At 41.7% G+C, this 72,089-nt stretch overlaps 1 protein-coding gene across 1 annotated transcript; it reads left to right on the top strand.

Annotated features, from left to right (window-relative positions):
* The first annotated feature begins 24,348 nt into the window (after nt 1-24,348).
* Nucleotides 24,349-41,239, top strand: LOC147640371 (protein SHOU4-like). The gene is made up of 4 exons (XM_086779907.1): nt 24,349-25,577; nt 39,335-39,490; nt 39,635-39,846; nt 40,426-41,239. Exons 1-4 carry the CDS (start codon nt 24,705-24,707, stop codon nt 40,616-40,618), a joined length of 1,434 nt encoding a protein of 477 aa, XP_086636033.1. The 5' UTR covers nt 24,349-24,704; the 3' UTR covers nt 40,619-41,239.
* The last annotated feature ends 30,850 nt before the right edge of the window (nt 41,240-72,089 follow it).

Raw genomic sequence — 72,089 nt, forward strand, 5'->3', positions numbered from 1 at the left:
ATTGTAACTAAAACAAGAGCTGCATACTATGGAAAAGAAAAGCATGTCTATCAATGAGTATGCTTTAAAGATCAAGGGTATTGTTGAATCCCTTGGGTCCATCAATGTATCGGTGGAAGATGATGATTTGGTGAGTGTCTAATTGAATGGGCTTGGCAAAGAGTACAAGCCATTCAAGACCTCCATTGCAATCAAAGAGAATATTCCCAACTTTCGGGAGTTGGTGTCTATGTTGATAATAGAAGAAAAGTCACTAGGTGAGGACTCTTCTTCACAAAGCAAGAACACATCAAAACAGGCCTTTTACTCTACTTCAGGTAGAGGCAGAGGTAGAGGTAGAGGTGGAGGTCGAGGTGGAGGTCGTGGTCGAGGCCAAGGTGGTGGCCAACAAGGAAATCAGAATTCTGGACAACAACAGTCCAATGATTCGCACAGCAACAATTATACACAAGTGGAAGAGGCCAGTTAGAGAGGTAGGGGGAGCCAAAGAGGTCGAGGTGGTTGTTGGCAAAGAAATTAGAATGCAAATAGCATAGAGTACTATTATTGTGGCAAACCAGGGCACATGGCAAAGGACTGCTATAAAAAGCAGAATGACATTAAAAGTGGAAAGTTGCAGCAAGGCAACTATGCATCATCTAGTAAACAGGGAGGTGATGATAGAAGTGAGCATCTATTTGTGATGCAGCACATGCTCAATTCCATAACAAGAGACGTGTTAGGATCTCAAGATACATGGTATGTGGATTCTGGCATCTCTAACCACATGACCAGTTATGTTGAGTGGTTTAAAGATATGCAGAAAATGAAAATACTAGGTTATGTAGAAACAGGTGATGATAATGTGTATCCCATTACACATGTTGGTAAAGTGACATTGTCTATGCAAGATGGCAAAATGAAGTACTTGGCAGATATACTTCATGTCCCAAATATTACAAAGAACCTAGTTTCTATTGGACAAATGCTTGAGCAGGCTGCAAGTGAGGTTTAATCCTTAAGGATGTTTTGTGGAAGACTTCAAAAATCAGTATCGCTTGGTTGCAAAGGGTAACAGAAATGGCTGGATGTTTACTTTGGATGTGAACATGCCTGAAGTAAAGGCAGCAATGTTTACGTAGCATGGAACATGTGTCATTGCAGATAACGACATATGGCACAAGTGCATTGGCCATGTGAATGTACAGAAGTCTATGCAGGCCCAAAATATAGTTGCAAGTTTACCAAAGTTTAAGGTTGATGGTATGCACAAAGTATGTGAAGCATGCCAGCTTGGTATAAGCAGGCCAAACATGCTTTCCCACATGAAAAGCATGTTAGTGCAAGGCCATTAGATTTCATACATTCAGATGTATGGGGACCAACCAAGACTGCAACAATTGCAGGTTGCAGATATTATGTTTCATTCATTGATGACCACACTAGGAAAGTGTGGGTTTACTTCATGAAGGAGAAAAGTGCGGTGGTTGCTCACTTTCAGAGATTTAAAGCCTTGGTCGAGAAGGAAAAAGGCATGCAAATAAAATGCATGACATCAGATGGTGGGGGAGAATATTTCTCCAATGAGCTTAGCAATTTCTTGAGAAAGCAAGGAATCAAGAGACAATTTACATGCAGGTACACTTTGCAAAGAATGGTGTTGTAAAAAGAAAAAACAGGCACATTGCAGAAGTGGCACGTGCCTTGATGTGGTTGAAAAGAATATGCCACATTATTTTTGGGCAGAAGTAGTAGCATCTTCTATGTACATTATGAATAGGACACCCACTACAGCTGCTCACGGTATGATGCCTTAACATAAGTTTACAGGCATAAGACCACATGTGTCTCACTTGAAAGTGTTTAGGTGTATTGCATATGTGCATGTTCCTGAGATGAAGTGAGAACAAAGTTGGATCCAAAGGCAGAGAAATGCATCTTTATTGGTTATGCTATGGAGAAAAAAGGTTATAAATGTTATAACACTACCACTCGTGAGATGCGAGTAAGCAAAGATGTTGTCTTTAATGAGATGAGTAGCTGGTATGCACCAGTAGTGAAGGCAATAAAAGATGCATATATAAGAAGTGCTAATGTTGCACCACATGTAGAGCAACAATAATCACAGGTGCTTAGTGGACCTGGAGAGTCCTCTAGCGGTGGATCCAATATTAGCCCATGGTTAAGCAGGTTGAGGACAAATGTAGGTACACATGTATCACGCTAAGGGAAGGAAAAGGTAGATCAACCTTTTGTGCTTGATATGTCAGGAGGTCACTCATATGTGGATGGTGAATCTAGCGGCTCTAAGTAGAGCCTTGATGAGGAGCTTGGCATTCCATCTGTGGTAGTTACTCCTAGTGTAAGGAGAACAAGGGCTATTTTGAGGACACTTGGCAGTGATCCAGGTGTACGCAGGTCTGCAAGGGTTAGGTACCCTATTGACAGGTTGAGATATGATGGATATACAACCCATCATTATGCTTTTATGGTTAAAGCAATGTAAAAATTGGAGCCCACTTTTTTTAAGCAAGCAATGTAAAAATTGGAGCCCACTTTTTTTAAGCAAGCACTTGGAAATAAGAAATGGTAAGATGCCATAAATGAGGAGATGGCAACATTGGATTCAAATGCAACATGGGAGTTAGTGCCTTTGCTTAAAGAAAAGAAGACAGTTGGATGTAAGTGTGTGTATAAAGTCAAGCATAACACTGATGGTTCAGTGAGCAGGTATAAGGCAAGATTGGTGGCCAAAGGCTATGCGCAGACTTATGGCATTGAGTATGAAGAGACATTCAACCCAGTTGCAAGAATGGCAACCGTGAGAGCTATCATTGCTATGGCTACAGAAGCAAAGGGTGATAGTGATGTTAACATCTATCTGGATGACTTGATTATCACTATCATATATGTCAGGAGGCTTTTGAAGCAAAAGTTTAAGATGAAGGATTTGGGTGCAATATTTTTTGGGCATAGAGGTGGTGAGTTCACCTCATAGAATTTTGTTATTGTAGAGGCAATATGGCTTGGACATGTTATCCAAGTATAGTATGACATGCTATAAGCCTATTTCAGTGCCATTGGAGAAGAATGCAAAGCTTTCCACAGATATAGGTGAGCTTTTGGAGGACCCCACTACATGCACGCGCATAGTGGGTAGCTTAATCTACATGACCATTACTAGGCCACACTTGAGTTATGTTGTTGGACTTGTGAGCCGGTTTATGCAGGCCCCTAGGAAGCCACACTTGGATGCGGCTAGACAGATTCTCAGGTACATAAATTCCATAGTTGATTATGGACTTTTCTATGAGGCTAGTATAGAGATACAGCTACATGGGTACATAGATATGCTGATTGGGTTGGTAGTGTAACATGCCTATCTTCAATAATACTACATGCCCATGAATTTATGGTCTTTTGTGATGTAAAAATCAACAATTTTAATAAACGAGCTATGTCCACTTAGAATCTTAGAATTCTAAGTCCAAATTCAGAATTTGAGCACAATAAATACGAACATCGGATCGAGCGTATACGTAAATTTTTAGTTAAAGTACGATAAATTTATATCGTAATAAATGCACGACTAGGTGTCCGATTGACAAACGATCAACACTCTTACGACCAGGGAGACACCCCGAACATTTTCATCATTTTTTTTTTTGCACCAGCGAGACAGGTACTCCGACATGCATATCGAGGCCGACGACCCAATTAGGAGTCCCCACCCCAAAAAGATGTCATACACACACTCAGGCGCCTGTACAACACCCGTGCAAGAACCAAAGACCAAAGGCCGACTACCCTAGTGTACAGTCCACACAGACCACCACGTTGTCGTGCCATGGCACGTCTATGGTGTGAAACCATGCATGTGAGGTCATCAAATGCAAATCCAGATGCATGGGGTTAAGTGCCATGACGAGTCATTATATGATGCCTGAGTACATATGTTCATATTGTAAATGAGGTTCAATAAGACGAGCTGAGGCTGAGCCAGGTCTCGAAGCCTCTGTGTACATAAGTGTGGTATGAATTATGGAGTTTTATGCATATGGTAGACCTTGTAGTAGGGAGCACCCTTCTTAATATATATATGGAAATGCAAAAAAGACTTTAAGCTTGGAGAGAGTGAAAATGTTTTTCATATGCTCGGCAGAATGATAGGGGAAGGTATCAAGCCAAATCTGGTTACATTCGGTAGTGTTCTAAATGCATGCAGTCATGCAGGTCTAATGGAAAAAGGTCAGTTGTACCTTGAGGCCATTAGCAATGACTATGGTCTCATCCCAACTCTTGAGCATTACACTTACATTGTTGATCTCCTTGGCCGGGCAGGCCATGTAGACAAGGCGGTAGCTTTGATCAAGAAGATGCCATTTCATCCTGGTATTGTGAATTGGCATACTGTGTTGGGAGCCTGTCGAACATGGGGCAATGCTGAGCTTGGACGCCATGTCTTCGAACATGCAGCTTGAAGATCTTTCACTCAAAATGGCAAAAGAAGAGTATGTCTCAGGTTTGCATTGGGTGTCATACAACATTTCAGATGATGTAATGGCTCTTGAGTTGTTGGCTCTTGCGTGTGCCTTGATTAATACACCCAAGGGGACATCCATATATATGGGTAACATAAGCACAAGAAGAGTTTTAGAAGCTTCCCAAAGCGCCAGCTGGAAACCTATATGCAAGGTGGCGGGTGGCGGCTTGCGTGAATATAAGCAGGCGCAGTAATTCGAATTGGAAATTAGCGATATTCGGCCTGCAAAAGGTGGTGGGGCGCCCGATTTCCTTGCGGGAAAATGAGAAAAAACCAAAGATGTGAAGGGGGGCGCATATCGGAGTTCACTGTCTGTAGAAAAGAGGAGAACCAGTGCGCTATCTACCAGAGAATTTCAAATCAAAGCTATATCTACTGTTCATAGCTTGTAGGTGCTAGAATTGAAGAGGGATTTGAGTACTACATTAAGAGATGCTTTCAGTTTTTTTTCCACGTTTTCTTCATCGCGCAGTCTACAGCAAAGCGACTTTTGAGATTAGCAAAATAAAATCAAAGAGAAAATTCACTTGAATACGTTCAGATAAGTGGGTTTTTTTTATTTTGTTACTACTTCTTGCGATTTAGAAAAAGCGTATAACTCATATATCCTTAAAGGTTTTGGAAAATGAGTTAAAGGCTTGGAGAATGAGTTAAAGGTTTTGGAACTTGGAGATTTGTGGAATAAAGGTATCAAAAATACATTTAAGCCCTGGGAAGTTGGTTTTACTTTCTACTCGATCGAATTTTGGAATTCATGAGCATGTTATAGTTATGCCGTATGCCATCTTTTGCTTGTGAGTTGTTAGAATTTAAAAGCAGGTTTTCAGGTGATAAAGAACATCTTGAAATGATGGAATTGATGACACTGGATGTATGGAATGTAAATGGTCACATGTATGTTGGAAATATTTGAAGGTTATGTTATGCCTACATGTGATTGGTTCGAGGGATTTGGAAAGAGGAGCCAGGGAATCTATGCTTGGAAAGGAACAAGCACTTGGTACACAATTTTTGTGCAATCATCAGGCTGAATTCAAGGATGTATTGAGGTGAATTGACACATGTATATGTCATTAAAAATGGATATGTCCTATGCTCCTTGGAGAATTTTGTGTGTGAGTTTCCTTGTGGAGTTTGGTACCTACTCTCACAGCTAGAAGTCTCGTACTTTCCCAGCGACACCATCCACGTCACGACAGCTCTTTGGTGAACCCGACGTGAAACTGCTGGGGTGAGAGTGTGGTGAAATATACAGGGAAGCTATGGCTGAGAATTCTGAGGGTCAGGGGGTTCATTTTGACCCCGGAGTTATGCAGATGTTTCAGATGTTTACTATGTACATGCAACAGCAGCAAGCTGCTGAGAGGGGACAAATTTCCACGACCAAAGCACTACAATCAATTGTGAAAAAGGTGGATCAATTTGATGGAAAGGATATCACAAAGTACCTGCGCAATTACATAAAAGAAATGGAGCTAAACAGGGTGATTGAGGAGGATATGGTTCGAAGTTTTGAGCTGGTATGTGTTCCTGAAATAAGAGAGCGCATAAGAGGATTGCAGACAGCACATGGTGGCAGAAATTGGGAGGAGTTCAAGCTTGCTTTAAAGGACGAATATTTCATGGAGGATTCTGAGCGAGTGACCAAACGAACTTTTTTAGAATGGGTCACAAAACCTAAAATGGGAATTTCTGCCACCACAGAGCTGCTAAGAGAGTTTGAGAAGCGCTATGCCTAGCTGTCAAGGATAGAGCGTACAACTTTGGACAGAGAAAAAACAGAGCTCTTCTTACAAGCAGCTGGGAAAGATCTCCAAGAAAAACTGGAAATTCTCCTCGAGGGGATAAGGATACAGAGCAGGGACTAAAGAGTGATTGGAATGATGTTGAGGATGCGGTCACTATGCTAGCAAAGCGGCAACGAAGGAGGGATAAAATGGTGATGAGCTCGGGAACTCCTATAACTGCTGTTACCCCTGAGAATCTATCAAAACCAGCTGCTACAGTCCCAAAGGTAGAAGGGCCGATGGATGAGCTTATTAAGGGCATGCGGGACTTAAAATTGAAGATGTCCAGGATTGAAGAAAAGGGGCTACCATTAGGGCAGGCTTCTATGCAAAGGTCTCAAAGTAAAGAAGGGTTTACATACAGATGCATATGGTGTGATGACCCAGAACATGCAAAGAAAGATTGTGCTAGCTATAAAGAAGCCCTTAAAAATCAACTTGTGTTTTTCAAAGATGGGAAAATCCACCTTACAGAGACTGGACTTCCATTGAGTACAAACTTTGGGAAAGGAGGGATGAAAAAGCTGGTTGAGGATATGGCTGCTAGTCATGCCATCTCAATGGTTGAGGCAGCAACCTATGGATTAAAGGCTGGTCAATCAAAGCAGGGATCTGAGAATGATGAAGATTATGAGAATGAAGATTTTTGGCCATCAACAATGGAATTAATTACGTCAAAGAAGGTGTCTAGGCAAGCTTTGCATGAGGCAGGTGACTGTATACGTCTTGAGACTAGCTGGGAGGAGCCTGTGGATTCTTTATCTGTTCATGCCTACATTGCTAAATGCCAAAATAATGAGGCACAGGTAGAGGAGAAGCGTAAAAGGGAAAATGAGGAAGGAGGGCCATCAAAAAGAGTTACACGTGGAAGTGAAAAGAAGGATCCTGGGCCATCACATATGCCTTCACTGCATAGCAGACCTCCACAGGAAGTATCAATGGAAGAAGTGCCAGCAAAAATGAAGCATGAGAAGGAGAAGGGTAAAGGGAAAAGTCCACTCTACAAGCTTCAATCTGATATTGAAGCTACAACAGATCTCAAAAAGGTGCTTGAAGAGAGGATTCTAAACAGCAGGATGGAATTTACACTAGGGGAAGTCTTGGGGATTGCAAAGAAAGAATTTCATGATGAGATAATTGATATTATACGAAGAAAAAGGCAGTCCATAATTGAATCTATTCCATCACAAGGGGAGGCAAGCACTTCCAAGACTCATGGAGTACAGGTACAGCAAAAGGAAGAGAGAGAAAATGTGGTGGAATGTAATCACTCTGCTGATAGAGCATGACAAGTGCGCTTTGTGGAAGAGGATGATGAAAAAGAAGTTCTTACAAAGAGTCATTACTCCAGAAGCCATTGGGCAAGAGCAACTACTGAAACCCTTGTCAAGATAGGTGATTTGGAAGAGCCATATGTCGCTCTAATTGATCATGGGTCTGAAATAAATCTTATGGCTAAAAATCTCTACAACAAATGTAAGTGGCCAATGGATGTAGATCATGGGTGGATGATTAAAGCAGCTAATAACTCATCTGGAGAGCTTTATGCAGCATGTCCAAATGTAAGGGTAACTATAGGGGATGTGAAGGATGATCAGAACTTTTTTGTTCAGGAGATGTCATCGTATCCCCTCATCCTTGGGCAACCCTACATTACAGCTGTAAGGATGGAAACAAAGGTTTTGGATGATGGCTCGGCATATGCAAGAATAAGGAGTAAAGATGGCAAAAAAGCTGTTCAGTTTTTGACAGTTTGCATTAACCATGAAAGGAATCGTGAGTCTCTTCGAGCACAGTCACTCCCAAAGATAAACAGAGAATTCATGAATTACAGGGAGATGAGGGATTTTGGCCAGGTGCCATTGTAAAGCGGGATTCCAATGGTACGAGGGAAAATGAGTTCTCGCAGGACTCAATCAATGTAAATAACTTTTCAGTAAATTTTCAAGGATTCTCTAGCTATGGGTCACTGGTCTTTGTAAAAAGCAAGGATTTGAAGCATGGCATGCGTAGACATGTACAAAATGAACAAAAAAGTCTTGAGCAGTGTGGTCTTTTGGAGAAGAATGAGTTTATTTCAGGGGTGCTTGATGAGGTGTCATTTGTAGATACTATGGATGTGCTTTTTGATATGGGAAGAGCATGCTTACAGGGTGGAAATGAGATGATAGAGGTGTCATCTGTGGAGATGTATGATATAATCCGGGAATTTGAGGGGGTGGAATGTAAAAACATGAATTGCGAGATGGATGCTCATGTTGATACAAAGTACAAAACAGTTGCAAAGAAGGTAAGACCAGTTGCCTTGCCTTTGCCACCAGGAAGCAAGGAGAAAATAGATGAAGCTTCTATGCAACCAAATCTTAGAGATCCGAAGAAAATTGGGCATAAGTTTACACAAGAAACTCTAAAAGAGCTGAAGATTGGTGAGAAGGATTTTCTGTTGCCAGTTGAAAAGAAATGCTTTGAGGAAATGCTTGTGAGACATGGGAAAGCCTTTGCTTTTCAGCCGCATGAGATAGGCTGTGTTGATCCAAGTGTAACAGCACCAATGGTGATCTTTACTGTTCCACATTTACCCTGGAACCTACGGCCAATTCCAGTGCCAAAGGCTCTCTTGCCAAAGTTGATGGAATTACTAAAAGAAAAGATCAAGATGGGAATTTTGGAGCCATCATGTGCTCCATATTCCAACAGATGGTTTACTGTGCCAAAGAAAAATGGGACATTGCGCTTTATTCAAGACATGCAACCTGTAAACAAAGTCACAATCAGGAATGTGGGAGCAGGTCCGATTGTGGATGAGTTTGCAGAAGCATTTGCAGGGAAAGCTATATACTCTATGGGTGATCTGTATTCGGGATATGATCAGTTCCAGCTGGATATACAAAGCAGGGACTTGACCACAATGAGAACTCCTTTGGGATTAGTAAGGATATGTACCTTACCACAAGGAGCCACCAACTCAATGGCACATATGATGAATGGAATGAATAAAGTCTTGCGAGACTTCATACCACAAATAACTATGCCATTTCTGGATGATGTGCCAATAAAAGGCTGTGATGAGAAAGACAAAGATGGGGATTTGGATTCAAAAGGGTGCCGCAAGTTTGTGGCAAATCATATAAAGGATTGTGATATGATTCTATCCAGGCTTGAAGAAGTGAATCTTACTTTGTCTGGACTGAAATCAGTGTTTGGAGTTGGTGAAGTGCTAATAGTGGGACATCTTTGTAGCACTAATGGACGCCGACCAAGATAGATGCAATACAAAGAATGAAAGAGATATGCATTAATGTTACAGAGCTGAGGAGATTTCTTGGCACATGTGTCTTTTATGTTATTTGGATCCCACATTATGCGCATGTAGCAGATCCTCTTTATCAACTCTTGAGGAAAAATCAAAAATTTTTGTGGAATGTAGCACATACTAAAGCTATGCGGAAGCTGAAATGTTTGCTCCAATCATCACCTACTCTGAGGAAGGCAGATTATGAGTGTGGCAGGCCTGTGATTGTTACAGTTGATACTAGTCCTACTGGGATAGGATGGGCAGTAGGGCAAGATGATGAGGATGATCACAGGTATGTAATCAGATTTGGAGCAAAGGTGTTAAGCATCCGACAAAGAAAATATCCGCAGATCAAGAGAGAGTTATGGGGAATAGTCACTGCTCTAAAATGTGAAAAAGAATATCTTATTGGGGCATCTGTACTTGTGGAAACTGATTGCTTGCCACTTCTTGGGATGATAGCAAGTTGTACCACTCCAGATATTGCTATGCTTAGGTGGATTGCCTATATCAAGTCACTAAATCCTGAGTTTAAGCATATTGCGGGAAAAGATAATTCAGTTGCAGATATGCTATCAAGAGCCAGGTATGAAGATGAAAAAGAGATGATTAGTGACATTGATGATGTGGGTACAAAGTTCTACACTACTGCATATGCAAAGGGAGACCACATTTGCCTATCAAATGCACTTGAGTCTTTTACTGAGGAAATGTATGAAGGAGATTGGTTGCATATTGGTCAATACTTGAGTACTCTGACAAGACAGGAAAATTGGTCTGACTCAGAACTTAAGAGGATCCGCAGAAAAGCATATGGTTATTTTCTAAAGGATGGGTACCTCTGGAAGCATCCTAAGCAGAGGAATGCTATGCCACAGAGAGTCATATGTGATAAAGAGACTCAAGGGAAGCTTGTGAAAGAATTCCATGAGAGTCTCTGGGCTGGACATCGAAGTGTGTGGGCCACCTTTACCAAAATAAAGGAAAAATATTGGTGGAAAGGAATGTACAAGGATATTTCCTAATATGTGGAAACATGCATGGTATGTCAAATGTACTCAAATGTGCGACATCGTGATGGATTGCAACCAACCTACCCACCTGCCATGCACTACAAATGGGTAGTGGATCTAGTTACAATGCCTTTGGGAATTTGGCAGATGCGGTACATAGCACTTGCAAGAGAAGATTTGACAAATCAGGTAGAGGGGCATGCTCTTAGAACAAAGAGTACGGAAACAGTATGCAAATTTCTCTTGGAAGATGTGATTTGTCGATATGGTTGTGTTGGGAAAATAACAGCTGATAGGGGTGAGCTAGACGTTGAAGAAGCAAGGGAATTCTTCTCTAGAATTGGCATTAAACTGTCCCTAACATGTGCTTACAATCCTGAGGGCAATGGTAAAAGTGAGCGAGGACATCCTCCAATCATTAAAGCTTTGGCTAAGGCATGCAGAGAAAGAATGCGAGAGTGACCAAGGCTGCTACCATATGCCTTGTGGGCTGACCGTACAACTCATAGTTCAGTGACAGGATACATGCCTGCAGAATTAATGTATGGTCAGAAGCCAGTAATGCCAGTTGAAGAAGTAGTTCCAACTTGGAATGTATTGCCCTGGGTGGAAGGATTGAGCAGAGAAGACCTCCTTGCATTGCGAATAAGACAGTTGGAGAGGAGGCCTGAAGATATAGAGCTTGCTAAAGCTCGCTTGAAAGATGCAAGGTTGAAAAATAAAGAAAGATTTGATAGAAGACACAGACTCCGGCCAAAACCTATTGAAGAAGGTGATTGGGTCCTAATGTATGATAGTAGCCTTGACAACCAATTCACTGTTCAAAAAAAAATTGTAAAAAGATGGTTTGGCCCTTACATTGTCAAGCATGTGCATGGAAATGCCACGTATACCCTGTGTGAGCTTGATGGAACAGAGATAAAGAATCTTGTATAGCAGGCAAAAGGATCAAGATGTTTAAAAGAAGGCATGATAATGATCCTTTTGATTCACAGGGAACTCAGGATGAGAGGCTTGACAGCGATAGTATGGGTATGGTTGAAGAGGAAGAGGATGATCTTCCTGGTAATGTAGAAGAAGAAGATGACATCCAGTTATATGTGGATCTTGATGATGATTTGGCACATACCAGAGGATGTGCACGTTTAGAGGGGGTGGATGTCGTGCCATGGCACGTCTATGGTGTGAAACCATGCATGTGAGGTCATCAAATGCAAATCCAGATGCATGGGGTTAAGTGCCATGACGAGTCATTATATGATGCCTGAGTACGTATGTTCATATTGTAAATGAGGTTCAATAAGACGAGCTGAGGCTGAGCCAGGTCTCGAAGCCTCTGTACATGAGTGTGGTATGAATTATGGAGTTTTATGCATATGATAGACCTTGTAGTAGGGAGCACCCTTCTTAATATATATGGAAATGCAAAAAAGACTTTAAGCTTGGAGAGAGTGAAAATGTTTTTCATATGCTCGGCAGAATGATAGGGGAAGGTATCAAACCAAATCTGGTTACATTCGGTAGTGTTCTAAATGCATGCAGTCATGCAGGTCTAATGGAAAAAGGTCAGTTGTACCTTGAGGCCATTAGCAATGACTATGGTCTCATCCCAACTCTTGAGCATTACACTTGCATTGTTGATCTCCTTGGCCGGGCAGCCATGTAGACAAGGCGGTAGCTTTGATCAAGAAGATGCCATTTCATCCTGGTATTGTGAATTGGCATACTGTGTTGGGAGCTTGTCGAACATGGGGCAATGCCGAGCTTGGACGCCATGTCTTCGAACATGCAGCTTGAAGATCTTTCACTCAAAATGGCAAAAGAAGAGTATGTCTCAGGTTTGCATTGGTGGGTGTCATACAGCATTTCAGATGATGTAATGGCTCTTGAGTTGTTGGCTCTTGCGTGTGCCTTGATTAATACACCCAAGGGGACATCCATTTATATGGGTAACATAAGCACAAGAAGAGTTTTAGAAGCTTCCCAAAGCACCAGCTGGAAACCTATATGCAAGGTGGGGGGTGGCAGCTTGCGTGAATATAAGCAGGCGCAGTAATTCGAATTGGAAATTAGCGATATTCGGGCTGCAAAAGGTGGTGGGGCGCCCGATTTCCTTGCGGGAAAATGAGAAAAAACCAGAGATGTGAAGGGGGGCGCATATCGGAGTTCACTGTCTGTAGAAAAGAGGAGAACCAGTGCGCTATCTACTAGAGAATTTCAAATCAAAGCTATATCTACTGTTCATAGCTTGTAGGTGCTAGAATTGAAGAGGGATTTGAGTACTACATTAAGAGATGCTTTCAGTTTTTTTTCCACGTTTTCTTCATCGCGCAGTCTGCAGCGAAGCGACTTTTGAGATTAGCAAAATAAAATCAAAGAGAAAATTCACTTCTGGATTGGGCTGTGTCCTAAAACGGCTACCCTGGGTAAGACCTGCATTACTTAGTTATATACCCACCGGTCCTGTGGTATGCGATTCCCATCTTTGGTCTCACAGAACTATTAGGCCTAGGAGTACTCACAAACCAAAATAAATGGACTATCTTCAACTTTTTGATTCAATGAATCTGTTTTAAATCGGTGGTAATGTTCCTAGTTTGGTTTGCCTCGATGAAAAAATACCTCTACCCACAATTCCAAAAGTGATCTCTACCCCACCCTCTTTGGATACAAGAGGTATGAGGGAGGGACAATCTCTTGAGTATCTACACCATCCATAGTCACAGAACTCAAAATTTGGAGAGAGACATGCCACCATCAAGCACACAATTAAACCTGCCACCATCAGACCTTGCATCAAACCCTCCGTCAGACACAGCCCCATCGTCAGACCTAGTATCTTTGCCCTCAAACCCACTCCCTTCACTAGAATCCCGTTTAGGAAGATGCACTAGAAGAGTAAGAATCTTGAGTAGGCATCACCCTCTTCCTACAATTATTCAATCACCAATTCAAATTATTCTAGTAAGTTATTTTATAAATCAGCAGCATTAGGTAAAACATATATTCGAAAACAATCTCTATTAACAAGTCCTAGGAACTAAGATGGGCTTTGATACCACTTGTAAGGTCCCCCACTTCCTAAATAGGGGAAACCTTTAAGATAGTCTACTAAGTCTAACTTGGGGTAGTTTCCTACTCGTCGACACCTTGACTATGTAAGATACAAGGATACGATTAGTAGGTATGACCTAGTTCTATCTCGCATGGGGGAGCGTGGTCTTTTTAAAGGATTTCTAAAATCAAACCACTCATAGAGTGATGGAGTTTAACTCGGAAAACCTCTATTCTTGACTTCTAGAAACAACGCTTTTTTCCTTATCTATGCAAGCCAGAACCGCTGACCTAGTCCTCTATAGTAGGCTTGCCCAGGGATTTATTTATCTAACATAGCGCTTTAATTAATTTATTGGAAAGTTACCTGACTTCTAATGGGGTCCACCCTTCCACAGGATGTTGTTGTCAAGGCATCCCATCCTGCCACTTTCCACCCAACTCATGTGTCAATTTATTTTCTAATTAATCCTACTACACTGTTTGACATCACTGTTTGACATAAATAAACAAGTTCCTTAATTAAAAGGCTTACATATGGTTCGTTTAAACAGTCTTTTATCACTGATACACAACGTTTACAAACAAAGTATTTAAAAAAAGAAAGATACAATGTTCAAAATTATTTATAGCCAAATCCAGGCTCTTTACTTTTTTCTGTCGATGATCTAAAATTCGGCCTTCTAGCCTCCATGGCAAAGGCCGCAGAGCAATTGCTCACACCACCTGTACTATAAGCGAAGAACCAACTCTTGAGATAGCTTAAGAAGAACGTGCCACAGCCCATGTGGTAGTAGAACATCAAGCTCCAAATCAATAATTTGGTGTTATTCAAACCCCATCCGCTCATCACGGTAAGCCATTCCAACTTTTGATTAATTGTGGCAGTACCCATTCATTTCTTTCTCCAAGGTGTTTACAAAAATTCAACTTGAGTCAAAAACCAGCTAGAAGAATGGTTGTAGAACTAGCTTGTGGGAAGGAAGTAGTATCTCAACATTCTGTAGGAAATCTTGATTTTGAATTGGGTAGTGAGCAAAGTCATGGTCATTTTAGAGTCCTGCCATTATGAATTTATGATGGGATCCTTGGAATGGATTGGTTAATTACAAACAATGCTAGTATTTATTGCAGCCAGGGGAGTATCACTCTTAAAAATGAGCATGGCCAAGTAGTATGAGTTCAGGGAAAGACAGGTAAACCTAAGTCTAGGGTAGTCAAAGCAAAGCATCTTCTCAAAGGAGCACGTAAGGGACAACAAGTTTTCCTAGTTAAACTCAACAAAGCTGCTGAACCTAGTAAAGAAACGGATCCCTCTTGGCTCTAAGAATTCTCTAACGTCTTTCCCGATGATGAGCTCACAGGGTTACCACCTCCTCGAGAAGTCGATCATGAAATTGAGGTGATCCCTCTAGTGCTTAACCTATCTCAAAAACACCCTATAAAATGTCTCTTCCTGAAGCCATTGAGGCTTAAAGAGAAACTTTCCCAACTCATTGAGCAAGTCCCAAGAGCTCTCCTTGGGGAGCACCCGTTCTTTTCCAAAAAAAGAAGGGCGGTACTTTTTGACTCTACATAGATTATCAGGGGTTACGTCAAGAATAAGTATTCTATCCCTCTCATTGACAAGCTTCTTGATAGGCTTCATGGGGCCAAAGTTTTCTAAAAAATAGACTTAAGGTCTGGTTATTACCAGATCAGAGTCAGGGAAGCAGATACACCCAAAACAGTTTTCAATACCTGTTATAGCCACTATGAGTTTACTATAATGTCATTCGGGTTGACCAATGCTCCTGAAACCTTCAATAGCCTAATGCAAGATATATTCCATCCTTACTTGGATGAATTTATACTTGTTTTCTTTGATGACATCTTAGTATACTCCAAGTTGGTGGAAGAGCATGAGGAGCATGTGTGTAGAGTTCTGCAATTGCTGCATAGACATAAACTCTATGCCAAGAAGAGCAAATTTATACTTCTCGAAAGCTAAAGCAATATGAAGCAAATTATCCCACCCATGATTTAGAGCTCTTGTGGCAGTTGTTCGTTGCCTGAAATTATGGAGACATTACCTCTTGGGGGGGCAAATTCCAGCTCATAATAACTGACCACAAGAGTTTGAAGTGGATCTTCACCCACCTCAATATGAGGGAGAGAAGATGGATTAAAATCCTACAAGAATATGACTTCGACATCAAATTCCACCCTGGGAAAGATAATGTGGTAGCAGATGCACTTAACCATGCAAATCCTTCTTGAGTGCAATTTCAATGCCAGATGATCCCATACTGGACAAGGTCAAAGAAGTCTCATCTCATGATTCTGATTACCAGAGGATGGTGAAGTTAGTAGAAGAAGGAGGAACTTCAGATAAAGAGAAAAATCTAATCAAGGGGTACTTTATCCATGATGGGAGACTTTACTTCAATCAAAGGCTATGTATTCCTAAGGATCTAGCTCTAAAGAAGCTAATCCTCCATGAAGCTCATGATAGCCCCGCTGTAGGTTACAGAGGCTATGCAAAAACATTGAATGCTGTAAGGAGGAGCTATCATTAGGCATGCTTGAAAAACGATGTCCTTCGATACTTGAAGCAATGTCACTCATGTCAAAGGATCAAAGCTGAAAGAGTCAAGATGCTTGGGAAGCTTTAACCCTTGGATATTCCCCAAATCAAGTGGGAATGCATAATAATGGATTTTTTCACAAGTCTCCCCACTGTACAAGGGGGATATGATTCCATATTAGTGGTGGTGGACTTGCTTATCAAAGTAGCTCATCTTATACCAGTAAAGAAAACCTTCAAAGCTTCTGATGTTGCCCGGTTATTCGTCAAAGAGGTCTTCAAGCTTCATGGTCTTCCGAAGAGAATAGTCAGTGATTGAGATTCTGATTTAGCTTCAAAGTTCTGGACGTCCTTATTTCAAACCTTGGGAACTCATCTTTGCTTTAGCAGAGCTTATCATCCAGAGAAGACCGATGGCCAGATTAAGAGAGTCAACTAAGTAATTGAAGACATTCTCAGGGCATATTGTGGATGGGAACCAAGAAGATGGCTTCAATACCTTCCTTTGGTAGAATTCGCTTATAATACATCTTATCATCAGAGCATAGGAATGTCACCATTCAAAGCACTCTATGGGCAAGAATGTTTATCTCCTGTAAATTTCTCTGATCCAACCATAAGAGTTGAGGCATCCAGAAAAATGCTCGAAGAGATGGAAGAACAGACCAAGGTGATCCAAAAAGATATTAAAGCTGCTTAAGATCGACAAAAGCATTATGCTGACACAAGGAGGTTTGAAAGGATCTTTAAGGAAGGAGACAAAGTTCTTCTATGAGTGCGATCCAAGCGTAGTTCTCTGTCACTTGGAAAATATAAGAAACTCAGCCCAATATATTGTGGGCTCTATACAGTTATCAAGTGTTTGGGTAAAAGTGCCTATAAGCTCCGGCTCCTAGCCCATATCAAGGTCCACAATGTATTTCATGTAAGTTTGTTAAAGCCTTATGTACCTAGTCTCGATCATATTTTTGATGCTGAACAAGTTGTAATCCCAACTCAGGGAGTCCTTGAGTTATAGCTTAGTAGGATCATAGATTCTAGAGAAAGGCAACTCCGTAATAGAACTCTTGTGGAACATCTGGTACAATGGAAAGATAACCCTAAAGAAGATGCAACTTGGGAAGATAAAGCGGCACTCCTAAAAGATTACCCTGAATTCATGACGAGATGAGGACATCTTGATTACTTTAAGGGGGGAAGGATGTAACATGCCCATCTTCAATAATACTACATGCCCATGAATTTATGGTCTTTTGTGATGTAAAAATCAACAATTTTAATAAACAAGCTGTTTCCACTTAGAATCTTAAAATTTTGAGTCCAAATTTGAAATCTGCGCCGTGTAATTTTACCCTAATATAGGATTTTATAGCATCCAAAACGGACACTAGATTGAGCCTATACGTAAATTTTTAGTTATTTTCTGTTAAAATATGGTAAACTGAAACCTTAATAAATGCACGACCGGGTGTCCGATTGACAAACAGTCAGCACCCCTATAACCAAGGAGACACCCCAAACATTTTCGTCGAATATTTTTTTTACACCGTCGGGCGCTCCAACACACATGTTGAGGCCGGCATCCCAAATTAGGGGTCCCCACCCCAAAAAGATATCGTACACACACTCGGGCACCCGTACAACGCCCGCGCAAGGACTAAAGGCCGACCACCCTAGTGTACGATCCACACAGACCCATGTTGTCTGTGACCCCCAGAAGGTACATGCGTATTATAGCTTTTGTCCACGCATAGGTACCATTCCTTTTCCCAGGCCCATGCAAACCACAGGTCTGTGTACTTTCATCGTACACCATCCTTTGCACCCATGCTTTGCTCTCCCTTTCCATGCACCTGTACCCATACCCACACTTATATAAACCCCCCAATACCTCGTGGTCTCGAGACACCCCAACACCCTACTCTGCCCCGTACTCGTCACTCTGCCCAGCGCCTGTACCCAGTAGTCTGCACCCGGCACTCTGTGCGGTAATGTACCCGATAGCCTTCCAATAAGCCATTTTTGCCCATCTCCAAGTAAGCCCTCTGCAAAATATTTCTTGCCTCCACTTACCCTTGAGAGTAGAGTATCCTTAGCTACTCCCCCTGTGTGAATAGACTTAAGGAAGGACTCTCCCTTCTCTCCCTCCAGCTGCAGCCGTCTCCCTGCAAATCTAGTTTAAGGACACTTCCCCCCCCCCCCCTCCCAATTAGCGGTGACTTTAGTAAGGGCTTTTAGTCTCTTAGAGATGATTCGCACCTAGGGGTTTTTTGCTCATAACTTGAGCAAACGAGCTCCAAATTGTGTTCTGATTGAAGCGTTAGATTAGTCACGTCGTGGACTACAAGAAGGCAGGTAGAATGGCTCCTTCACAAAAGCACCAAAATATCACCCTGTGAGACACGTACATCAACGAGTCTAGAGAGGTTGCTCTAGATGCCGCCCCATGTCTCCCCTTAGGAGCCCCACAAAGAAATAATGACTAGGTTAGCTTGGTCATCGTTTAAAAGGAGTTTTTTAATTTATTTATTAATCTTTATTGTTAACTTTAAAGAAATTAAGAAAGAGATGCTACTTTTCTTTATACCAAATATTTTGGTGAAATTGTTGTTTTCTCAAGAAAAGTGATGAAATTTGTCGTATTCTAGAATTCAGTTTGTAAAGTGTTATCTTGATTGAGTTAAGAAGTACATGTATATCTTATCCCCGCCTCGACACTAACCTCGTTTTCGTGCTTATGTAGCCAGGCGGTGACATTAGCGAGGCTCGGAGTCGACCCAAGGTATCCCTCATACCATTGGGAGAATAAGATTTCGCCAATGGAGGCGAATATTGTGATGTTGCCTAGTTCTGCAGGCCTAGGCTAGTGCAGTGAATAAGCCCTCCCTATAGCACGTAGACATCCCTTTAAGGGACGGGAGAATCAAGTGATGGAGCTCGAGAGGGCGACATGCCGGATTGAGTTCTTGCTAGCTACCGATGATGAGGTGTATGGTCCCGCAAGGATTACCCAATCTATAGAGACTGGAAGGCCGAATTCTAGATCATTGGCAGAATAAAGTAAAGAGCCTAGATTTGGCTACGAATAATTTCAAACATTGTTTTTTTTAATACTTTATTTGTAAACATTGTGTATCATTGATAAAGACTGTTTAAACGAACCATGTGTAAGGCTTTTAATTATGGAACTTGTTTATTTATGTCAAACAGTGTGGTAAGATTAATTAGAAAATAAATTAACGCGTGAGTTGGGTGAAAAGTGGGAGGATGGGATGCCCTCATGGCAACATCCTATGGAGGGGTGGACCCGATTAGTCAGATAAATTTTCAATAAATTAATTAAAGTACTACGTTAGATAAATAAATCCCTGGGCAATCCTACTATAGAGGACTAGGTCAGCGGCAGCTGTGTCTCCTTGCATAGATAAGGAAAAAATGTTGTTTCCAAAAGTCAAGAATAGAGGTTGCCCGAGTTAAAGTCGATCACTCTATGAGTGGTTTGATTTTAAAAATTCTTTAAAAAGACCACGCTCCCCCTACGAGATAGAACTAGGTCATACCTACTAATCGTATCCTTGTATCTTACATAGCCAAGGTGTCGACGAGTAGGAAACTACCCCAAGTTAGACTTAGTAGACTATCTTAAAGGTTTCCCCTATTTAGGAAACGGGGGACCTTACAAGTAGTGTTGTAGACAAGAGATCTACCAGTGGTTTCATGTTCTCATTTGGGAGTGCTGTTAAGAAGCAGCCATTAGTTGCCTTGTCGAGTACAGAGGCATAGTACAGGGGTATAGTACAGGGATGCTGCTATGGCAGCTTGTGAGGTAGCTTAGTTTTATGGGTGAGCTCGTGGATAGGGCAATTGTCATTTATTGTGACAATATGAGTAGCATACAATTGGCTAGTAACCTAGTATACCATGCTAGAATGAAGCACATTGAGGTGCACTATCACTTTGTGAGGGAGAAGGTTCTAGCAGGTGATATAGATTTGGTATATGTCAGCACCATAAAGGATCAGGTGGCTAACATCTTCACGAAGGCATTAGGCATAGAGAGGATCCACAGGTTCAGGAGCTTACTTGGAGTGCAGTGTGTGGAGTTAAACTCGAGGGGGAGTGTTGAGATATCGAGCTCAATTAGTGCTACGGTGGACATTGATGACCCACCTAGGTGATAGCTTCCGCACTTATGCCACTGGCATGGTTGGTGAGATTATGGTTGATATGTTGCCAGTGGGATGACAGGCTGTGTGACACCCAATTTGGAGTACTAGAGCTATGACATAGTTATAGTGCCAGCTCATATAGTCGAGTTCACACTCCAACCACTTTGTATGTTGTTATAGGAAAGTACTTTCCCTTTATGTATGTACTCTTATCTTTTAGTTATATGGTTATAGAGAAGAGAAGAACATAGTAGAAAACTGAGCCATCCATCTCTCCTTGTGTCTTGCACTCTCTTGTGTGTGCGTGTTTTTTGCTTGCAAAAGGAGCTCAAGCCCTTTCTCTCCCCCACATTCACTTTAATGCATCAGCCATAGCCATGCTTGACTCTTTCTTCTTCTCCTTCTCCTGCCTTTTTTTGCATTCATTGATATAATGGCTTGACTTCCGATAGTAGTTGCAAGAATAGTAGACATCGAAGAATAAAGTTGTAAGAATAGTAGACATCAAAGAACTATACAGATAGGCCTCATCAATACATGCAAGTTGCTCCTTGAGATCTTTAATCCTTAACTCATACATTAAATCTCCCTCATAAGCTCGGTCTCTAACTGCTTGCACAAGTAAGCTACTCATGCCTCATCACACACATGATAAAGCACAACAGCAAGCACATCCCAATCATGCTTGACAATTTTATATAAGCGAATATAAGGAATAATGCTCCTTTTTCACTAAAAGTGAAAGTGCTACTAATGCATGTGCTTGTACATCCTTGCCTTCCCACCTGGCTTATTCTGCTATGGGAGGTGTGGAGGCAGATGCCATAGTAACATTGGAACTAGTGTTACCATCCAAAGTACCTATACTATCATGTGCTAGGACAGGGCATGCCTCAATGCTAATGATAACATTCCAAAGCCCTTTGGCAACCAATACATGATGCATCATATATGACCACACCACAAGTAGTTGGTCCCATCAAGGTTATCCTCAGCGAAAAGCATCCCATATACATCACAACCTGCCATTTTTAGCCTACAAATAACTAATATCTACACAAAATGTAAATATCCCAACTACTTGTAGGTACTATCAATGCCCACTCATTGTAACCGAGAAGGCTATCAGTAGATCATCATAGAGTGTAGAGTGTGGAAATGATACTTAGTATAGCAGCAGAGCAGGGATGTAGAAATCGTTGATAATGTTGACGATGCTATTGAAGATGTTAAAAACGAGCTCGAAGATGCGGTGTCAAAGATGATGAGATGGGCCTGTTTGCACGCCAAATGCTGTTGTAGTGCAGAAAACCCAAAATCAAACAAAGATAGTTCGAATTGACACTCCTTGGGGATTTTAGTGAAAACCTTACATCACATGCGAACGAGCCCCAAAATGTGTCCAAAATGCCCCGAAATGCACAATCTCATAATGGTGTGAAAATGTGCACATTTGAGCCCTCCCAGCTTAATGTCATCCCTAGAAGTAGTATTGATGATATGATATAAAGTCCATGATAGTATAGCCATAGTCGATCAAGAAAGGAGTGACAATAAGCATAATAAAGCGAGATAAAATTTATGACCTTGAAGTTTACTGGTTTGTTTTGCTTTCTTAAAGATAGAAAACGATATTATAACGGGAAGGATATTTTGGGAATATTGAGTTGCCTTAAGATTGGGCATGCTTTACTAAATGAAGAAAATCAAGCATAACAGAAATATGCAGACCTTGAGAAGCGTGCCGAATAGCAAAAACACAAATGTGAGAGAAGACACCAGATTGGGTACCAACTGCATCCCAAGCATGTGCCAAAAGCATCCCCACTTGAGCATTTATAGTTTTTATTACTTACAAAAATCGGTTACAATGCTATTTTTGCCCTTGCTTGCTCTACAACCTTTCTGTTACAAACGATACTATCGTTTGTAACAGAAAGGTTGTAGAGCAAGCAAGGGCAAAAATAGCATTGTAACCGATTTTTGTAAGTAATAAAAACTATAAATACTCAAGCGAGGATTCTTTTGGCACGTGATTGGGGGGCAGTTGGTACCCAATCTGGTGTCTTCTCTTGCGTTTGTGTTTTTGCTATTCGGCATGCTTCCCGAGGTCTATAGATTTTCGTAACATCAAGCGTGGTTCATAGAATCTATACTTTAGTAACATGTATATTGTTAAAGATAGTGTTGTGGAGATAAGAGAAAATATTTGTAGTATCTAAAAATTCTGGAACTTCTAATCCTAGAACATCAAAGAAGTAAAGATCATTAATCCTAGAACATCAAAGAAGTAAAGATCATTAATCCTAGAACATCAAGGAAGTAAAGGCCATTAATCTAAATGTTGGTTACTTCACTAACATAAAGGTCAGAGCTTACTCTATGTAGGGGGTTAGGTACCTCCAATTTTAGTAATCATAGCCTCAACAATAACAAATGCCATTATTACTGTTGGCACAATAATGTGTAAATTTGTAAAGTAGAGGATCTTTTAAATGTTTCTTTTTCCTAATATAAGGGATATTATTTTACTACATTTATTTATCTCTATTTCTATAATGGTTTGTGTAATGGTTTCCTAATATAAGGGATATTATTTTACTACATTTATTTATCTCTATTTCTATAATGGTTTGTGTAATGAGAATTTCGTAAACATGTAGCAAGGAAGTTAACTTTCTTAAAATTATTTATAAGATTAGTTTTCAAATTCTAGGCTATATGTTAATTTATAATCCTATATTGATAATAAACATCTAGAAAGATAGAATGGCACAATAGCTAATCATGCAAGACAACTAGTGGCAAGTAAATAAGCATAATTAGAACTAGTTACATGATTAGCCTTGAAATTTAAGGCTTCTCTAAATAGAAGATAGATGTCAAAGACACATAATTAAAGTTAATGTAGGGATGACTATATTTAATAAGGTTTAGATCTTGAAGGGGGATGATGAAAGGTGCAAGTGAAGGGTAGCTCGAGGAGCATCATGGACAAAACACACCTTTAATAATGCATGGAGACTTAAATAAAAAGGGATCACCTCGAGAAAGAACATGGAGTGTCAAAAAGGTGGGTCCATCATTAACTTGTAAACAAGAAATGCTTTTTTGAATTTGTTAGCAGCATCAAAAGTTATGATGTATTTTTCATTAAGGCTTATGCTTGTTGTGATTGAAGACAACATACTCTGAGAGAGAGAGAGAGAGAGAGAGAGAGAGAGAGAGAGAGAGAGAGAGAGAGAGAGAGAGAGATGAACATCTTAACCGATCCCACTCTCCTTGATGTTTGATATGGAAACTTTTAGGTAAAATAATATCTAAACAAAGATTCCAATATGGGTGCACCATAGGCACCAATGGAGATGTTTAGGCAACCACTTTGAGAGGGTCAACTTGTAGCATAAACTAACACTTATTGGCGGGCTGTCTTATTGTTCATTTTACCCTCAAGCAAGTAGCAATATTGGTTGCTTCCTCTGCATTCCCATTTGCACGTGAAGCTTGGTATATGTGATTGGTTGATCAGTTGTTTGTCCATGTGAAGAGGGAGAAGCTGACAATTGTGTGACCTCTATTTTACGGTGAATTTCCTCGTGAGCATGCTTGCTTCAACCTTTGATGGCATTCTTGGACGTGCATTATTAGAAGAGGAATTGGGTTGTTATAAAACACCAATCTTCTTGACGAAACTAGAGAGATGGGTCATAATCATGGGGATGCTTTCAATTCATGCACCTAGATATATAAATTCATATATACATGTGTCTATGTAATGAATATAAACTTATACTCAAAAGAAAGATGTTGATGGCATAGATGATAAATGCTTGTCAAGTGTAAAATTGAAGTCACACATGGGCCCTAGGAAATATGTTGCTTTTATATATGGAGAGAGAAAACCACCTTGCTTTACACCGACAATTGTAGGACTGTGTGTAAAGGAGATTTGGGGGGGAGCGAGGGGAAAGTTTTTGCCTCTGGTTTGCAACAGAAAGCTGAAGGAGGAGGAGAGGCGCTGACAGGAGGAAGCCATGAGAAAAAGCGGCAAGAAGCTGCAGACAGCTTCGCGATAGCCATATATCCATTCGAAAGCATTAACGGCGTCATCGATCTGCTCGCCCCTGCACTGAAAATCATCTTTTTGCCTCTATGATCAGCTGAGCTCCAGCATTTGGGAGCCACATTGTCAGTGACGGCATCCCATCTTCTTGCAAACCCTTAGTGCAGGGCCGATCTGTGCAGCAAAGCTCTGCAGATCCTTGACCTAACCGTAACCATAAACCTGATCTGCTGCCATGGGTAGTAACAGAGTTCTCTCCCATCAGCTGAGCAATGGTCTCTATGTGTCAGGTGCCCCCGATCAGTACAAGGAAAGGCAACCTACCATGACCTCTACGGCAATGCCGTACACTGGGGGGGACATCAAGAAGTCAGGCGAGCTAGGCAAGATGTTCGACATCAGTGTAGAAGCTCCAAAATCGAAGAAATCTGGCCCCATCCATGGCGGGGCTGCTAGAGCAGGCTCATTCCGAGCTCCTTCTTCCAACTCAGGGCCCTTAGCAGGCAACATTCCCCCACAGGGCTCCATGTCAGGACCATTAGGTCGACAGAGCTCCAATTCCGGCCCTCTATCGAGAAATGGTGACCCTGCGAATCCTAACACGAACTGTAACCCTAAATCAGCCAATCAGAAATTCTCGGGCCCCCTCTCCCGCCAGAACTCTGGCCCTTTGACTCCGAATCTGCCTGCAACAGGTCTCATCACATCCGGCCCCATATCATCTGGCCCCCTTTCTGCATCAGGAGGCGCTTCCAGGAAGTACTCAGGCCCCATTGATGGTGGTTTACCTGCCAGACATGCCAGCAACCAGGCCGTCAGCAAGCTCACCATGGATCAAAGCTATTCCTTCAGCAGGAATTTTCCCCGGGTTATTTTATGGACGGTCGTACCCCTTTTCATTATTGGCTTTGTTGCTGGCGGTTTCATCCTGGGGGCTGTTCAGAATCCCATTCTGTTGATTGTGGTAGCATGCCTCTTTGGTGCTGTCGTGATGCTGCTGACTTGGAACACATGTGTCGGAAAAGGTGCTGTCACTGGGTTTGTTGCGAGCTACCCAGACGTTGGATTGAATCAGGCTAAGGATGGCCAGTATGTGAAGATAACCGGTGTAAGTTTCTTGCTTCATATCTTTGAAAGTTTGCAATTTATGATACCAAAGATTCCATGAGTCTGGAAAGGCCAGGATCTTATGGATGACCTATTTGCATTTCTTTAGCCACCATAACTAGTTATGTATCCATTGTAAGCATGGACTTATCATAATTTTTGACGTCGCTTGTCAATCTGTCACATGGCATCAAAAGAAGAGCGGTAAATTTTGAGATTCCTTCAGGTTCTAGCTGTACTTTGGATGTTTCAGCAGCATAAACTTTTTCGATGTAAGAGTTTTTCATAAGGAAGAGATGTTCACATTTCTTTGTTTAATTGACATTAAGCCACGTTGAAGGATAGGACAACTTGAGTCTACTTATAAGTGCTAAACATATCATGTGGGCAGCCAAGTCACAAAGGTACCTGACATCACATGCAATGTGCTCGTCATTGGATGTATTTGAGCATACTGGGTCACGGCTAGGTTAGACATACATTTTCATGTTCTAAGGTGAGCCCTGCATGGTAGGTAAGATTGCCATGAAAGAAGAGTGAGCAGTGGCAGATCCCTAGGGTTGCAAGCCAAGGAAAAGGCCTTTGTAGGAATATGCCATTCTAAGACAAAATGTACTGGCCATAAGTAGGGTCAGGAGAGAGGATGGACTTTCTCTAATTTGATCTTCTCTTTCTCTTGGCTGCTCCAGAGAGCCTTGTAGAATGGGAGGAGAGGGGTTCCATTTTTAGGTAAAATTCATGTCCACATAACTCAAGTCTGCCAGCCTTTTGCATGCCTTGAAAATGTGCAAAAAAATTCACTTAGTGTGTTGAAACTGGGCAACAAAGGTGCCCAACCCTTGGTTCCTTGGTCAGGCTGGTCTGCACATGCGCAGGCCTCCCAAAACTGGTACAAAACTGTCCCAAACCTATCCATTTTTACACCATGCTGATTAAAAACCATACGACACACGCTTTGTAGAACACTTGTGCCTATGTGCTAGGGTTAGTGGAATCAAACACATACAGCACACACGAGTTCTAAGCTACTGATTTGTGCTATGTACATGAAGAAAGTAATTGAATTCCTAGTACAAAAGATGACTGAGAACAAAGATGCTAGTTCTGAGCCTACACACTGTCGTAGATCTCCTTGACCAGCCTGCATTGTGGAGAGACACTCTGCAGGCTTTGATTGCATATTGTTTTGATGATTTTTTTTTCTATGCATGTATGTATATACACGTGATTGTTGCTGGTCCACCTATTTATAATACCCACGATTGGAGAAAATAAATCCATGACCGTATTTATGCAACATTTTCACATACAAAGGCTGCCCACCTACTCCCTGGCTTCCCATGCTACTGTGGCATGCCACAACTCTGCCTCTTGCATGGCAGGAAAAGATGTCCACACAAGTATCATGAGCTCTCTTTTCAAATCTATCAAGATGCTAGAGTCCATGGTATAGTGTCCCAGAAGTGACTATCACATAGTTTGTTTCTCGGTCACTCACTATGCATCTGTCATCCTTGAAATTGACAACAAACCCTCTTTGAGAAAAAACGGATGACAACAAATTCTTCTTAATCCTAGGCACATAAAGTACATCTGCAAGCATAAAACTATACCATTAGCTGCTGTGAGTACAATCTTACCAATGCCTTTCTTAGTATAAGAATGATTATTTGCACATGAGACCTTTTTACCTTATGCGGCAGTCCCTAGCTTTGTGAACAAATCCCTCTTGGAGGTGATGTGTCTAGAGGTCCTGCTATCAAAATACCATACAACCTATTTCTTATCCACACCGAGAGACATATGCTCTTGAAAAGCATAATAATTGCATCTCAACCGCATACAAGAAAAGCCCAATTATCCTGCACATAATTTGTTGATGCATCATCTTTACTTGCACGACTAGTAGAAGAGTCACCAACAACCATACGAGATTCTTTCTTCTCTTTGGCTATCCTATTTTTGCATTCACCAATATAATGTAATGGGCCTTGGCTTCTTGCAGTAATGACACTTGTCCTTTTTCTTGGGGCTTGCCTGCATCATGCTTCTCCTTGTTTGATGGCTATCCGAAATCAGCCCTTGACTAATAGCCACCTAATTTGCCATTGCCTTTGTTATGTGCCACAAATGCATGATCATGGCCACACATACCCATAGACATGTTCTTGCTTGTTTGCTCTTCCTGCAACTAAACCCCACCAATTCCTAGAATGTGAGTGGGTTAGGGTTTCCCCTCATAGACAGGTTGAACGACGTGTGGAAGCTCATGTATGACTCATGCAAAGAGTTAAGTGTCATAGACACTAGTTGGCTGTCCGGACTCACTTCATCAACAACTTCTCACGAAGATCGTGGATCTTTGTCAATTGATCCGACATGCGGTCTCCCTTATTCATATGCATATCATCAAGCTGTCTTTTCAAATACATAACCGTGGCCTTCTTCTTGGCCTTGTACATAGCCCCCAAAGTATCCCACGCATGCTTTGACATCTTGCAAGACCGGATACGAGGTATAATTGACCTCTTGATCGACAAAGCAATTAAGGACATGGCTTGTGCATCTCTCGCATCTCATCTTATTTGCTTCTGTGAGGGCGCATCAAGTGCTGTAGATTAGGCTTGGGCCTGTTGACCACCTTGCCCATCACCTCTTTGAGGTGTGCCAGGTGCAATGTATGCAGGACGGGTATCATCCCCACTCACAAAACCCCATAGGCCCTTGGCCACGAGCAAGTTTTGATCATAAAGCTCCACAGGGAGTAATTACTCCTGTCAAGCTTGTCCTCCTGTGCCAATACACAAAATAAATCTCCAACATTTTGGGCCATTTCTAACTGCAAATGCATGGGTAGCAATGCACACAATTTTTGAAATGCGTTTTGTAACTTCTCGTTGGGAAATGCAACACATTGCAAATTGCCTTCTAGCAATCAACTATAGAAAAGGCTGTAGGGAAAGACATTGACAGCTGAAAGTAGAATTGACGAGAAATTTTGTTACCTTGAAGGTTGAATGTCCCAATTTGTGCTGGAATTGCAGAAAGCCCCAAATTTTGAGATTTGCAAGTGTTGCATGTACAAATGCAAGCAGGTATGGATGGCACGAAGAGTATGGACTGCAAGTATGGCGATTGTATAGGCATCATGCGAGGATATAGGAACAGGTTCACGACAACGCGAGGATGTACGGTTGGGTACAGGCTTGTGCATATGTACGGATATGTACGATGCGGTGCAAGGATGTACGGTTGGGTATGAGGCGGCACGACTGAATGATTGCGGTACCAACACTGGAGACAGAATCAACCGAGAGCTCTGATACCTGTTGCGTTTTGACAAACCCTAATGGTCAACAAAAATACATAGAAAACAGCAAGAACACATTGTAGGGAGCAATAGAGAGCTTGGAAGTGTGGATATACTAGAATGAAGTGATAAGATGTGTACAACCACAAGTACCCTAAAAGCACAAACTTGATATGTAAAAGTGAAGGTGTTCAGACACACCAAATGTGTAGGGGGGGAAAAACCTCTATAATGTGTAGAGGGAAAAAGTGCCCTTGGTAAGCCCTTGTTTTCACGATCACTACCACATGTATAATCCTACAAGAAGGAGCATCGGTAGCTTGGGCAATTGCGCCACTTCATTGGGCTGAGTAGATGGCAGAAGTTGTCTATGCCGTAGTGGCGCCACTTGTTGAGATAGGTGGCTACGTGATTAGAGGAGCTCGAAGTAGAAGAAAACGAAGGTAGCCAGAGAACCTATGCTTTGATACCATGTTGACATTTTTAGGGTTAGTGTTAGCAAGTGCACTCAATTGAGAGCTAAGTTGTAGGTCCTAGGCTAAGGAGGATCAAAGATCTCCATGTTGTGTGTAGAGAGAGAAAGAGAGCTAGAGAGGCAAATACAATGCTTAAAGAGAGACGAGATTGCATGGCTCAATGATGATTAGATTGATTGATGTGATAATGCTTCACCAAGTACAATGCTTTTCTAGCCTTAGAGGCTCATTTGAATGACATCACTGCACATGCTTACTCCTACACACAAGTGAGTGTATAATATCATTGCCTATGTCAAACAAGTGTAATATCTAGACATTATGCGAACCCACTCTAAGAGTGGGTTCATATTATGTGAACCGCTCTAAGAGAGTGGGTTCATACACCTACTACACACACTTACTCACGTCTCACACAGACTCACTCACCTAGGTCCTACACGCATAAGTGAGTGGGTTCATACACGTACTTACTCACCTACTCACATAAGTGAGTGTTCACACACACATACTCACCTTCGCTTCCGGTAGGGGTGTTGGAATGAATTCTTGCCCTCCTGCTTCTCATGCTGCCATGTGGCAGTGTATTCACATAATGGTTTGGGATCAACTTGACCCTTCTATATAGGGCTAAATGCCCATTGGTCTCCCCTCATCCCCCACCTTTATGGTGGTTTCACGGGATCTTAAGGAGGGGGACCCGACCGGTTGTTGGCCTCCGTCCGCGTGCTGTGCCTCTCCTTGCACGTGCTCTGCTGATCCACGTTCTTTCTTTCTTTCTTCTCTTGACATGCTGGATTGTTGGGTGGTTTTTACTGACCTCAATTTTACCATCTACGAAATGCTCTCACTTTAGCTAGCCAAGCCCGGTCACAACTAGAAGTTCTGATACCAATGTAGCATGCAACCAGTATGATCGTATAACACACATCAAGGCCTTCTTACCTTTTCTTTTAGTGAGTTTAAGCAATCTTTTTTAAGCTTTATGCACAAGAGATAGAGCTGTAGAGACAGAGAGCCGACACTATATTGGGTCCCAACTACCCACTTAAGGGCCCCCTCGTGCAAGCCGGAGTATTTACTTTAGCCTTAGGCCCAAGATCCTCCTGTAGTAATCGTTTTTCACCGCTTGTGTGTGCTTTTCTATGTGCCCGTAGGCGATGCTGCCGAGGAAGCACCTTGTGGGCATAGTTGCAAAGAAACACATTTCATTCATTTTTTATGAAACAAAACGTTTCTTTCGAATGAACCACGTTTCTTTCCCTCCCACTTGTTATTAGTACAATTTGGGCAGGAGGATCTGGCAGTGCTCCTTCTCGACTTCGAGAAGGCATATGATCGGGTGGACTGGGCCTTCTTGGAAGGCACTTTGGAGAGGATGGGCTTCCCCCCTCAGTGGATCCGTGGGGTCTCTGCACTCTACACATCGGCTCATAGCCAGGTGCTGATACAGGGCGTGCGCGGAGAGAGGTTCCAGCTCTCGCGCTCGGTGCGGCAGGGGTGCCCCTTGGCGCCCTTTCTTTTTCTTTTTGTGGCGGAGGCCATGAGCACTTTTTTGACGGCACAGGATACAGGTTTGCGGGGCCTCCAGCTTCCCATCCGCACCTCGGAGAAGCTCCTAGACTCGGAGTTTGCGGATGACACTGCTGTCTATCTTCAGGGAGGTGAGGAGAACCTCCGCCGCTTCGCCTTAGCCATGGACAGGTTTTGCAGAGCTTCGGGCGCTTTGATCAACTGGCACAAGTCGTGTGGGTTGTGGGTCAGTTCTATGCACCCCCCCCCCCCCCCCCCCCCCCCCCCCCGACTTGGAGGCCAGTTGATGGTTTTCAGTGGCTGCCCCCCGGCACTACTGTGCGTTATTTGGGATGCTATGTGGGCATTGACATATCTCCGGAGCAGCAGATAGCCCCCCTTCTTCTGAGCATTCGGAAGAAGCTTCTGTATTGGAGTACCGCTCGTTTATCTCTGGCTGGCCGAGTAGTTGTGGCCAACTAGGTTCTGCTTGCTACCATGTGGTACATCACTTCTTGCTGGGCCTTCTCTCGGGCGTGCATTGGCCAAGTGCAGAGGCTCATCAGGAACTTTCTTTGGTCCGGTGGCGACGGGCGGCCCGCCAGGGCCAAGGTGGCATGGATTGTGATCACTCAGCCGAGGGAGAGAGGCGGCCTTGGCATTGTTGATCCTATTTGCCAAAGCCGAGCTTTGCTTGGCAAGTTGGTAGTTCGTGGCCTCCTGCCAGGCGTTGAGCCGTGGAAGGAGTTTCTTGTTTCCAGGATGCTTAGTCGCACTCCTTCTCTTAGCGGCCCTGGACCCCCAGCATCAGGTGGATCTTTACAGAGCAGCGATCCAGAGGAGTGGGCCTTGGCTTCGAGGAGCGTTTTGCAGCTAGCCTTCTGAGGGCCTGGGCGCATCTGAGGCCGTCACTCTTCCAGACTCCCCCGGGCACCGATGAGGAGCGCCTGAGGCAGCCATTGATCTGGAACCCCTTGATTCGACTTCCCAGTGGCCATATGGTTGGATCGCGGTCTCACGTGTCGTGGGGCCCGTTGAGCTCCGGCCCAGCCCAGTCCCTAGACGACTGGATATGTTTTCAGCAGCTGCCTCTAGAGGCTCAGGAGAGGAGACTCAGTGGGATGAGGGGCAGAGAGTTGATGAGACAGGACATTGAGGCGGCCATCCCCCGGGAGTGGCGGACCCCAGTACAGGACCCTCCACCTCCACAGTGGATGGGTGTCTTTACTCGGCATGAGATCCTTCTAGCGGTCTGCAGCACAGCAGAGAGAGTCGCCCCACTCACTTTCGAGGTGGGAGAGGGTGGCCAGCTTCAGAGGACACGACTAGATTTGGATGGGCTCCAGGGTTGTATTTTCAGAGGGTGCGGGTGGTCGGCTTTCATCAGAGACAGTGGCATGTAGACCCCTCACCGGCCTCGATAGGGGAGGACTGTTCTTGGAGATTATGGGCTTGGGACAGCAGGCCTCTTATTCGCCTTCAGTGGGATCCAGGTGAGTGGTTTTGGCGAGATCCCTACTCGGCCCCTACCAGCCCAGGCATCCCCTTTTTTGAGTACACAGCGAGGCTGGGGCGGCGGATTCAGAGGCACAGGATAGCGAGCACCCCGGCGGCGGCCGAGCATTGGCGGCGACAGGGGCTCTCCCCTGCCTTTCTTAGGGACTTCTGGCAACGTCTTTGGGCCAGCTTCCGGCCCCGGAAGGTGACGCTTTTTCTCTGGCTCACAGCGCATAGAGGACTGGCTGGGCTTGGCTAGCTTTTGGCAGACACCCAGCGTCCTGCCCTCGGTGCGGCCATGCACAGGAGTCGCAGCGGCACTGCTTATGGGATTGCCCACAGGCACAGCAGGTCTGGCAGCGCGCTCTCAGGATGGTTTTTGCAGGCTCACCAGGTGAGATGCTGGTGACGTGGGGTGCGGTGGCTTGGGCCACGGACAGCGGCCCGGCCCTTGGATATGAGGACGTCCTTGGCAGTGCGACCATCCAGGTCTCTGACAGGGCGATGGCGGTGGTTCCGACGCCAGACTTCTCTTCGGCAGCCCCTCAGGAGGGGGTCGGGCACAGATGGGAGATGATCAGCAGCATGACGGCTTGGCACATATGGAGAGCCCGATGCAGGGAGGCCATTGACCGCCAGGCGACTCCACCGACGGAGGTCATACAGGCCCTCTGGGTGGACATCATTCACACCTTGAGAGGACACTGGAAACTCCAGGGCGACTCGGATCGCATGAGAGGGCGCCGCAAGGCTTTCCTCCGCACTTGGCAGCCTGGCCCTTTCCTCACCGCGAGGGGCGAGGATGTCACTTGGCACTATAGGCCTCCAGTTTGGCTTTTCTCACCTCCCACATGTACTACTAGGTAGCCCCCCCCCCCCCCCCCAGAGAGCGGCCAGCCACGGGGGTGGAGCTCAGGTGTTCACTGTGTTTTTTATCCCTCCTTGCGAGGTGAGCTTTGTAGCCTTATGGCGTTTTCTCATTAACTAATAAAAGGATTGTTTTTCCGGAAAAAGAAAAGGTACAATTTGGGCTTTGGAAAAGACCTACATAGCTCGTGCCTGACATGCCCATGACTAGGGCTCACAATGGGATCATGACGTATGACAAGTAAATGCCTTAAAAGGTTATAATGCTGTACAAATATTGTGACACACCTACAAGTATGCTGGGCACATCCGGACATTAGATATTAGCCAATTGGCAGAGTTGGACATCAATGGTTGAGACGTGGCACTGCCATGTGGCAGTGATGATGTGGTGGTGGTGATGTGGCACTGATGATGTGTGCACGTGGAATATAAGTTGTCTTACTTCTTTCTTATACATAATACGGAGCAGTAGTTTAGGTCTCTTGTGTGTGATGTATGTGTGATTTTGCCGCACTCTTCTTTCTATCTCTGGTAAACCCTAGCACATAGGCACAAGCGTTCTACAAATGTAGCATTGATGATTAGTGAGTGTCACATAGCACCTCAGTGCATGATAGAGTACTTGACTAAGGTTAATGACCTTAGAGAGCAATTGCTCAACATTGATGAGGTGATCCCTGACAACCAGCTGATCGCTACTATGAATTCATTGCCTCCATTATACATTGGTTTTCACACCTCCCTCAATCTGTCTATGAGAGGACACATGTGGTTCCATGAGGACATCATCCATTGGAGGTTATCTCTACTTGGTTACGTTCTTTGATGACCTTTCCAGATTTGGCTGGGTCTATGCTATGAAGTAGAAGTTAGAGGTATTTATGTGCTTTAAGCACTTTCAGCTCATAGCTGAAAATGTATCTACAAGATTCAAACTCTACTACGTATAGATAGAGGGGGGGAGTACATGTCCAAAGAGTTTTTCAGAGAGAAAAAATAGGTCGCTCATGGAGATGGCATGTTGTATGGTCAAGGGCCAAAAGTTACCTCACAGGTTTTGGATGGAAGCTGTTACTTTTATAGCATATGTGCTTAATAGGTGTCCAACAAAGGCTTTGCAGACCATCACTCCTTACGAAGCTTGGCATGATAGGGAGCCATCAGTGGCTCATATGTGTGTCTTTGGATGCATGCTTGGCTTATGCATTTGTGCCTGAGCAGCATCGCACAAAGCTTGATGATAAGGCAATGAAATACATTTTGTGGGCTATAGATAATAGGACAAAGAGCACCATCTCAACCATCTTACCTCACAACGGATTCTGGTTAGTAGAGGTGTGGTTTTTGTGGAGAATTTATCCCTTGCTTGAGTGGAAAAAACAGCCACATGTAGGCTCATAGGATCTCTTTGATACTCTTCTTCCTTTGTATGGTACACATTTACTAGGTGTTGGGCATTTGAACACACAGCCTATGCTTGGAAATCAGCCCATAACAGTTGAAAATCAATAGTTAGACATGCATGATGTTGAGCTCATTGGTTAGGTAGATGTTGATGATGTAGTGTTAGAAGGAAGGAGAACCATGCATGAAGCTAAAGCAATACCTCATTGGCTGTTGCAAACCTTATGGGATAGCCATGTTGAGTCTCCTTTGCCAGGGAGAATGCATGCAAGTTCTCGCCATGCATCTGGGCACTTAGTTGATTATGCTCTCATGAGCACCTGTGGAATGAAGAGGAGACTGTTAGTATGAAAGGATTCATGCATACTTGGTTGCACAAGGTTTTTGCAACAATCCTACTGAAAGTACCCTCTATGTTAAGAGGATTTAGGATAGTTTTGTTACATGGGTGGAAGCTTTGTGTCTTCTTTCAGCCTTAAGCACCTTTCATAGGAACACATAGATGAAATTCTGTAGAAGCAATGTAGAGAAGAGAAAGAAAAGCACAATTTTCAACTAATCTAATGTATATTCATAATATCCAAAAAGTACATGTAAGTATATAAAATGTTTGAAGAGCCTTGGCCTTCCGAAAGGTGATCTTGTCTTCTAAAGTCCTAATGCTAGACTTGATCCCCAAGATAAATGATACAACACCATGCCTTGCCTTATATAGGCTCACTTGATGCCTTGGAGTAGGCTGACCTTCTGTCGGTCAGCAAAGAGGACAATAAATCATCATTAAAATGTTGCCGACTTTCTGCACATGGGGATTGTCCTCTTGGCCGAGTGTTGTCTGGCTGCTTGGACTTGCTCCTGTGCCGTCTTGAGCCTGCAAAAGCCCTAATCAATTTGCTGAATCAATTGCCAAAGTCTAGGTTTAGTCATGTCCATGTGACTTGCACGACACGGTTCTTGGTCATCGTCTTGTACGCTGATGACGTGATGCTCACAGGCCTTGATGAGGAACATATTTCAGCTTTCAAAGCTGAATTACATTCATCGTTTGAGATGTCAATTCAAGGTCAGTTGCATTTTTACTCGGGCATTCAATTTTTATAGCGTGAAGATGGCATAGTCACGATGCAGTCAAAGTACATACAGAGACTTCTTAAAAGTTTTTGAAACCGCTCCCGTCAAGTGGGAAAGACTCCGTTGGACACCCACACGCTTAATAGCACAACTTTAAAACCACAAATATGAAATGGACAACTTAAAACAACTTGAAATTTAACTGAACAGAAATGGAAAGATGGACACCAGCACTGGGGCCGGAACGGGCCGACCCCCCCCTCAATATATGATATATTTATTGGGAGTATTTAAAGAATACAATGCTCCATGGGTTCTGAGAACCAGATAATGTCCATGTACATATGAAAACAGTACCAAACAAGTAGGCTCGAATTTCGATGTAGAGACTCGAAGCAGACCGACCGCTATGTGGTCCAATCTCTACGGTCCTGTGCTTTCACTGGACTCCGCGGAGAGCGCCTCACTGGTGTTCCGAGACCACGCACAAACAGGCGCTCTCGTACTAACGCCTGGCTCTCCCGATCTCAGCACCTTTGGACCGAGGTTCGCCAATACAGCTTGGACAACCCGGCACCGAACGGGTGTTGGCCGAGCGGGATGAATCTTTTATCAGATTTAAACATATAATACTTTACTCAAATCTGAAAATCACTTACTTGTAGATGGTTGATAGAAAATCAATACCCGAGGTATCTGTCTGTGTGTAGCTACCAGTGAAGGATATCAGGGATGTATCCACCTGGCTGTAGGAGTACACACACAGTCGCCTGGCTGTAGATGAACACCACAAGCGCCTGCAAGGGGCAGCGTCGTCTGCTAGTAAAGGTACCAACCGCCTGATAGATAGGATAGTACACAGGTGCCTGCAGGTGGCAGCGCAGCCTGCTAGTACTAGTATACGCCGCCCTTGTAGACAGCAGCACAGCTCGTGGTGGTAGTCACTTGCTGATTAGGTGTAACACCTGGCTGTAGGAGCAGCCACCTGTGGTGTAGTGAGCAGCCCACAGGATGACCAGCGCAGCCACCAGTATAGATTATAACCGCCAGCAGGGGGTACAGAAGGTACACAGCCTGCAGCAAGAAGGTACAGCCAGAGAGTACAGTCGTAGTAGAGGGTACAGCCGTATACAGGATAGAAACAGCCGCCTCAGAGTTGCTTCAGCGATCGCTGGTTCTTGCTCTTCACGAAGATGGTGGAAGCGTATGCCGGTTGGTGAAAATCAACGCCAGGGAGAAGCGATGGATTCTACGCTTGAAGGGGGGCCTTTTTTTAATAAAATTAATGTGTAGTTAACCTTAGTAAATTCTACGCATGCATGTGGGGGAACTAGTGGGGGTTGGTGACCATGCCCACCCCCACACTCACTTAAAAGTGGGGCTCCCCACCTTGGCCCCTAAGTGGGTGCCCACTTTTAAATAAATGTGAACACCTAACCTTATAAATTAAAGGGTTAGAATTTAAAACATTAAAACAACATGTGTAACATACTTACCACCTGTTCACATGCACTAAAACTCGTCAGAATACAGGGCAGACTTCACGACTCACTGGCAGGCGTCCCCGCTCAGTAAGTAACACGTCAAGCAGGCAAACACACGAATACATATCATGCGAAAACAGTTTCAAGCATGCAAATCATGTGTGCATGTGCAAATAGTAACATGGACATATCTCCCGTTCATGGAACAAGTACAAAATATCTGTCGGCACAAAACTGGCACGACATTTAATACATAAAAACCTGGTCTTCCTATGGAGTGACAGTCCCATAGGTAAGACACAGTTCCAGGCACGAGTTTCCCTATGGTGTGACAGTCCCATAGGTAAAACACGGCACGAATACTGGCTCTTCCGTGGCGTGACAGTCCCATGGATCGAACACAGTTGAGGTCATACACGGGTGGCACTGGTCTGGCTCCCGTCCATACGACACCATCCTGCTAACACACGGGTGGCACCAGTCTGGCTCCCGTCCATGTCAGCAAAATACTGGCCTCTTCACATGAGACACCGGCCTGGCCTCAAGTGAACGAGACACAAAAACTAGGAATGGACCAAATGGTCGGCCAATTGGTGACAGTTTTGATCTTGAAAATTGTAAACCTATGTCTACACCAATTGAGACAGGTGCTAGGCTTAGCATTTAGGATTCTCGAGAGCCTTTTGATCGGACATTATATCAGTAGGCTGTTGGTTACTTGATTTATTTATAGAACACGAGGCTAGGCATTCAGTTTTGGGTTTCTCAGTTGAGTAGGTTTATGCATAGTGCAGGCTCTAGGCATTGGTAGGTTGTCAAGCGGGTTTTTTGCTACTTATAGGGCACTTAGTAGCTTGGATTATTCTATCCTTGGAGGGGGGAGGGGAGGTGATTCAGAGTTGCATGCATTTACAGATTCAGATTAGGCTGGATGCTACGACACTGGGGTGTCCACTAGGGGCTTTTGCTTCTATCTAGGTGATTCATGTATGTCATGGCTTAGCAAGAAGCAGCCAATAGTGGCCACTGAAGTTGAGTACAGGGTAGCTTTTACAGCCAGTGTTTCATGCTCGCACTAAGCACATTGAGGTGCATTATCATTATGTCAAGAAAAGACTTTATGTAGGGGAGATCAACTTGGTATATGTGCCTACACATGATAACTTGGCAGATTTGTTCACAAAGGCACTTCCTTGTGAAAAGTTTGAAGCTTTCCGCAAAGCTTTGGACTTCTTTTGGGGATGGATTCGCTATCTCCTTGTACATGTTTAGATAGATAATCATTGAGGGGGTTTTGTAGACATCTATGTCATGGCAGTGATGGGTGAACTCCAATAGGACCAGCTTGGGCAATTTTTACCCTCCATAAGAGGGGGTTTTCCCTTGCGCACTCTAGGTGTGAACCGTCCCTTATTTCATTATAGGGTTCATCTTATATTGTACTTTTGGCACTTCACGAAATCTACAACATTGCTTTGTGTGCTCTGCTTGTACCCTCATGATTGTACTTGTGTGTGTGTGTGTGTGTGTGTGTGGATTTCTGTGCGTGGCTGCAGCATCTCTCCAACAAAAATGCAAAATTGCAAAAAACAGCACTAATTGGGCAAAAAGTTTCCCTAGAATAGCAACAAGAAGCTTGAAGTTGCAATGCAGGCCATTGGGCAAAATTTCAAAAATCAGCACTTGCTGGCTGAAAAAAAATTGGGCAAAAAGCCTCATGCAAAAAAATCAGTACTATGGCCCAAAAAATTTGGGCAAAAAATCCTCTTCAGATAAGCAATGCTGCAGCAAAGAAAATGAGCAGGAAAAAAATGCATTTCAAAAAATCAGAAATGACTTAGCTCAAGAAGAGGCTTGAGACCTCTGGCTCCGCTAGGTTGACGCAGGAGAGCTGTATGGGAGCAAGTACTGGCAGTACAGAGCTTGTGCAGAGGCAGAAAAAGTGGTGCAGCAAAACGCGTATGGGAGCTTTGGAAATCTCTTTTTATGTGCATTCTGTAAATCTTCATTACATGAAGCTAATTAAAAAATGACCATCTCAACTGATGGATCAAAAGACAGATCATCTAACATTTAGATTAAGAGTAATATAATATAATCTTCATTACAAAGTTTGTGTTTGCTCCCCTTTCAGATGGTAACGTGTGGGAGTATGCCCCTTGAGTCATCCTATCAGAAAGTGAGTAGATGTGTGTATACGTCATCTGGACTCTACGAATATAGGAGTTTCAAAGCAAAGCCTGCCCGACCAAAGCACCGTATTTTCACATGGGGATTGAGGCATCTGGAGGTCAGTTAATTACTGTTTTCTAGGGCATCATTCTGATACAAAACACATGCTCATTTCTTTCAAAATGTCTCATCGTTGAATTACAAGAGAAGAATTTTGTCCTTTGTATGGGTGATTCCCTTATCTGATTTGTCTTGGTTGCAGCGCCACGTGGTCGATTTCTACATATCAGACTATCAGTCAGGTTTGAGAGCCCTGGTTAAAGTTGGCTATGGTGCAACTGTGTCACCCTATGTGGAGGAGAGTACCATCTTGGACATTACTGACAAGAACCGAGAGCTTCCTTCAAATTTCATGCGTTGGCTTGCGGAGCGGAATCTCTCTAGCGATGATAGAGTGATGAGATTAAAGGAAGGGTATGATGCTGTTCTTTGCACAATGTAGTGCGATTGCGAAGTTGCAAAATCTGTTTATGTGTAGATCCAAGACTGATGGTATCATTATTCATAGTAACAAAAAAACTCGATTCCAGGGTTAGAATCCTCTGAAGTGTTTTTAAAAACAAAAAAACCTCTGGTGAAGTATCTTGCCCAATTTCAAGACGGAGATTTTTAAAGCCTTTTTTTTGGGGTTCTTTTGCATGCATGACCTTTCCACTCCCTTTTTGCAAGTTTTGTCAGAGTTTTGCCTCTTGATTGCAGCTGGCAACCTCCTCTTCCTCTTCAGCCCCTTTGCAGCCCGCTTTCCCTTTTCTTCCTCCTCCTCTTCTCTGTTTTTCTTCCTCTCCATTTTCTCCCTTCTTCCTTCTTCTCTCTCTCTCTCTTTCGCTTGTTTCTCTTCTGTTTAACAAGCTTTATATTTTGTTTTATAAATATTTAAGACGTTTTTGAAGACCTTGTGGTTTTTTTGCCAAGAGATAAACATTGCGAGATGAAACCCTAAAAACCTCAAAATGGAAAAATGTTTCTCGTAACTAGATGGTATGCTGCTGGCAGGTATATCAAAGAAGGGAGCACAGTAACTGTCATGGGAGTGGTTCAAAGGACTGATAATGTGTTGATGATTGTGCCCCCTACAGAACCGGTCTCGACTGGCTGCCAGTGGAGAAGATTTCTGTTGCCTGCTAATTTGGAAGGGATAGTTTTGATAAGTGAGGACAATTCAAAGGCTGATGTTATACCTGTCTGATTTGGAACTAAAATAGCATCTACTATGCTTAAAAGCTCACTCTATTTTTCGGAAATTCCTCTATTCGTGATGGCTCTTCAGCAATTGTGCAACCATATGCGACCTATTACATATGACTACACACACAACAGCATGGCCTAAGAATTGACATTGTGAGCGTGACAGTAAGCTAGGCAGATTTTGGTGGTGGGCTTGAGACTGTTTGTTGGAATAATTATATGGTGACCTTTGCAGCAGCTTGGTAGCCTGGCTTTCCTTGAAGGCAAGCTCTTCACATTTATGGCAAATTGGTTGATGCGTTTGAAGGTGGAGACTTCAAAATGGTGCAAGACAGATGAGGGACAAAAGCTAAGTTTTGTGGTATCCTCGAGAGAAGCATGGAGCTACAATGATCCCCACGTGTCTGATTGTAATTTTACTGATTACAGCTGTTTTTTTTGGGGGGTGTCGTAAATCTTGTATGTGCTGTTTTCTGTTTATTAGTTTGTATGATAGTTGGGAATACAGTCAGTTGGAGCTAGTTTGTAGCAAGTATTTGTTGTGTATTTGTAAACTCCAGGCGTTTTGTTTCCATCTCAAAAAATGTCCTATGCTGCATGCAATGCAACGGGCATTTTCAAAGCGCTTTGCGTTCAAGTGGTGATCTAATGCTTCTCAAATCTCAGGCTGCAGGTGCAAGAAGCTTCCAATTAATTTCTCTTTCTTTTCTGCATGGTTCTGTCGATAGAAATTAATTTATAGTGTTGTTAAGAGGGGATCATTCAATAGTGGAGCTTGCAGCTTTTGCAACTTCCATAGCCTCACCATGTCCAGGTGGCATCCTTTGCCATTAAGATGAGCCTGTATAAAGTGGTAAAAGATTTCTAGTTGTGAAGATGATGGGCATTTATAGTTTCTGCTTGTTGACTTCAAGCAAACTCTCTACTTGAAAGTGTTATTAACGAATGGTTTGTTACTGCTAGCACATGGGAGTGCTAGGGTTATCTTGTGGTGCAATGCATAATATTTATACTAGGTGAATGATCTGTGCTACGCGAGTCAAACGCTTATGTTCTAAACTGTTTCCATTGGTTATGTTTTACACCAAAAAGACTTGCCTTCAAATAGGTTTTGAAAAATCCCTCAAAAATGCCATTTATATGAATTGGAACAGTAGTTGTTTCTTAAAGAATAGTTGAAACAAGTTGCAGGATTAGCTTGAGATTTGGGCGATGGACTCTTGCACAATGCCAAAGTTTGACACAGAAGCCACACCAGCAACACGAGCAGATGTGTTCGTTATGCCTAGCATGCTAGTTCAGTATGTTGTGGTGTCACCAGCATTTGCTATTGGTCAAGCCACCCGTTCTGGTAAGATTGAGCGTTGCAAAACAGGCCTGCAAGAAGATCCTCTACTCCGCAGTGTAGTCATTAATTACCACACGAGTGTTGCTCTTCATCAAGCCATGAGTTGAGGAAGCTTTACCTGCAGGTTATGTGAACTTGCTTGAAGCATGAAATACTTGTGAACGTTGGTGGTGCAAAGTCAGTGATTTAAAGATCATCTACTAAACCTTACTTGATGTAAAAATCTTCGCATTGCTAGGGGAAACGTGGGAGGCGAAGGCGAAAGGAGAAGGGATTCACTTAAGTAGTTGTCAGCAGAGCTTGTATGTTAGTAGGCGTGTGTGTGTGTGTGTGTGTGTGTGTGTGTGTGTGTGTGTGTGTGTGTGTGTGTGTGTGTGTGTATAAAAGCACGCTTTTATGTGGGTGGAAAGCCGGCATGGTCTCTTCTCTAAAAATTACTTAGTCTTGATCGGGAGTGCCTGGTAAATTACTTAGTCTTGATCAGGAGTGCCTGGTTCATTAGTAAAATATATGTGATTTGTGTAATCTTAGAAATAAGAGTTTCATTTGAGTATTTTGGTATTTAGCATCTATGAGATTTGTTTTTCAAACTTTGATTCGAAGACAGTCGAATGTGTAAAATAATGTTTATGTGTATATTTTTATATAAAGTATTAAACCATAATTTGATGTGGGTGGAGAGTTGGATACACTTCTCTTCAAAAATAAATAAATAAAAGAACCAAAAAAAGGTGCCTCTCTTTGGATAACATATGATTTTACAACTAAAAATTAGATTAAGCACTTGGGTACTGAGCATATGAGATTTGTTTTCGGAACTTTATATGTGATTTTAGAAATCGAAATTTGATTTGAGCACTTTGGTATTTTTGATTTTTGTAAATTTGATTTGAGCACTTTGGTACTATGCATGTGAGATCTGTTTTTGTGTATATGCTATGATGAAGATATGACCGTTGTTACAAGATGTCCCCTTTTCATGGAATCATAAGTCAAAAGCTTCAGACCTAATGACTCTTAAGGATGTGTGGTCCTTGGCACCATGTACTGGTGCGCCAAGCCTAAATCCAATGTCTTTTCTTAAGATAGGATTCCAACATAAATGTAACATAAATGTTTTGCATCTCAGAAATGCCTACACACATATAAATTGAAGACAACCTTTGTGCCTCAAACCCATAATCTTAAAATTCTAAATCAAAATCATAAAAAAGAATCACTCATAAAAATCTATTAGAAAAGAAACTCAAAATGAAATAAAAAACCCTCATTATCAAAACCCACAGAGAAAAACATGAAACATCACATAAGATCTGGCAAATAGGAGACTTTGGGGAGGCAAATTGATAAATTAAGTAATAAAAAAGGTAAAAAAACCCCGAGATTTCTTACTACCCCTTTGGTTATGTGGTTGTCTCTCGCTTGTGTGAGGACCTTTAAAGAGGTTTCAAAAGAAGCACTTGCTTTAACAAATCTCTCTCAATCTCTCTCTTTCTCATAAACAATGTCAAAGGAAACAGACACATCAAAAATCTAAACCACCATCTATACATCCATTAATAATAGAGGTATCATAGCTAATACAATAAGAACATGATATGACTCAATCACGTTAATCATAGTTGATTATCAATATCCAAAAGATAAAAAAAAACTTACATATAATAAAAGTCAATATCGAAATAACCATCCTCCTAGATGAAAAAGATACACATCCAAAAAACAAAAGACCTATCAAATGTTAATGTTTGTGTGGCTATCTTTGAATCTAATTATTGTCTACATGAAGTTACGCCTCTTAGAGCACTTGACCATTGGATGTAATTGCAACAAACTCAATAGGAAGTAAAGTCGAGATTTTATTCTTTTTCTCATGTGGGCCTACATGCCAATAGAGAAGAACCAACAAAATGTCACAACATAGAGTAAGAAAAACACCAACCACCATTAATCTTAACACCTGCAATTGAAGATCCTGATGTAGCTGCAACATGTGGTACAAAGAACTTACAGAAATTCTTGTATTTAGTAAAGAAAACCCAATCCTATGGTATAAGGAAACTCTCAAAAGATGCAACATAGGTCTCCAAGTCATTGGAACTCGTAGAGACACTCTTTTCTATATAAGTAGACGTCGAGGTGCCATGTCTCTCGAATCCCTCCTCCAAAACTCTCACCATAAATATATCTCTCGTTACAAAATCCTAAAGAAAAATAGAAAACAAAGAACTTATTTATAACAAAAACTCGAATGTTCATATAGTAACAACACAAATGTATAAAAAAAGTACACCCGTCTTTGTTAGCATCCAACGTGATGCTAGCAACATGTCTGGAAGGCAATGGTGGTGCACACCAAAACAATGGACCTGTAAAGAAACAAAAGAGTGTTCCATGAACACGTCACACCAAATCACGTATTTTGAAAGTAAATTCGAATTTGATAAGTGAACATTGAAATGAACCTAAAATTTTATTATGAGCCATGTCCAAGATAAATAAAGCCTACAACAAATAAGTAATCTCCAACATAAATGACTCTCAATCCTTGCCCTCTAAAAGATAACACCTTCAAGTTTATACACATACAAACAGAATCAACCATACCTTTGTTGTCCCTAAATGGAACTAAGTAATCTCCAAAATGAATGACTCTCAATCCTTACACTCTAAAAGATAACACTATACACATACAAACCTTCAAGTCTATACTCACATACATAAATACACCTAGGTACCTAGATATCCATACATATACACACATCTTCAAGTTCATACCCACATACAAAGGGCACGCCTTTACACCCATACACACAAAAACATACATATAAAAAAGTACACATTATACACTACCATAAATGCAAATAGAATTCGAATACATACTTGAAATTAACGCATAGTAGCATCCAGGATCTCTTTATAAACAATATTAGTTATCATGAGCATATCACTTTCGGACGAAGAGCTTGCACTTGGATCACCATCTGTAAGTAAAATTTTCACTCAATGAGAACTTTGTGCTCGTGATAATGCAACATACAATTATCCATGTGTAAAAATAGGTGTAGCCAAGAACACTTACCATTTGTCCTTATCATTTGTTTAATACACCTTTCATAAATGACTAATGGACAAATTTGACAACTCATAAGCATCTACTGATTGAATGCTCATTAGCCTTAATGAGTTGTGTAAGAAAGTGATTAAGTATTAATCCAAGATTAATCCTTTCACTAATCTTTCTCTCTTTTATACTAATCAAGGACTCTAATTAACCACTAATCCCTAATTAATTCACACAATTGAGCACATCATTGGATAGAGCAAAGAAAAACTAATCTTTAAATCAACAATTGTGTAAATTAATATAAATTAGAAGATTAATTAGACTCTTAATTATAGTCTTCTCTTTAAGGCAAAATTAAGTAAAGAGTTAAATTTCTCCAATCGATCAAAAAATTGATGTGATTAGGTGTTTTGATGCATCTAGATGCTCTCAAAACACTCAAAAACCTCAATTTTGACTACTCATATGATCAATTTAGACCCCAATTAACACATTTTCTAAATTTTTAGTCTCTTGAACAAGATTAATCACCCTTAATGACAAAAACCAGTCCATTAAGAGAAATTAGTCAAATTCAAGGATTTTTTTTATGGTTTCAAGATTTTTTTTGAAAGATTGAGCTACTCCTAATGCTTGCTAACAGTCTAATCCAAACAATTTCAACAAAAAACACATAATTAAACTAAAATTAATGATCTTAGATCTATGCTTAAACTAAAGAGAGTTAACATTCACTAAGAATTGCATTCTCTTGCATTGTTTGATGCAATGGATGCAAACTAAGCCTAATATAACTATGTACAAGCCCCAAGAACATGAAAAACCACAAAAACAAAAACGACAAAAATAACAAATTAATCTAAAAACTAAGCGAAAAGCATTCTTTTCAAAAACAAAAAAATAGAGCTATTCTATACCAAATCTCACACAAATCACCATCAAATCCACATATTTTTCATGGAAAACCACTAATCAAGATAATGGGGGCAATGGGTTATGCATAGATTAGAGACAAAACAATGGAAAAAGCCAAGGGATGGCTCCCAATAGCACCAAAAATGTTATGGCTCACCCTAACCCTCCTTGAAACATATCCAAAAAGAGATTACCTGGTGAATCGTAACTGTCGTAAGGATCTTTCCAATGGCCGAGCTCGTAACCCCTGAGGTCTCCAAGCTCTACAACTCCTTGAGAAGCAATTCCATCGCGTCTCCCGTGAGCGTTGTCACACCGCCGCGTTGCACTACGAGTCCTCGTCCCTCCTTTCACCTCACTTCACTCACTACGAGTCCTCGTCCCTCCTTTCACCTCACTTCACTCACACACACACACACTAGCATGCATTAGGGAGAGAGATTAGCAAGAGGATTAGCAACAGCAAGACTCAATTGCACAATGGGAGAGTATGTTGTATTATGAGAGAAATTCACTTATATACATGGCCATAAGTGTTCACACTCACTTAAACTATGGCCGGTCAGGCACTTTAGGCTCATAAGAGGCCTAATGCTATTACAATGACTACTCTCATAATATATCCATGAAGTACATCATTTAGGACTTCACCTAACTTGTTACCACATTCTCTTGAAGCGGGAATCGCCATAAATACTCCGTCACACCATTATGGGCACCTGTCCAAGTTGTAGCTTTGGACACTATTACTTCATATCATGAATGTATGACCCTTTGGTGTATCTACCTCTTTGATGTAAGATAATGGTGGTAGCTCTTGTAAGAATTGGATTAACAAACCTAATTGAACTTGAGTCTAAACCTTAATTTGCACACATTCATGATGAGTTTTTTTCATTTCTATCCACCTTAGTTTAGCATTGTGATTCGTGTAGGATTAGTTTATGATTAGGTAAATGTCTTGTTATTAGGATGTGTAGCTAGGAAAGCTCGATCCATAGTTTCAACATGGTATCAGAGCTAACTTGGTCAATTAGTCACCTCATTAGTGTTAGGTTAGTATTAGCACAAATAATCAAGTAGAAATTCCATCACTAAAAAATTAGTTCAATTTTTTTGTTTAGGGTTTTTGCTCTTCATCCTCCACCGTCTCTCGTGCTTCCATTGGTTACCCTAGCCACCACACTGGCTTGCTCTACTTCTCCAACGTCTGTTCGCAGCTTTGGGTCCACAAATCCAGAGGTCCCTCCTCCATGTGAGCTCTATGCTGTGTGCGAAAACACAAGCGCTACGCCCATAGGTGTGCGTGAAGGATGGAGAGCCGACCTTTCTACAGCTAATCAGTGTTGCGACCCACTACTTCCGCTGCTCAACCAACTCCTCACATGCAAAGTCCCTATCATTGTGCTTATGAAGCATGTCCTTTACAAGCCATTATTGAGAACGCGTTCTATTTCACGCTACCTCCAGCCCTGCTTCACAAAAGCACCGAGTTCGACTGAGCAACACCACTTACTAGGAGGAGGAGGAGGCCACGACCTGCAGATAGAAATCAAATGGTGCTAACGTTTGCAGGCAACAAGATAACGTTTGCCTAAATTATTTTTAAAAAAAGAAAATTTAAAAAAATAAAGGTCTAAAAAGACTTGTGTAAGGGGGTGTTCACACCTGCTGTGTTGGGCATGCAAGCATTGCTATAAACAATCTCTCTCTTGCATTGTGTGTCATTGGATCAAGGCTACTTTAATGAGACAAAGAGTGCTGTATTTTTAAAAAAAGAAAATTTAAAAAAAAATCAAGGTTTAAAAAGACGTGTAAGGGGGTGTTCACACCTGCTGTGTTGGGCACACAAGCATTGCTATAAACAATCTCTCTTGATGGCCTAACCTTAAGACACTCAAAGTAGATACACCATGAGGCTCAAACTTAAGTTTGAGCCTGTTGGCTTAGATTTGAGTCGTGAATTAAAAGGCAGAGGCTCAAACCTAAGTTTGAGCCTCATGATGGCAAACTTTAAGGAGGCAACATAGCCTTGAAAAATAAAACAAGACACTTTAGCCTTGGAATCCCTCTCTTAAAGAGTTTGTCCGACTACCTAAAACTTGAGCATATGTTTCCAATTAGTATCACCTACTCATAGCTCACAAACTTCATCTAAATATTTGACTCTAAGCATTTTTTTAATACAAATACTTTGTGTTTATTTCTCCCTCTCCCTCTCCCTCTCCCTCTCCCTCTCCCTCCCTCTCTCCCTCTCTCTCTCTCTCTCTCTCTCTCCCCTCTCTCTCTCTCTCTCTCTCTCTCTCTCTCTCTCCCCCTTTATCTACACACAATCGACAACTCTAATCTTGACCAAGAAATCCTTACTTTTTGCACATCATTGCATTGAGGATGCCATAACCTGCACATTATCTCCTCACAATCACAAGAAGTTTTAGACACTTTATCTTGTGGGAAAGGGGGTCCTTTCCCTTTGTTCTTGCCTAATAGTATTTAACATCATGAGCTTCTACAGTGAAGGCATCGCATACCAAGTTAGGTGCAGTGCCTCCCCTACAAACTTGTGATGTTGTTGTAGTCCACGAAGTAGGAGTTATAGTGGGATTTTGTCTAAAACGTATTGTGAATCCATCTAAACTAGTAGAAATGCTTGTGTGCCACTCTGTTTAACCAACACAAGACATCAATTTACAAAAATAAAGGCATGGGGGGTGCTCCAACAAGCCCACAACTATAGAGTTCAAAGGGTCTATGAACTTGCGAAGATAAGCATGCAAAGAAGGGCGTAGAAGTTGAGAATATTGGAGGTGGCTAGCAAGAAGGTGTTGTAGGAGCTGGCTGGCAAAGGAGGTCGCACATAGTGTTGTCTCAACAGAAGTGACCATGAGCAGTCAAGTTTGATGATCATTTTAAAATTTCCCGTCAGATCTTGACGGCCTTTTTCAAATCCGCCTATCAACTTTGATAATTATTTTGAAAATAATGCCAGCTCGTTATTTCATTTAAATTTGAAAACTTTTGAGGTTCAAGATTCTCTTTTGAAAATAAGGCCCACCACTTTCAATTCACGTTTCTTTTGAGGCTCACCCTCAACTTCAAGACCACACTTTTATTTGAGAAATTTTAAGGCTCACCCTCGAGTTTGAACCTAACTAGTTGCTTCTCTTTTTCCTTGAATTGGCATCTTATGATCATTTTGGAAATAAGGCTAGCCCATTGGCTAGCTTTGTTTTGAAAAGTTTTGAGGCTCACCCTCAAGTTCGAGCGCAACATTCAAGTTTCTCTTTTTCCCTAAATTGGTGCTTTTTTAGCACATATTGTAGTTTTGAGGATCACCCTAAGTTTGAGCCCAACATTCAAGTTTCTCTGTTTCCTTGAATTGGCACTTTTTAAGCACATTTTCTCATATCTAGTAGGTAGAACACACACCTTTGGCCTTAAGTTTTTAAAGCACATTTTCTCATATCTAGTAGGTAGAACACACACCTTTGGCCTTAAGTTTTATTAGAACATTACTGAATTGGGGTATCTTGGAAATCTATTTTATATCTATTGAATAAATTATAAGGCCTTTGGCCAAGAGTTTTTTTAGGCTGATTGTGAACTCTCCTCAATTTAAGCTCTAGAATTTGAGGTTATTTCTTTCCTCACTTCAAATGTATAATATCTTGTACTTTTTTTGTTTGCAAAAATAGATTACATTGTTGAAACATTATGTTCTCTACAAATTAGTCCTATGGAACTCTAGTAGTGGTGGACATAGACAACTTAACTAGGATTTTGTACTCTATGTAACCCATTGATCCTAGAGGAGTGTACAAAGGATACTTTTAAGAGTGTATCATCAATTCTAGATGTTATGCACTAGTATGAAACACTTTGCTCTAGCTTGGCACTTTTGATGGCTTGGACTCTCAAATTTTTTCTTTATTGAAAACTCGACCCGCTCTCAAAATTGTGCCGCCAGAAACATGAGTTTTTCCCAAAATTTCTAAATTGGCATTATAAAGCATTCACACATGTCGTGCCTCTAATTTATGATTCATTTAGCCTATTTAGAGACACCTTAAGACTTGTTATTTCGCTTCCCAATTCCTCTCCACATGATCCTCTAATTTATCTTATTGTTCCTTTATAAGAGCAACTATTTTCTGACACCATCCAATACTACAAAATCTTTCCTTTTGTAGAACCAAAATATGTATTGGTATACATGTCTTTAACAATCCCTTTGATGTAACGATTGTCGGTTAGAATAGTAGTAATGGATTCTCGAGCAGTACATTCACTTGCAAAGTGGTTCCAAGGTCACAGAACATACTCTCAACATTAGAAATATGAGAGTTTGTATTATTGATCAAATGAAGTAAGCCCTCTGAATTTAGGATAACATTCTCCTTCATCATCTTTCTAATTTGTGAAATGAACTTTGTTGACCTTTTGACTCTGTTTAAAACAACACATCTATACACATGCAAGATTGAAAATGACCTCCTTTCTATGACTCTTCATTCCTCCATATGAAGATTTTGAATAGACTATGCCAACATCTTTATCCTTCACTCGTAAAGAAAATTTGACAACACAAACCTTGCCATCCATATTGTCGAAGAATATCACTTTCATCAATATTAAGATATTAAAAAACAAACCATTAAATTTACATACTGTGTAGGAATTATAATAATATTCTCCAAGGCATATCGCTTTCATCAATCTCAAGATATTAAAAAATAGACCATTGCCTCCAAGTGGTTATGACTTTTGGCTTCAATATGGAGGTTGTGAGTTCAAATCCTCTTGGGGACATCTACGGCAGCATGCTCTTGCCCGAGTTGCTTTATTCATCATGACCCACCCTACCCAAGCAGTTATAATGTTCGAGCCCTGGTATGGGCATGTGTGTGTGTGGTAGACTGGGGGTGTGTGTACCCGGGTGAAATTCTTGTGTGTGACTAGGAAAAGGAATGGGGGTAGGACCCACTCATCTTAATGGGAAAAAAAACATAACATTAAATTTACACACTATATTATAATTACAAGAATATTCTCCAACGTACACCACTTTGATCAATATCAAGATATTAAAAAACAAACCATTAAGTTTACACACTATTAAATTATAAAAATATTATTTATTATAAGAATGTAAGTTGAGTAATATATATAGGTATGTGTGTGTGTGTGTGTGTGTATTCTAGCATGTATGTATATATAAAATAGATTCTCATGCAATCATATGAGAAATAGATTCTCATACAATCATATGAGAAATATAATATAATTATATATATATATATATATAAATATATACATTAAAAAGAAAACTAATTCTAGGCGCCGAGATCCTACAGAAGCAGAGTTAGTAGGTGGTTGGTAGGGGGTGCCATTTGTATGGATTCAAATGCATCTTGGATGTGGAGGCTTCACTGGCTATGTCCATACACCACACTTTTCAAGTACATACCCACATACCTAGATATGCCTTGATATATATTAGCATGCTAATTATGTTAGAAACTAATTACCATGTACATACAAATACACATACATAATATGCACCAACATAAATGCAAATAGAATCCAAATATGTACCTAGCCTTAGCACCTAGTGTTTCAATATCTCCTTATAAACAATATTGGCCATCTTGAGCATATGACTTTCAGAACAAGGGCTTGTTTTCGGATCATGTATACACGTAGAACCTTTAGTCCTTGAAAAGTTCATGCATGTGATAATGCAACATACAATTTGCCTATGTTTAAAAATAGGTATGGCCAAATATAACCCCAACACACTTAATGTTTATCCTTGTGCATTATTTATAGTCATTCCAAATACCAAACAAACTAGAAATTGTCTGCATCTCATGTTAAACAATAGATTTGTTTTGCAACATATGAATGTAATTCGAGGAAGGAAAACCCTCTCCCCAACTTTAATACATGTGAGGATTTCTACTTCCAACACCTTTGAGTGAAATGCCTTGCAAATTTATCAGGTGCTGTTACTTTTCCCTCACCCCCTTAGATCTAATTTACGGAGAAATATAGTAGGGGCTTCAAGTTTTAAGTCCAAGCAATGGGTTAGAAAACCTCTGCCAAGGTTGAGGGTGTTTAAGAACTAAACATAGTACAAAAAGGGTTCTCTTCACTATTCATAAAATTAGCAAAAAAATATTATGTAACTTGATCATGCATAACATCTAATGCAATCTTATTCATAGGATCAACCTCACTATTTTGGGGAGCCAAGATAGCACACTCATTGGAGTACATAGCATAATTTGTTGTGCTACTCAGTTCTGAATATATCAAATTGACCAAGTCTTTCACTAATGAATTTTGCAAAACCATATCTCTTGGTACTTCTACAATGTCATTTTATTAGTGTCACAAACCATTACCAATATTCATGATCCATTCCTTAAACTCATTGCTTTCATCATCACGTATCTGCATGTTTTTAGTCAGCTTCAAGACTTTTACATTATTCCATAAGAAGGAATAACACAATGTTGCATCCACATTGCCTTCCCTCTTGCCCTTCATAAAACAAGAAAAATTACCTAAAATCTCCCCGAAATAAGATGACTTCCACCAAATGGCTTATCCAAACACATTGTATCTCTTAAGGTTCTATCTAGTGCTTCAAAAGCATATCGATGTGTCATGGGAGCCTCATCCCAGCTTAGAAATCTTCAAAACCTCTACAAGTTGCCCATGCACATGGATGTTGCACGTTGAATAATTGTCTAATTCTAATGGTATCTTGAACCTTGAGTGTGCTATTCAACCATTCACCAACAACATAGTGGAAATTCTTGAGGATGCACTAGCTAGAACAACATTCCCTTCTCACGCAATCATGCCAACGTGTAATTATACAAATATGTCTTTCCTAATCTTCCTGGGTCATCAAGGAAAAAAGCGTCACCTTTGCCCATAACAATTTCTTATAACACATTATCAGTGGCAACTTGTTGGGAATGGTTTAATGTTTCCTCCATTACACAAGATAAATTTAATTGTTTAATCTTGTCAAAATTTCTCTCTTCAAGGAGTAGTGTGAGGTTCAAATGTTCTGTGTCAGGTTAAGGAACTCTAGGAAAGTCAACCAATGTTTGTCCCAATGGACGAAGCATTTCTTCTAGATGCAGCAAGGTATAATTTTTAGCCAAAGATTGGATCCCATTGAATGGACCCATGCTTGTTTGTTAAACCATGTAAGAAATCCTCAACCATCACCCCCCTTGAACTCTCTCCCATAATATTTGAGGAGAAGACGGCTCATAGAACAACAATATTGTTACTCAATTATAAACCTATTTGTATAGAAGATGCTTCTTCCATGCACGAAACCCATTCTCCATCATCTTCTAGTCTTTCTCTTGCAATAAATACATGTTGCCTTCAATGTAGGGAAGAAACAACCACTGAATGGACGAAGGCCTTCAAATGACTTGCCTTCAAATGACTTGCATCCTTTACATACACAATCAGGAGAGCAAACGTATATAGTATTGTTTGCCTACAAAAGGCACTATGAAATACATACGACCAATGGTGTTTCCACGCTTCCTTTGAGTCATTTTCTTTAAGGATGATTTCCAAACCTAGTAGTGGGGGAAATCAGTGTGTACAATGTGTCATTTGCATCATGATATTCTCCATTGCATGGAAACCATTCAGTGAGACTGTGGTCTTTCCCACAATTTCCCTTTGAATAATCTCAACGACATTGTCATCATCTTGAAACATGACATTGTGACCTCATCATGCAAGTTAAACTCAAATAGTCTTCAGCAAACCTTTGACATAGAGACACATCGTGTATCTAGATACCTTTGGATTTCATTGATAACTTCTCCACTTGGACCCTCTAAACCTACTTGTACTAACTAAAACCTTACATTTTTATCTATCATGGCTCTTATATATGTACTTTGTAAAGATACTTGACTACATATATAGTAGAGAAAATTTCTACATTTATATGTGGAACATACCTTGTGATAAAAAAAAGGTTATATGGAACAACCCATCTATATCAATATCAAAATTCTTCACTCTAACAGTTCTCCCATCATTTTTCCTCATGTGAACATGATAACCATTGTTATCCATAGTTGTTTCTTGCATAAATGAATGTGGATATTTATTTTTGCATTTTCCCTCACTCATATAGATACAATTTGGATTATATGCCCCACAATGACCATGTATTTTGCAATGTACTACCACATCATGCAATTCAGGAAACTTCTCACATTATTGGGCAATTCAGCACATACTAGTCTATCATAGTCTTGAACTATTTTTGGGTTTATAGAGGCTATCCAAAATCAATAGTGTATGCGAACGTGGTTAACCTCATTTTTGAAATTCTATCATAGATACGTATTCGACAACTTTTCCAAATAGATTATCTTTCAATATGCACCTCATCATATCTTTGTGATTTTGGTAGAACACTTTAGTTATCAAACTAGGCTTATCAAAAGGACTTTGTCTTGGAACCAAAGCATCTAATATCTCTTGCCAATTAGGATTGTAAGTAAAAGTTATGAATAGCCCTTTGTGAATGAAAAATTACCATTGCATCTTGACATAATTGATACATTTGTTGCGGAAAATAAAATTAGATGGTGACACTATTTTTCACCCAATGGAGTGTCTCCCTTGTGCATTGATCATGTCAGCTAAACCTCCATAAATTTCAGCACGTAGTGTTTTTTGGTTATTATGAACCGATAATAGATGTGATTCCTCAACACTACAGTACGTATCTACCATGCATTGCTGTAACAATCGTCCCTCCCAACAACCACGGAGTAAGTAAGCATTTGTGTCATTCCAAACTTTCAAACGATAGGCATAATACTATCATTGAGAGATACACTGAGTATTAGTTAATGCATGAACATGTATATCTAAGGGCACATCAGCATAAGGAACCTTCAAATGCCATCCATCCTCTCCACGTGGAAATAGTAACACATACAAAAGTGGCACATTAGATCCCTCAAGATTCTTCACATTATAAAATGGTCTTGCATATGGATTATATGCATGCATCATACGCACACATCATCAACATAAGTGATTGTAAAGTTAATGAATACAAGCCATTCATATCATCCAACTGATTCTACAATTTATGCTCTATATCAAACACATATAATTGTGCAAATTCAGGTACATGATCATGTACAACATCAGGCACCAAGGATCCTATATGATGACAAACACCGCAATGTATCCTAAAATTATATATACCACTATGAGAAACGATTTCATTGACATTTGCACCCATTGAGACAAAAGCCAACAAATTGTTATAGGCTTGAATATTCTTTCTAAAAATTCTACTCTGAGCATTATCAGCACAGATTAACAATTTTAATGGTTAGGTGGTTCTGCAAGTGGACATAGAGACACACGCCCACCCTTACAATAGTATTTTCCGATGACCTATCCACAAGCATTCTTCTTCTCACATTCCCACAATTGTGCTTCACAAAAACCACGCGGATTAATGGATGTACTATCACACAATTGTATAGACTAACGACCACATTACAACATGTATACTTGGTACATGGGGATATTCATGAAGAATAGACAAAATCCCTCCCTTTTCTCTATCACACACTCATTCTTGTCACTTGCACATGCTCTACTGCACCTTGATGCATAAACGATACTTCTACATCTTGGTGAAAAATTTTCATTTCTCTCTCCTCATGAAGTTTTCTCTTGTCACTTGAATATGTGCTACCTCTCTACTGTGATGAACAAATGAACAAATGCCAAACCTACATCTTGGTGCAAATTTAGCATTTTTGTCGCCTTATGAAGATTATCCCTTGTCACCCTTTTAGTACATGCCTTTATTATCCCTTGTCACCCTTTTAGTACATGCTACTTTATTATCCCTTGTCACCCTTTTAGTACATGCTACTTTATTTATCATGTCAAAAAGATGAACATTTGTCAGTTCATCATCCTCATGAAGACTCTCCCTTATCACCACTTTAAGTTGAAGAAGCTCTATCCCTTGCAATTTGTCGACATTTATCCTTGCTTAACTTTAATCTTATTGCTAGTGATAAAGACTTATGCCCATCATGTTCCCTATATATAGGCACGCTCCTTGGTTTCAAAGAAGTTCTATTTGTCATAATAATGTCTACTCGATTACTTCTATTAAGTTTCTATCTTATTGGACTCGGCAAATAGTTGCGCTTATCTCCTTGACAACACCTTGATGCACTCTTCCCAATATCCTTAGTATGACTCCCATGCATTAACACATTACCAATGTTTCAAGCAACATTATACAGGCCAGGTCTAAGTAATGAGAAATATTTTCTCGTGATTCACATGCATTTGTTCTCTTTAGATTGGTTTTCTCTCGGGCTATTTGTCATCTCATATCCTTGTAGCATTCAACCAGATTGTCTAGAGAGGACATCTCAACGTACCCGATCTTCCCATTTTTATAAAACACTATTTCTTTAACTATTAGAGTTTCTCTCTCTCTCTCTCTCTCTCTCTCTCTCTCTCTCTCTCTCTCTCTCTCTCTTAAACACACAAACAGTTATACACTTAGGTTTCGATTCATTTATAAGTGTAGCATACATCAAATCAATATTCATTTATAAGTGTTGCATACATCAATATCCTATACTTTTACTCTCACTATTTTACCCTTGCCATAGCATTCACCCATGTGTTACTTTTTGGCCATCTCATTGCAAAGAAGAAAGACCCATGTCAAGAATTTGTGTAGCACTGTAGCCCACCAAGATTGATCCACCCAATGGTGCCCGCTTTGCCCCTGTTAACAAGCACTACTGTGCTACCTACTGTTTAAGCCCATTGGCAAGGGTGCTTATAGCATCATGTGCAACACTACTTGCCACCTGGTGTCTATGAACCTAGAGCTCAATGACGCTTGCTTCAACCCCTACAAGAATGGACATCTATTATTTATTATTATAGTTAGCATTTCCTTTTTTAATCTTTACTAAGCACTCGATCAGGCAATAGGTATATACCTACACTACTCTTAAAAAGGCTAAAGATTTTGACACCAAGTGGAACCACTAATGTCTCATTCGGCTATGGCAAGCATCTCGAACCCTCATCAGATCTGGTCATTTTCAAACCCAAGTGCTCATGAATGATGAGAATTCTATCCATTACTCCACGAATTTCTCTTTTTCTTGGAAACAATATATTCTTTTTTTGTAATTTTTATTAAGAAAAGGCAAAAGAGAAGTTTGGATCAATAAAAAAAGAAATTTCCACAACAAACATTTATACACTTAGGGTTCGACTCATTTAATAAGTGTAGCATGCATCAAATTAATATTTTATAAAGCACGACATTATTTTTATATAAGAGTTTTTTTTATTGAGACTTGAAAAGTAAATTATAATTTATTTGATTTTTAATAAATGACACATTGCATAAATTTTGTAAAGAAAACGAGTATATTTATTTTTTATTATAAGAAAAATAACTTTCTCAAAGTAACTAAGTTGAAGGGCAACTCATGGGGGAAAAATGAAGAGAACCTTTTTTATGAGACGGTCAGAATCCACATGTTTTGCAATCCAGATGTCATGTTCTACCCCATCAATGCTCTCAACAATTGATATTGCAAAGACGATGGCTCGCCAGAATCATTGGGCGGTAGCTCAGTTGCTAAGGTGTTTCGTTGTCAAAACCCAAGTTATGGGTTTGAACCCTGCTGGCTACCCCGATTGATGTGCCTTGCCCCTGCTTTGTGGGATAAGGGGGGTCCCATGGGTACTAAGCCCGTCTCTAATGCCAAACTTTTAAAAAAAGACGATGGCTCACCAGAAAGATCAAACACCATAGCGTTTCTCATTCTGTTTTTTAAAGCTAACAGTACGGAGGTGTCTTTTCTTTTTCATAAATTTTGGTGAAGAAAAGCAAAAATAACTTAATGACATGTTTTATTGAAGGGTTAAAACTTGATGGTGCAGTAGCACACACTTGCTAATCCTTGTTTGTACTTTTACAGCTCAAAGCCAACAAGCGCATTGTGGAAGGGAAGAATCCTCCTCCTCCTCCGCACTGTCCCATCTGATCTGCACCAATGCTCTACTTATTTCCAATTTCCCGCCGTGTCAGATCAACAGTCAGCAGTGCTGCAATAAGGTGAAGCGACAGCGTCACAGCAGGCTCTCACACACACACCTAGTCAGCAGGCTGTAGCAAACAAGTGGTGCAGGTGATGCTGATGGGGCCTGCTCACCTTGGTCAGCAGGCTACAAGTTAACAACTGGTGGAGATGGTGTGATGGGGCTTGCTAGGCTGCAACAACTAGTGGCGATGGTGATGGCGTATGCTTGACATGGCCCTAACATGCCTGAATTATCAATAGAGCATGACCACGCCTTAACACCATGCCAGGCCAAGCATGACCACGCGTGACGTTCACGCTTGGCCAGACTCGCCACGTGGGGGCATGTGAGGAGCTGGCACATGGCAGAGAAGATGAAGTACGGGTCAGCGCGCTATGTTATCCATATTAATATGGGAACCGCGCCACGTGGTAGTCCCCGAGCTTCCCCGCTCGAGGAACAACTAGTGGTTATAAAACAAAAGAGTGGTGGCCTAGCTATTTTTGGATGGAATTAGAGGTGACTATGCAAGGAGGTCAAGGGGGCTCCTCCACGCAAAGAGGAGTCAAGAATGCCCTGCCACGTCACCCTTGGGCAACACCGATCTAAACCAAGAGCCTGATAATGGTGGCACATGGAATGGCAATGGTGAGGATTTTGCCTCAAGGAAGTTAATAGTGATCATAGCCCTTTCTAGTTCCTTAAAGGGTTTAATTTTTGTGGTGTGTTAGATGTTGTTTGGAAAGCAGAAGCACAGCTATTTTTTCACATGGTTCTACTTTTTTCCCCTAAAAACTTGGCAAAAATAGCTGCCTGCAACTCCCCTCTCTCTCTCTCTAGAAATGTAGCACACAGTTGATTGATGCATCAAAACCACTATAACTAAAGGCTCACTGCACAACTGTAATGTTTTTAAAGCTTTACAAGCTTCTCTAGAGCGTGCTCTCCATCATTGCGGGAATTTTGTGGTTGCTATTTGCCATTACACGCCTAGTAAGCTTTGTGATTACCAATACAACATGTGCCAATTATGCACTACTTGACAACATCTTGGCTAATCTTAGCAGTTGGCCATGGATTTTTGCTGTGTGTTTCACCTTCTTTCTTTGCACTAGAGGGCTCTATCAATATCTATCTGTCAAGAGGATCACCACTTGTATGGGCATGGGGGCTAGCAGGATAGCAAATTAGGACTCTCATCGATAAGCCGTCCTCTATCCTCTTATGTCATTCTTGCATCAAAATGAATAGGGGAATTAGGGTTATTGGAGAAATAGGGTTTTAGGGAAAGTGCTCTAAAATTAGGGCTTGCCTTGGACTTTTCTTCATTTCATATGTATGGATATATGCCCATAGGTCTCATCGATCATGTTATGCATTGGTTGCATCAAGGGAAGTGCACATACCCCAAGTGTGGATCATTGAAGTCAAATTGTCCTTCTCTTGTGGAGTTTCCTTGTGTATCTTGCATTGAATTGTGTCCACTTGGAGCAATAGGGATTGATGACATCAAGGAGCACAATTGTATTCCCAAATAACCTCTTCTATGACATTAACCTTGTACATTAGATAGCTGTGGCATGCAACTATAAGTGCCAATTGTAAGTCAATTCATATACACTTTCAAGTTCATGCTATACAACTCACACACTCTTGTATTCACATTTCAATTCCTAGTAATCAAGTGATGTGTTAGGGTACCTTGGCATTTGGTGGAGAAGCCGGGGGGAGTATGTCTTGAATCCGCCTTGCGCCGTGAGTGCCTTGGAAAAGTGGTAAGGTGGAGGATTAGGTTCCGGTGGTGAAGACATGGCCCCAACTTGTGCCTAGTCTCAACCTAGGTACAAGGGTGGGAAGTGCTTGGCCGGCGGGAGATTGGCAAGCTTCAACACTCTACATCAAGTTCCTAGTGCCTATTGTGGATGCATTTTATTGGGCAAGGATTTGGTAAGCATGGGATTTAGTATTACAATTGATTTCAATTGATTTGATATTGAGATTTGGTTGCAAAAACAAAGGAGGTGCTACCAAGATTTTTGCAAAAAACATTTATGCAAGGTACTTGAGGTTACATGTCAATGCCAAGTTATAAATTGATGAGATTCATGCCTTCAAATAAGGCCCAAGACATTGCCAATGCAAAAGGGAAGTGCGGATTGTAATTGAAGATAATTTTGACAGTTTTCTGTTGTGGCACTAAACCCTAATTCATTTCGAGAGGGTTAGGGTTGCTTTCAAGGTGTTTGCACAGTCTCATTCTACTCTCCAAGGGCTCGAACTCCGTTTACTTCTCCAATTAGCAAGTCTACTCGCAAGACACAAAATCTGCCTAGTCAAAAATCACACTTCATTTTGGCACAGTGAGCATAGGGTTAGGTTTCCCATACCCTAAGCTTCCCACCATCTAGCCTTATACCTCACCATTTGGACACCCGAGCTATCCGCTACACCCATTTTTCCACTGGATATCCTGTTTCTACAGAAATTAGGTTTTTTGGACTGAACAAATTTTGACATCATAACTAGATAGAATTCTCTTTCCTCATTCTGGCAAGCTAAAGACTTCAAGAATCGGACTCCGTTTTCTTAGTCAAAGCATAAAATTACTCACCGGTTGACTTTCCAAAGAAGTCAAAACACAGAGTACTTGTGCATTGACCTTAGTCAAAGCATAAAATTACTCACCGGTTGACTTTCCAAAGAAGTCAAAACATAGAGTACTTGTGCATTGACCTTGGTCAAAGTGATCATACATGGGGGTTCTACACATCTTTGCCTCTCTATAGAGCTAAAGAGCTTCTAAATCAGATTTTGGGAACATATCTAGCTTGAATTTGGTCGTTTTCCAATGGCATCCAAGTCAAAGACCAAGGCTACTTTCAAGGAAGTGGTTAAACATGAGGGTGGTGTTCCGGAAGCAAGACAAGATGCCCAAGAGCATGTGCAAAGTAATGTTGACTTGCATCAAGGGTCGCATATACCACAAGGTTTCATTGAGTCTCAAAGGATGAGCCAGTTGCTTGAGAGGATGCATCGGGATCATCAAAACAATTTTCCTTGGCTTGAAAGGATTAGGGAGAATTTGAATCAAAGATCTCAAGATAATGCAAGTGATGATCGAAGTGGAACAAATGTGCCGTGTATGCCTACCTCATCTTTTTGTGGGCAATCTACAAGGAGTTCACTTCAGCCCAAGTTTTTCATTGGAGACTATCACTCATATGAAGATTCTTTAAGTGAAGATCGTGATGCAAATGAGGCATGTCAAAATATGTCTATATGTGCATTGGTGGCTGAAAATGAACCAGTGGATAATCATGAGGATACAAGTGTAGATGAGGTTAATGAGGAAAAATTGCATAATTCTCTTAATGAGAATGATTATGGAAATAGTGATGCTTATGATGAGAATTGTCTTGTTGAAGAGGATGACTATTATAGTAATCCATATGATGGTGACTCTCAAGAGGTCAATGTGGATTATGGGTCGTGAAGATAAGTGTTAGAGATTCCTATGATGGTGACTCTCAAGATGTTAATGTGGATTATGATTATGAAGAGAAGAGACAAATGATAAAGATCCATATGAGGATAATGTGGATGATAGTGGGGATGCAAATGATTGTGATCTCCATATATGAGGACATTTATGAGGAAGATGCTATGGGTTACGATGCTTATGAAGAAATCCATGAAGAAAGATGCTATGGGTTACGATGCTTATGAGGAAGATGCTATGGGTTACGATGCTTATGAAGAAATCCATGGTGTTGGTCTAAATAGAAATGTAGATGATTCATGGAAGGTCTATGATGCTTCCAATGATGATGTATATCCTTTTGACCCCAACATAAGTGTGAGAAAGAGTGTTACATATCCGTAACGCCGCTACGGGCGTTACCACGAGAGGGGACGGCCTCTGGCTCACCACCCAGCCATAGAGGAAGAATGAGGATTTCCCCTCATCCCCCAGGCTATATAGTGTGTGGCCTGCCGTCCACACTAGCCTGGCCGCCCATGACTCTGCATGGGCGTCCTCTCCCACTGAACCCCGGACATGGCCATCCGGTCTCCGTCGGTCACAGGCATTACAGCCTACGTGACATTACCCCCCCCTTAAGAAGAGTTTTCGTCCTCGAAAACAAACTGGGGAAACCTTTTGGAAATTGCACTACGGCGTTCCCAGGTTGCTACTCCTCATCCCTATCTGTCCATTTAACAAGTACCTCCTGGTACACTTTATGTCAGGTTTGTCTGTCCGATACTATAGAATCTTTTCAGATTCATGTGGTATCTTTGGTGGCTCTATCAAGTCCACCAAAATCTCTGGAGAAACTGCGTTCTCTAACCCGTGAACTGATTTCTTCAGTTTACTAACATGGAAGACAGGATGGACTTGAGAACTCTCCGGTAACTCAAGTTTATATACTACGTCCCCAATCTTCTTAAGGATTTTAAAAGGACCACAATATCTCAGAGAAAGTTTATCACACTTTCCCGTTTTCATGGTTTTTGACTGCGCAGGAACCTTGAGGAATACAAAGTCACCTTCTGCAAAGGTCACCTTTCTTCGTCCTTTATCCGCATAAGTTTTAGCACGATCCTGAGCGCTACGAATGCTCTCTCGTGCGGCTCCGAGCATATCATTCATATCTTCAAGGAAATCCTTGACAGATTGAATCTTCTCCTTTTCTAGGCGTACAGCCATCGAGATCTCGGCTGGAATCCATACAGTGACATGAATGGTGTAAATCCAGTCGCGCTGAATGCTTGGAGCTGTTATAAGCAAACTCCAATATGGGCAAATATTCTTCCCAATTAGATTGCTTCTTACTAACATAAGAACGCAACATATCCTATAGAATTTGGTTAATTCTTTCAGTTTGACCATCAGACTCCGGATGATCTGCCGTACTCATACTCAGAGTAGTATCCAACTTTTTGAAGACTTCCCTTCAAAAATGACTGTTGAACTTTCTATCTCTATCCGACACTATATCTGTGGGCAGGCCATATAGCTTGTAGAGATGTTCAATAAAGAGTTTTGCCAACTCTGGCGTTTTTACAGTTTTCTTCGTGGCAATAAACTTTGCCATTTTAGTTAACCTGTCCACTACCACCCACACCGAGTCATTCCCTCGACTCGTCTTGGGTAAACCGGTAATGAAATCCATGGAAATGCTTTCCCATTTTCCTTGAGGAATCTCCAGCGGATGGAGTAGTCCTCCAGCTTTAAGACGTTCTGTTTATTGACTTGGCACTTACTTCATTTCAGCACATAAGTTTGGACGTTCTTAAACAAACTAGGCCAATAAAACCGTCTTTTTACTAGTGCATAGGTCTTCTGAATCCCAGGGTGACCCGCACTTGGACTATCTATACCCCGAAGGCTCAGCTAGCCTCTTCGGACTAACTCTCGCCTCACTACCCGCCACACCTACAGCCAGTCTCTCCGGACTAGCATTACGTGCTGGCGAGGAAGGTGGGCACGGCTGTGACAAAGTGCGTACGCGTACAGCATGCCAGACCTCTGTAAAGACAGGATCATGCTCACACAAGCCATGATTTGGTATTTCAACCAAAACCTTAAGGCAAATTTCATACCTTGATTTTGCATCATGTCATTAGCACAGAAGCTAATGTACTGGAGAGCACTCTAGTAGCGCAAGTTCTTAGACTATGCTACTAGATATCTGAGACTACGCTACCATGTTGCATCACCAACTTGTTAAAACTTCTCCTTGGAAAGCTCTACGGCCATAGGAGAAATAAACTAGAGCCAATCTAATCATGCATCACAAGGATTAGTTCCAAAGTTGAGAGATACTTCTCTCTCAGAGTAACATCTTTGCACAAGCATATGCTCTAGAATCTTGTTGAGTTTCTAACTACCATCAATCTACGGATGGTTAAACTCCACTCTAACTCAGAGTAAACGTAAGCTTTGAAGATTTCCCTTCAAATATAACAATCAAACTTCCTATCTCTTATGCCATACTATCTTTGCGGGGACCATATAGTATGTGGAGATGTTTGATAAAGATTTTGCACCACTACGGGTGTCTGGAGTTACATCCAATCACTTACAACTCTTTGTTGCTATTACCAGACACATCCCTTCAAGTATTGTCTGGACTCACATAACTATTCGAGTTTATGTGGTATTTGAGGATATCCCTCCTTTCCCTCAAGAAAGGTTTTTGTCCTCAAAAACTCTACTCTTAAGCGGACTACGCGCTAGTGTCATAGGTCCAAGAACAAATCTAGACCGTGTTTAATATCATATGTTATATTCTTGAGTCCTTCCAAGAAACTTTTAAACATCTTGCAACGAAGATGTGGTATAGTGTCTACATACATATGGTGGTACTATTGATAAAATGCTTTGCAACAGATCAGTGGTTTCACACTTGTAACAAAGTGCTTCATTGTTGCATATTATTACCCTTCATAAGTGGTTACACACTTATGAATTATTTGGGTGGGTTGTACCATTTATCAAGAAAATTTCAAACTACTAATAACCACATTATCAATCCACAGATAATGACTGAGCTTGCTTCTGCGAAGCCATAGGTTGCTAGATAATTGATGGTAATTACACAAGCCCAATGTCTCATTACATCGTACATTCAATATAAATGCAAACATCACAGTACTTCGTGATGATGAACTTAGGAATTTCATCCTATCCCTGTTTGGTGTTGGTATGAAGTATAACTATGAGAACATTATTTGCTGCCTCCTCATTATAGCGGCAAAGCTACCTACCCATCACAAGTGAAAATCTCTACCAAGCTATAATCAATGACAAGCAAATAAACGAGTACTCTTGTAAGAACTTCATAACCATATCTCACACCAAACTCATAATCACTACGGATTAAATGCCAGGTCTTGCAAAATTGAATGTTATCTGATAGGTAGAGGGGATCATCAAACTACAGATGACCTTGACAACTCACTAGGACTAGTGATGTGTAACTTTTAAGTTACTCCACTCTCCTTGCTTTTTCCATACCATCGAACAAATCGGTCCCTCGATTTGAGCAACGTCAACATATTTATGAGTACCTCGATACTCATGGATTGTGGTTCGGTAATTTAAAATGTTGATCTAGAGTATCTTTCACTCGAGGATCTTAATTTTATTAGCAGCTATGTATTAGTAGTGAGTAACTACGTACCCACTATCAACACACTAGTAGCTCCATACTAGTCTGTGAGTAACTCCGTACTCAATGGCGTACCTCCCCCGAGTGGGAGTACCATATACAACCATCTATAACAAGATGATTAAGTCACTTGCTGCTAAGAAGTGACTACACGAAGTGACCCCTCCATTGCACATTGCAGTACAATTTCTGGTATTACAACACGAATTTTTGGACGTCCTTATCATAGAGGTCAACTTAAAAACTAGTGCATAGGTCTTGTGGAGTCTCGGCTGACCTAGCCGCACCACTAGTGACTTCCTACAAAAAAATGTGGCGCCGAAGTCACCACCTATGTACTTTAACTCCGTAAAGTACATGGTCTTCATCTATCATCTATGGAAAGTTGTAAAACATTCCTGCGATGGATTTTTATCACCCTAAAATTATTGTGCACTATTTTAGTGTGAAGAGCTTTTTTCCTGGGTACCATGGTTCACCCCAAGCTCATCTGTTGCTAAATTCTCCGATTTAACAAAAGATATGTCTGCCTCCGAACACTCCGGTTCAGCCCCAGACTTTGAGTTTACTTCTTAACACTCCAGTTAAGTCAAAACTCACCAGATACAGTAGGATTTACCACTAAGCTCTCCGGCTTAGCCTTCTATCCTAACTCAGCCCAAGTTTATGTACACTTCTTAGTCGGATCCGATACTAACAACACCAGGCTCATCTGGAGTGAGATACTACTCACTATTGCCATGTAAAACCTTATTAAATCCATGGAATGCTCCACTCATTCCCAAGGGGTCTTACGACTTATAGGGTTTACATGCACATGAACTTTGTAAGCAAAATAGCCTGTCTTGCAATATTACAATTGCTTATGTAGGAAAGTAATATATTTCCCAAATTCATATGGTAGCAACTAAATTGTGCTCACAATCGCACATTATGTTGAACATAGGCAAGACTACGCTTGCAAAATGCTATAGGGCATCCCCCATGCATGAAACTGTCCAACCAAACTAGTCTTACTGCTAACCTCTAGATTTAGATCACTCCGGAACTAAATCACTCTGTTAGCACTAGTACACCATCATGGTCTTGCTACCTAGAGCTTCTCCGAACTCTATAACTGGGTTTTATTCCAACTTATGGCTATATTTGGTAATTTTCAAAGTTCAAATTTTATCTTGCACACTTTATCACTACGGACAAGTGTACATACAGACCTGCCAAAGAGTCAAGTTACATGCACAAGCCTTGGCGTCCCATTCCACCAAGACTACAATCGATTCCATGAGAACTTGATGTCCCATACCATCAAATTACCACCAGACCAATTGATGTGACATATAAAAAGGCTCTTTCCCCCCTCGAAAGATGACCACAAACTCTCGAGCAGTGGGATGTCGACGCATGGCAATAAAAAGAAGAGAAAACCATGCTAGTAAGTTTAAGAACAGTTCTCTTCGATCAACTTTTATAAGGGCATTGAGCATTACATCTCAAGACTGTACCCCTTCAGATTTATCTTTGATTTCTATAAATCAATCCTAAATCTGCTATTATTATCTAGGCGTATGCTAATCCCTCAGATTAGTACTCCTAGATAAACCATTCCATTGAATACTGCTAGTAGCACTGCTAGCCCCTTTATCCCAAGTAATACACACCTTAGGGATTACTTTTACCAAGCAATCACGTGACTAAATCAAACTAGTCACTAATCTCTAGGCCCAAGTAGTGACACTATTTTGTTACTACTAACAAGTGCCAGCTTGCCTCTACGGGCCAAGGCTCGCTTGTTGCTACAAACAGTAAGCAACTTGTTTGGACACAAGGCATAACCACATCAAGACTACGCTTGTACATGGTTCTCATTTGCCAAAGTTTATCACAATCTTCTAGTATCTGTTAAAAGATTGTGAAGGGTTATGAGCACTACGGCTCAATTAGGCTTACCTTGATTTCTCGTGATAAGCTCTTCGTCTAATTTGGGTACAACTGACGCCATGCCGATCTTAGCCCAAGTAAAACATACCGCGGTTTCAGATTTACACTATAGCTAAACTACGTGACTTTGATGGTCAATACTACGTGTATGCTCCGCTTTCATTTAGTCTCTCCGAACCAAATGTGTGATCACCACATGTGCTATTGTCGAGGCGCTACGGCCATAGACGTGTTCACTAGGCACAACGGCCATAGAACGGCTCTCTCTCAAAGGACTCGGCACTACGGCCGTGGGATCTGTCTCTCTTAGCAAGCGGCGCTACGGCCATGTGCGGTGGGTCTCTTTCGTGGAAAACGGGCACTACAACCACACGGCACGACGGCCGTGTGGATTTATTTCGTGGGGTGTGCCGTTGTTTTGTGTGTTTTTTTTAAATAAAATAAAAAATAATAAAAAAATAACGGGCCGGGCCGGCCCTCGCTGCTTCGGGCGTGGCCGCTCGCCCGTGGGGAGTGTCCACACGATTTTGGCTGGCCGCCCGTTGCCAGCTGTGCGCTAGGCAGGCCCATATGTGATGGCATCAAGGGCTGGCCGCCCGTTATTTCCATTATTCATAAAAATGAATAATGAAAATATATTTTTTAAAAAATGGTTTTTTAACCCTTTTCTCTTTTTTTTCTTTTTTTCTTTTTTTTCTTTTTTCCTTGCTGTCGTTGGTGCCTGCAGCGCTTGTGTTTGGCCGTTTGTCGCCGACTGTCCGGTGGCCACCGCCTGGCCTGGCTGGCCGCCGCCGCCGCCTGGCTGGCCGGTCGCCTAGGTCTGGTTGGCCTGGCCTTTGGCTGGCCGCCTGGCCCCCCTTAGACGGCGCTCACGACATTCGTAGTAAGGTTGTAGACGGCGCTGGCGAAGAAGGCGCCGCTGTACCCGTCGTGGCTACGCAGGTAGCGTGGGGCTGGCATGTCTTCGCCCACAGACGCGCTTTTTGGAGACAGCTCAGAGTGTCCTAGGACATGAATGAATCTGCGAGCCAACAATACGGTGAACCGGCGAAAACTGAGTCATGCTCATGAGCTGTCTAGCAATCTCGCTGTCAAGTAACTCAGCTGACCAGCTCTCGCTCCCTCGTGACCGAAAGCTGCCTGCGGAGAACCGAAGAATGTGCCCCTCTCTCCACCCCATGCACAGTCGTGTGTTCGCCTCCCCACACACAGGTCAACGAAAACGCCGTCGCCGCTGGTCATTCACAGCATCGTGGGCTGGTGGTCTTCGCCCCCCCCCACACACAAGCTTCAACGAAGCTTTCGCAGCAGACAGTGGGGCTGCTCTTCGCCCCACCCCCCACCTCCCCCACACACAGTCTTTTTCCAAAATTTTCGTTCCAGACAAGCTCACGATTTAAGCTTCAACGATAATTAAACGAAAATTTATTCGCAGATAAGCTTCAACGGCAGGAAAACAAATGAGAAGCTTACCTCCAATATGCTGTGTGTGACGGGGGGGGGGGGAGAGAGAGAGAGAGAGAGAGAGAGAGAGAGAGAGAGAGAGAGAGAGAGAGAGAGAGAGAGAGAGAGAGAGAGAGAGAGAGAGAGAGAGAGAGAGTTCTTCCCCTCCATTCTTCCATGGCTGCCTCCCTCCACACCCTCCATTCGAGATAAGGATAAGGAGACGAATGGTCGAAAACCATCGAGTGGGCTCCGGTCCCCCGGTCACGCGCGGGCTCTGACAATCCCATCGAACCACGCTCTGATACCAGTGTTACATATCCGTAACGCCGCTACGGGCGTTACCACGAGAGGGGACGGCCTCTGGCTCACCACCCACAGCCATAGAGGAAGAATGAGGATTGCCCCTCATCCCCCAGGCTATATAGTGTGTGGCCTGCCGTCCACACTAGCCTGGCTGCCCATGACTGCATGGGCGTCCTCTCCCACTGAACCCCAGACATGGCCATCCGGTCTGCCGTCGGTCACAGGCATTATAGCCTACGTGACAGGACTACTTGGCAAAAGTGGTTGGAAGTGTTTATTGATGATCTATGTGCACATTCTCGATGGGAAGATCATTTGACCTGCTTGAGGAGAGGATTTGAATGTTGCCAATTATATCAAATATCATTAAACCCCTTGAAGTTCCAATTTTAGGTCAAGCATGGTGTGATACTGGGACACATACTCTCAAAAAATGGTATATCCATTGATGATAGCAAGGTCAAACTGATCTTGGAGCTACCACCACCTACCAACTACAAAGGAGTGCAAAGGTTTATGGGTCATGTGGGTTATTACCGACGCTTCATCATATTTTATGCTGAGATAGCCAGACCCTTGTATAGACTTCTAATTGTCTTTGAGTGGACCAAGGAGTGTCAAGAGGCTTATGATCGTCTGAAGCAAGCCTTAGCAAGCGCACCTATTTTGCGACCCCCCAATTGGGATCTCATATTTCATGTACACAATTTCACGTACACATCAATGCATCAAATTTTGCTATTGGTTGCATGCTAGTACAACCTGGTGAGTTCAAATTGGACTACCCAGTTTGCTTCGCTAGTCGTTAGAATGATGCAGAGGTGAACTACGCCACTATAGAGAGAGAAGGGTTGGCCATGGTCTACGCAGTCAAGAAATATCGACATTATCTCTTGGGAAAAAAATTCATATTTTTTGTAGACCATCAAGCCTTGATATATCTAGTGAATAAGCCTTGCACCATGGGAAGAATCACACGTTGGCTACTATTGTTATTGGAATTTGACTTTACTATCGGTAGTAAGGAAGGGAACACAGCATGTGTTGGCCGACCACCTATCCAAAATTCCAAATAGAGAACCAGCAAACTGGTGTCGATGATGACCTTCCTGATGCTTGTTTATTCAAGTAAGATATGGTACCTGAGAGGAGCAAAGAGATCTCAGAGTATCTAGCTTATGGTTTTCCGCAGGACATACCCTTGAACAAGGATAAGATGCGGTGGCTTATCAAGCTTGCAGCACCATATCAATTGATTGCCAGAGAACTATATAGGCTAGGCAAAGATAATGTGCTCAGACGGTGCGTAAGAGAAGATGAGTTCATGACCATACTAGAAGAATCTCATTAAGGAATAGCAGGTGGGAATTTTGCTGGAGAAATTACAGCTCGGAAAGTACTTCAAGCCGGACTTTGGTGGCCTACGTTATTCGGGGACGCCATAGAGTTCGTCAAAAGATGCGAGGAATGCCAACACTTCGCTGTTCCTCCTCAACAAAAAGACAAAAGCCACTAACCCCCATCATCGTAAGGCAACCATTCGAAAAATGGGGAATAGATTTTGTGGGACTGATTAGTCTAGCAAGCGCATCCATCCCAAGTCCGCCGCTACATAATCGTAGCCACGGACTATTTCATGAAGTGTAGAGCTTTAAGGAAAGCGGATGCGCGAATAACTGCAAAATTTGTATATGAGCAAATCATATCAAGATTCGGCTGCCCCTTAGAATTGGTGAGTGATTGCGCGGCTCACATTTTATCAACAATGAGGTGATTAATCATTTGCTTACAGGATTCTTAGTAATCCATCGAAAATCATCACCTTACTACCCACATGCCAATGGTCAAGCAGAAAGTACCAATAAGATTTTGTGTACCATCTTGACAAAAACATTGGAAGTAAATCGAACAGATTGGGAGCATAAGCTGATAGCAGCTCTTTGGGCCTACCGCACATCATATAAGGTAGCAACACGATATACTCCTTTTCATCTAGCTTATGGTGTTGAAGCGGTTATGCCCATGGAATACCTAGTCCCAAGCTTAAGGATTGCTGTACAAGAGTGTCTGACTGAGAATGCATTAGCGGAAAGGCTAATAGACTTGTATGAGACCTGGTTAATGGCATCACATGGGCTCATGGTTTGATAAGCTACGCAGGAAACATTGGTTTGATAGAAACCTTATGCAAAAAGAATTAAAAATGGGGGACCTTGTCCTAATGTATGGTGTGGGAAATGCCAGGAAAACGAAACTTAAATACCAAGGTCTGGGACCATTCCGAATATTAGAAATCACACCTCAAGGGTCTGTTCGAATAAAGACAATTGATAGCATCCAAATGGAAGGCTATGTCAATGGAAGTAAACTGAAAAAATATTTTGGACCATTAACCCAGGAGATGCTCTTGCAAGAGCACCTCTTAAAACAACAGAAACAATTAGCAAAAGAAAAGATTCAGCAAGCACAAGACGAGGCTAAGACTCGGCAAGCAAAAGCTAAAATGTAGAAAGGCCTGATTCATGTCAACATGGCGTCTGTAACCCTTGAGGACGAAGGGGACCTAAACATTGAGGCAGCAAGACTCAAGTTGGGACTCACAACAACTAAAGGCATTGCAACAAGTGTTGCATTAATAGATACAAGATCCAGCCACAACCTAATCTCATATGATACTTGGATAGCTTTAGGAAGACCACACCTTGAACACACGGATGCGCAAGTTCATAGTGTGCTCTGATACCAGTGTTACATATCCGTAACGCCGCTACGGGCGTTACCACGAGAGGGGACGGCCTCTGGCTCACCACCCAGCCATAGAGGAAGAATGAGGATTGCCCCTCACCCCCCAGGCTATATAGTGTGTGGCCTGCCGTCCACACTAGCCTGGCCGCCCATGACTCTGCATGGGCGTCCTCTCCCACTGAACCCCGGCGGACATGGCCATCCGGTCTGCCGCCGTCGGTCACAGGCATTACAGCCTACGTGACAAAGAGCTTTATCAATTCTACTTATCTTATGAGCATGGGTGTTTTTTGGACTCATTTCCATATGATCCAAGTGGATGCTATGCGTACGATGGATATTGGGATGGTGTGAATTTTGGTGGCAATGCATA

This window comes from Cibotium barometz, chromosome 3 (assembly GCF_041138505.1).
Source record: "Cibotium barometz isolate CiBa-2024 chromosome 3, ASM4113850v1, whole genome shotgun sequence".
NCBI classification, from domain to species: domain Eukaryota; kingdom Viridiplantae; phylum Streptophyta; class Polypodiopsida; order Cyatheales; family Cibotiaceae; genus Cibotium; species Cibotium barometz.

What these genes read in the sequence shown, in the direction of transcription:
- LOC147640371 (XM_086779907.1), top strand. Translation starts at nt 24,705, where the DNA reads ATGGGTAGTAACAGAGTTCTCTCCCATCAGCTGAGCAATGGTCTCTAT. An exon ending in AGTATGTGAAGATAACCGGT is followed by an intron (nt 25,578 to 39,334) that starts GTAAGTTTCTTG and finishes CTCCCCTTTCAG; the next exon opens with ATGGTAACGTGTGGGAGTAT. An exon ending in GGGGATTGAGGCATCTGGAG is followed by an intron (nt 39,491 to 39,634) that starts GTCAGTTAATTA and finishes TCTTGGTTGCAG; the next exon opens with CGCCACGTGGTCGATTTCTA.